We start from the raw sequence: 70308 nt of genomic DNA, 5'->3' as shown, positions 1-70308 counted from the left end.
CCAAGCCTGTAGTAAGTTGTTTCCAATGGTATCATGTGGCCAGGGCTGGGAGCAGGATGCTGGGGTATAAACAGGCTCCCAGAAGTCCATGCACTGGATACAACGTGCATGATGGGGCCCAGAGGGCTGAATGTTTCTTTCCCAGGAGTGAGGAAGCTCTCTTGAGAGTTTGGCCTTTGTTTCCTCTGCCACTCTTGGCCTTTCTGATGCCTGCCCTGTGGGGTGGTAGACTTCCCAGCCACGATGACAGAAACAAAAGCTCTCTTCTTGTAAATAATTTCATCTCTAGTGTTGTATCACAGCAACAGACAAGGGGAGTCACGGGAAGAAGTAGATGGAAGGAGAGGTAGCCAGAGAAAGCCCCTCTGAACTGAGACCAAATGGAAGACAAGGAGGCTGTTGGGGGGGCTGGGGGGGCTGGGGGGGCTGTCAGTCTGGTGTGTGTGTGTGTGTGTGTGTGTGTGTATGTGTGTGTGTACTCCAGGGACAGACTTAGAAACTGGAAGCAGTTGGTAGATAGAGCCGGGACACGTGCGGAGGAGCAATGCACACTGCCCGGCTGCGCTGAGAACTATGGAAAGATGTTACAGGTTAAGAACGTGAACTAAGACGTGTGAGGGAGATCCTGACGATTTATTGGATTTATAAACTCCTGATTGTTTAAATACATCCCTCTTCATTTTGCCGCGTGAAAATTCATCTACAACCGAGGAGTAATTTAATTCTGACGCTAAATTAACTGCTCTTTGCCTCTTCGCAAGGCCACATGCTTTTGGGTTTTCTTTCTTTCTTCCTTTTTTTTTTTTTTTTTTTTTTGCATAACTTAATTCAATTTTTCGGCTCTTGCCACAATTTCTTCAGCTCCTACGCACTTTTGAGGGCGGTTATAGCATTATTATCTTATTATTAGTCACTAACTGGGGATAATCCACTTTTCCAATTGATCTATGCTGCTTTAAGACGCCCGCCCCACAGGCAGGTTTGCAAGGTTTGAGAGCTGGAGGAGACACGCAATGTGACCAGAGATGCTGACCTTCTCTGGCTGCAGTGACCTGTGGTCAAGCTTCAAAGGAGCATCGTGAGGCAAATTGTCAAGGTCACTGACAGGGTCAAGCGCTGGCATCAATCTTGGGTCGTGTGTGCTTAGCAGGTGACACAGTTCCTGCCACTCTATCTGTTCTGAGTTTGTTTCTGCCAGCATTGGGTACAAATAGATGTACTGGTGGACCCTCTCTACCTACAGTCTACAGATGGACCCTCTCTAATACAGCCTATGAATGAACCCTCTTTACATATAATCTCTAAATGGACCCTCTCTTCATACAAGCTATGGGTATGCCTTGGAGGAAGGCTGCCTAGAGCCCCCATGAATGTGGGAGGGTGGCAGTGCACTTAGCTGGTGCCTGGAGTGTTCCTGTGTGTGAGCAAGGTTTGGGGTGCCGTCAGCTGTTGAGCTCACTTAAAGAAGAATCACCTTTGAATCTGCTGGAGCAGAAGGATGAGGCCAGAGCATTCAGTGGTCTCAAAAGCGGATCAGTGAAATTACGTGTATTCCAGCAGCCACCGGGAAGAACAGGCTGTGTGTGGATAAGCATCTCGCTCTCCTTCCTGCTGTCAGCTGCTTTTCATTTGCATGCTTGACAGTGTTGAGCAAACTTTGGGAATACAGATCAGGACGAGCAGAGAAGAAGGAAACAGCCAAGAGCTCCTGCCTGGGCCTCAGGAAGATTCTTGGGGTATTGGGGGAGCCCTGGGGGTGATATAGGAGGTGGGGGGACAGAAAGGTGACTTGTCAGAGGCACAGGTGCAGATGACAGTGTCCATGGAGTTTGGGAACCGTGGATATGAAGCCTGAGTTGTTTAGGAGCCATGGGTTGCTGGGTTGTGGTTCTTGAGTGATTTGGCCTCCCTTTAGCCTGGACTACCTGGGTCCTGGCTTTCCAGTGTCACATGAAGACAAAGGAGTTGCGGGCTGGACACAGTGCTTGGACAAGCTTTAGTTTGGCTAAAGGCTTAGTGGAAAGTCAATGATTTAGAGGTAGGAGTTTGTCTTGTTCTGGCAATGCAGATCAGCTGATGAAGCACCTCTCTAGCATACATGAAGCTCTGGGTTCAACCCCTAACACTTGCATAAACCTAGCATGGCGGTACCTGCCAGTAATCCTTGCTCTCAGGAGACTGAGGCAGGTGATAAGAAGTTCAAGACCATCCTTGGTTACAGGGGGACTTAGGGTATAGCTTGAGCTACATGAGACGATGTCTTTAAAAAGAAACAAAAATGTGGGGCTTGGGGTCTTAAGTCTTAGGTAAATGTCAGAGGTGATGAGTATTCGAGCCATTTGGCCTGGATCCCTCCTTCTTTCATTGGACATATTAGGTCTGAGCTGGATGCCAGCCCTCTAGAGGTGACTTGTCTACCTTTCTGGGTAATTTTGAGTTGAGCATTGGAAGGTGACAGACAACAGAAGGGAGGACATTGGTACATGGGTGACTCCTCCTGTGAGAGGCAACAGAATCTTGAAAGCATCAGCAATAGTCCAAAACCCTAAATTGCTGTGGTTTGCTTACATCTGTAAACCTATACTAAAACTCAATGTATGTGTTGGTCACGCAAGAGATTCTGAGAGTAATGCTAAGAGACCATGGAGTGTAATAAAAGCTATGGAAGCAGGCCTTTCTCTCCCTCCCTCAAAATGCCTACTAACCACACTGATGAACTGTCATGGACAATAGCAGAGTCCTGGACCAGGAGAGGCCACGGGGTGTGCAGAAACACAGAGGCTTAAAACCCCAAGGAGCTGTCCAGGGTGGAGAACATTTCAGTGGGCTCAAATCCAGGGCACACTGGTTCAAAGAACATGCGACTAAGTCCCTGCTGCTTGTGTTATGTGTGCAGCCATTCTTCGTGATTGTGAATAAGGCTGTGAGCACACAGGGTGGTTTGAGAGGCATCTCTTCTTTTGGGGGCTCTTTTGGATTGAATCTAGAATTCCATTGACATGTGGCAAGCAAGTACCTATCTTTTTACTTTTTATTCTGAGACAAGGTCTCATAAAGTTGCCCAAGCTGGCCTTGAACAATTGATCCTCCCACCTCAGCCTCCTGAGTAGCTGGGATCAGATGCCTAGAAATGAGATAGTCTTAGTGGGAGAATGATCTGCTGGCCTTTGCCATCTGACTTGCCCAGTGATTGGTCCATTCAGGTTCCTGTTTCTTCATTGTTCTCAACTTGAACCCTGGGGCCAACAGGTCATTCTCTCCCCTGTCTGTATGTCTCCCGATATCCTTACAGTGCTTGTTCAGGACATGGGGAAGCTCTGAATTCCCCTTTCCTTTGGTATTTTTCCTGTGGGGTAGGGGGATCTGCTAGGAAGCCACCTCCTTGGACTCTAAGTGACTTGGAAAATCACTCAGCTGTTTTATGTGAAGTGCCATCCCCCTTACCTGACTATTTGATCATCAGGGACATTCGAGGGAGATGTTCAAGGTCACAGAGCTTCCATCTCCTGGGACAGCTGGGTCTGTAGCCTTTCATGGGAAGGCAGGAGGAAAGCTCTTACCAGCTTAGTCAGAGCAATGGGGGCAGGGGGAGGCAGAAGGGGTGAATCTCTGTTGAAATGTCATCTTTGGTGCCCCAGAGGGTTGTGAAGGTGAATGGATTTAATGGTCATGACAAGCAGTAGATGTTAGAGTGGTAACATTAACAGTACTAACATTAATGTGGGCATTCTATTAACATATGCATAACCCAGACGCTCTTATTAAAATATATGTTCATACTACAGTGGAAATGTCTGATGACATACCATAACACAGACCTCAAATATTGAACAACAGATGCTTAAACTAAGAGGCAAATTACTGAGGTTGGTGTTTGAGAGACAGTAAAAAGGAATGACTAAGGAAAAGAATTCTGGCGTTAGTTAAATGTGAGTCAAGATTCCAGCCCTGCACTTTCTCATGAAGTGCATGACAGTGGGCCAGATTCTTATCCTGCTGTGCCTCATAGCATCACTGTGTGCCTTTAAGAAACAAAGTAAGGGAGGAAAGTGCCTGGAACGTAGTAGGTCTGCTTAACACCCTTGGTGAATAAGATCTGGGGGAATATAGGCTAGAAGAAGCCTCTCTTGGGGTCCTGAACCTTACCTGCAGTGTCTTCTGGCTTCACCTCTGTTCATTTTATTAAACCACTGATTACCTACTATGTGCTGGTACTCACAAAGATGTCCTCATTCTGCTCAGCCAGGCAATACTAGTTTCTGTTCCTTTTGGTGTGTCACCTTGGCTGTTAGGTGGGTCATGAACACACACACACACACACACACACACACACACACACACACACACACACACAAATACTCAACACTCACAGGTCCATTGGCCAGGGAATCGTGATCCTTATAAGATTCAAGGCCACCAAGAGAGGGATGGATGCAGAAGGCAGGATTCCAGATTTGGTGACCACAGGACGCTCAAAGGTGGATGTTGCTGGGGTTTGGAAATGGTACGGTGATTCACCTGTCCCCAGCAGCTTTGTGTTGCAGGCACCGCCTCCTGCCTTGTTAGCCTCACAGCCCCTTCGCAGGGGGTAGCACTCCAAACTTGTGTCCCTCAGTTGATCCATACTCTGTCCCCCATAGCATATAGAGTTTCTTGAGACATCACCCTCCTCTTCCTGTCTCTGTTCTTCCAGGCAGCTTCCTCATAGGGTGCTTGCTCTGAGACTGGGACTTGTCTTGGGCACTCTTGGCCTTGCCATATCTCCATCTTGTACTAAACTACTGTCTTGTTACTTGTGAGCTTCCTCTCCATACAGTGGGAACCTCTGTAGTGGGCAGAGGGACTGCATCAGCACCACTATCATGTTTACATGCTTAGTCAGATCACTGGGTTTATAAGATGTGAGTGTCTGTCTTCCTGTGACCCAGGAATAACAATGGTGGCCCTCATGGTACCACTGTGGGGAGGAAGTAGTTCCTCTCTCTGCAACGTACAGGGGAGAAGACCGGGCCAGGGAACGGCACAGCTCAGAGCCTGCTTGACATGGGGATGGGAGATGGGTTCACCCTTGAAGTCTCAGCTTCCTGCTCTGCAAGATGGGATCAGGTGCTTCTCCATCGCAGGTTTGGGCTGCCCTCGGTCTGAAGCTGTGTGGACACAGGAGTCAAGTCAAGCACGGAGCAAATGAGGCTTGCACTCAATTCATAGATCTGGGCTTGAGACTCACCAAGTGCCCCCAAGCCAGAGCGGGCAGAATCCTGGAGACATAGACCAGTCTTCTAAATCAGTCTAGTCCAATGAGTCCCAGAGAAGGCCAAGGATCGCTCAAGAGTTCACAGAGAGAAGGCCCTGGTGCCTATTAGGGGAAGTTCTAGGTTTTTCAACTCTCCAGCTGAGAATCTGCAGCTCCCCAGCTGAGTCCTTGGACATCTTGGTTGGCTTGGAAAGACTGAGCGGGCTGTCAAAAGTCCACACGCAGGTATTAAGTCTGGATGCCCCACCGTGTATGACGACATTAATAAGCTCTGCCTTTCAACTGCCAAATAACTTCGTTGTCAATGAACTCTTAGGTGAACATTTTAATTAGAAGGAACAGGGGTTGAGGTCCAGCAAGATGGCTTGGTGGCTAAAGGAGCTTGCTGCCAAGTCTGATGACCTGAGTTTGATTCCCAGAACTCATCTAGTTAAAGGCTAAACTCAGACTACCTACCAGCAGTTAAGGACAGCGGGCGTCTCCTTAACTCACAAAGGGGCATTAGGTACAGGTTTTAGTCACAAGGTTGGCATTTTTTCCCCTTAATTTTTTTTTTTTTTTTTTGGTTTTTCGAGATAGGGTTTCTCTGTGTAGCTCTGGCTGTCCTGGAGCTCACTTTGTAGACCAGGCTGGCCTCGAACTCAGAAATCCGCCTGCCTCTGCCTCCCAAGTGCTGGGATTAAAGGCGTGCGCCACCACGCCCGGCTATTTTTCCCCTTAATTTTAATTGCCAAGTAATTACTTCTATTGGAGCACACCAGGTGTCTCGACACCATATTTTGCCTGTGGCTGAAGGTGTGAAGGACACTGGCCTCTAGCTGCAGGTGTCTGTGCTGTTCACCCTGGCTGACTCCAGAGTGGAGACTTGTTGGATTCCCTGAGCCTGCTCTGTGAGGCTCAGTGTGGTGAGGGAGAGTGAAGAGAAGCTGAGCTCTCAGAACCTCTATGGGCTGCACCCTGTGGTCCATGCTGCCCACATCCCAGCTAGAGCTGGGAAGGATCCCTCAGAGACTGGGGGTGGCATCCATGCATCCCTTAGCTGTGTGGCCTTGGGAGGGTCACCTTGTCCTCTGGGCCTCTGGTGTTCATCTGTCTAGAGGAGACCATGGTGTTTTCATTAGGTAGGGGATGAGATAAAACTTCCAAGAGTCACTTACAGGAGCAATGGGATGGGGGCTGCCAGCATCATCATTGTCCCCATTAATAGCAGCCCCTAAAATGGGGGTTTCAACAGAGCCTACATTCATCCCTTAATGCCCCTGACTACCAAGGGAGGAGGCCCACACCACTTGTTTCTCAGCAGGGGGCCTAGTGGCTCAGTACTACTCGTGAGCCTTCTCTCAGTTCCAAGAAAGACGACTTAGGCTTGTTGGTCTTCACAGAAGGGCCCTTGCTGCCAGCATATGTCAGCTTACAGTGCCCTCTTTGTGCCCAGGTCATCCTGCCCTCTTATGCTGCACCCAAGTCCCAGGTTTCTTGTCACATCCCTGCTGTGGTTTAGAAACATAGACCCATGGCTTAGAGAGGTTGTACAGGTGTGTGTGTGTGTGTGGAGAGGGACCCTGCTGAGCCCAAGGCGTTGCCCATGGGTGACCATGAGTAAGCTGCTAGCCTGAAGCCATTCAGGTCCCCTGGCCCCACCCCCAGCTCCTTGCAGAAGAATGAGATTCCTGAATGGGGTTGGGAGTGTTGCCACTGCTCAATGAGCTCACAGTGAAATTGGAGACCCATGGGCAAGAGACTCGGTGATGACCACAAAAAATGCTGAGAGCCGAGCCCTGGAGCCGAGCCCAGCCCTGCCGTAAGGGCAGGCTGAATGGGAAGAGCGCAGCCCTGACCATGGTATGTGCGGGTGAGGGTACTCCAGCCTCAGGACAGACCTAAGTTCTGATCCCAGCAATGCTCCCTTGCTTATGGCCGCTGGGTGAAGGACTGGTTATCTCAGGGCTCCCTGGAGCAAGGTTGGCAGGGCCTGGGCATGAAGTAGATGCTCAGAAAATACCTAGTACTTCCTCCAAGGGGCAAAGCGAATCCTTTCCTGTCTTTCAAGGAGGGACCTCAATCTTGCAGCTGTCTGCACTGTCCAAAGTGGGAAAGGGTTCCTGTTGGCAGCAGGGGATCTAGTCTGGGGAGGTCACAGGATCTCTGACAGTGTTTGCAAGGCCGACACCTCACCTGCCCCAGGACCTTTCTTATTTAGGTAGGATTGGGTCAGACACACAAAACCTGTTTGCTTTGGGCTTGTGGTTTAGGGATGGAGCCCAGGGCCTGGAGTGTGCATAAGTGTACTGCCACTGAGCTATACCACCAGATCCAACTTGCTCACCTCAAAAATATAAATGGCAACCTCACAGGAAGCTGTCCTCCTCATCTTTGGGCCCAGTCTTGGGGTACTGTCCTTTGAGGGGCCAGGCCTTCTCTGAGGCACTTGACCTAAACTCAACTTACAAGACTATCTTGGACCTTGTCTAGAGCAGAAGGGATGAATTTGCTCCCTTAAAAGAGAAAACAGAAACAAGACTATCACCCAGCCCTGATAAGGTAGTTGGCATCTCTGCCCTATGCTATACCCTAGACTCTCATCCTATGCCAGCATTGGTATCTTCCTTGAAAATCCCCTGCTCCAGCCAGCCCCTGTGGGCTCCCCTTGTCCGTGATCCAGTGCCCTGTCTGGAGAACCATTCTTCACAGTGGGAGCCCTCTGTCCCCTGCGTACGTTGTGCTATGACAGGGACGCAGAATAGGCCTCACACAGCAGGTGGTCTTTTGTCTTCAATGTCTGTCCTCTAGAGGACAGTACTGTGGCATCCAGGAAGGATGGCCTTCGGTTGGGAGGCCCATGCTGTCAGCAGGACGTCATTCTTACCTGACAGATACTCATGTTCGGGCAGAGCATGCTCAATAGCTGGCACGAGCCAGCCACAGAGCAGTATTAGCAGGCTGGGCTGGTGGGTGGCCTGTGAGAGCAGGAAGCATGACCTCCTCGCTCTGGGACCATGTTTCTTGTCCTGCAGTTTTGCATGTGGCTCTTGGCCAGGGACTGCTGGACTCATTGTCCCTCCAGCACAGCATCCACAGCAGTGTTGTTAGGAGAGATGGTTGTGGGGGTTCTGAGAAACTGCTGTGCAATCCAGCCCGTGACTCTGACGGTAGTCAGAGGCGTCTATCGTCACAGCCCATTGATCTCAGCACTCTGAGAGGTGGCATGTGCCCATTTTCTGGACCAGTAAGTTGAAGCAGAGGGATGTTGCTAGGAAGATACAGAAGGGTATCTGCTTGGTGCCTCTCATTCAAGGACAGCTCAGGCATTTCTCCTGGTTCATTACAGGGAGACATAGACTAGATTCCTCCAGAGCCAGCTCCATGTGATTGCCCTGGGATTGCATCTCCATGTTGACATGATCTCAGATACTACACTCACGAGAACTTCATCCGTATCTTAGGTCATGTCAGGTCCCTTGAGGACAATTGGGATAGCCACATGATGCTGGCAACACATTAACAACTCCCTAATTCCTGGCTGTAGATGCCCCTGCCTATGTCACAAAGATTAGCACCTCCAGCTTCCTCTCCATGCACCAGTGGCTCGAAGGGGCCGACTCTACTGCATGACCCCACACTATTGAGCTAATGCAGAGCCTGTAAGACTGCAGAGTTTGTATAATTGGAGTAGACTTAGAATACCTGTATCCACCAGTTCAGACTCCCATATCTCTCAAGATAGGAGCCCCAGACTCATAGTGGCTTCCTGTGGCCTCCAGGCTTGGAATTTTGCTGTGCTGGGTGCGCACTGAACCACGGACTGGGAAACTGCTTGAGGATAGAGGCAGGGCTCCTATCGGTGTGTTGAGCTGGCCCGGACCGTGTTGCTGAGTGGAACAAGTGTGACAAGATCCAGAAGAGAACAAAGACATACCGAAGACCCTTTCAAGGTCGCCGGCTGGCAGGGAATGAGCACTGTCGTGTTGTTTGATCATTTATTTATACTCTATTTTTGAGCAGAACTCAAGGCACCCAAGATGAAAGGCAGAGCAACACCAGAAACAAAAGCTCATGTCTTGAGCTCTCTCGCTTCTCACCCAGTGCTTCCTTGAGTCCTGAAAGCCTGCTCCAGTCTGTCTTCTGAGTCAAGGCGCTGCGGTCTTCCTGTGGTGACATCCCCTCCATGCAGCTGTGCCTCCCAACCCGGTCTCTGTGGCCAGAACATTCCCCCAAGTCTATGCTTCTGAATGATTTCTGTCCTTCTTACCACGGTAGCCGGGGTCCTGGCTATGCTTGGATCATGAGGTATGATGTAGCTCCAGACCTAATTCAGCTGAGCTTAGGGAGTCAGAACTAGATCATCCAGTGGTTCTGAGTCCTCGATATGCTCTGGTCACTCCCCAACTCACCAGGGAATACCATCCTGCATTTCAGAGCATCTTTCATATCTGATCCCAGGGCACAAGGCTACAGTCTGGACTTTGCTGCTGTGTTGAGAATTGTGAAGCCTGGTTGCCTGTAGCACAGGTGGGCATGGCACAGGTCTATTGCCTGTCATCATGTTTTGGGGTCAGGAGAAACATGCTGATTGGCTAAAGAAGGAGGTGTGATGAGACTGGAAGGAGACAGGATCAGGCCCCATCACTAGCCATGTTCCTAAGGGTCTCATTGCTGGGCACTGAGATGGTAGCAATACTAGAGCTAGATCCTTCTCATCTTGAGAGCTACTCACTTTCTGCTGCTCCCAGAGACCAAGCCAGAATTCAGCATGCAGCTCTCAAACCTGTCACATCTGCCAACTGTGAGACAGTGGGCAGGGTGCTGGCATGGGAAGTCCCCTTTGACCTTATTCATGTAAGTACTATGTGCTAACTGATTTCTCCCCCAGAGCTCCCTTTCTTAAAGACAAGACACTGAAGTCATCCAGCACCTGTGATGATGAAGTTTATTGTCAGTTTGACAGAACCCACAACCACCTGGAATTAATGAGGGATTGTCCACACTGGGTAGGCCTGTGAGCAAGTCTATGGGAGATTGTCTTTAATTGATGTAGGGAGATGCAGTCCACTGCGGGTAGTTCCATTCCCTAGGCTTGCACCCCGGACTGTATAAGAGTAGAGAAATCAAGCTGAGCAAAAGCAAGTGAGCACGTGTGCATCCATTTCTCTCTGTTTTGACTGCCGATGTGAAGTGACCGAAGTCACTGCCTTGACTTCCTGTTATGGTCGGCTGAAACCTGGAATGGAGAGCTAAAGCAAATCCTTTCCCTTCTCAGTCGCTTTTTATCCGGGTATTTTATAACAGCAACAGGAATTAGAACGAGAACATGCGTGCTACATGCCAGAGAATCTCCTTCCTGCTTTGCAGTTACAATTCTCTAATTCGTCTCACATTAAAAAAGAAAAAAAAAAAGGCTAGTGCAGTTTTCACCACTTTGATTAAGAGGCCAGGATACAGGCTTCGGGGAATGGCTTAGTTGGTAAAGTGTTTTGGTTTGCAAGCATGAGGAGTACTGGGCATGATTCAGCCTGAAAAGGACTTGCTGGGCAAACATAGACACTGGAGGTTACATCCCCAGCAAAAAGCTAAATATGGCAGCATGCACCCGTCACCCCAGGAACTCTGGGGATGGAGACACGAGGGTCTCCAGAGCTCACTGGTCAGTTTATTCGCCAAGTCAGTCAGCTCCAGGTTCACTGAGAGATCTTGTCTCAGAAATTAAGGTGGAGAGATGGAGGAGGGTGCCTTAAGTGAATCTATGGCTTCTACACACATTCATGTATATATGAACACAAAGCCAGGCAAGGTACATGTGTTTGTAATTCCAGTGCTTGGGAGATGGGAGCAGGAGATGGGTTCTCTGCCCAGCCAGCCTAGATTAATTAGTAATATCCAGGTCCTAATAAGAGTCTTTGTCTCAGGGGGAAGAAGGGGGATGGCTCCTGAGGAAGGACACCTGAGGTTGACCTCAGCTTCCATGTGCACATATGCACACCTGCACACACACACTCACTCACATGTATGCACACACACACACACACACACACACACACACACACACACATACTATTGAAACCCACATCCAATAGCCATGACATGGTAGCTCTTGCCTGTAACCTTAGCTCTTGAGAGATGGAAGCAGGAAGATCAGAAGTTCACGGTCATCTTTATCTACAAAGTGGGTTCAAGGCAAGTCTAGGCTACATGAGAAGTTCTATCATTAAAACAAAAACAAAAACAAACAGAACCCAGGATCCAGGAATCTTGGAGAGTTGAAAAATCCCTTAAAAGCACAAGGAGAAAACTCCAAAGACAGCCACCTGCTGCAGTCCCATGGCTTGTCTCTGAGAGACCACTTGAGCCATATCTTTACCTCTCCTAAGGGGACCATGATGGACATAAGTGAATCAGGGACTTCAGACAGAGCCCAGCCCTCACTACTTGAGTCTTGCACAATGCCCTTCCATCTCCAGAGGATGTCCTTCACTCCAGTCAAACGGATGAGGTCTCTCAGGACTGGACAATTTAAAGGGCTGTGCAAACGAAGGCCAGCGTTGTCTCTATTTTAGCTGAGACACTCCTGTCCCTGGGGTCATCTTCGGTTCACATCTGCTCTTCTGCTTCTTGACAGCAGTTACGGAGATGTGGTGAAGCACAGATCACATCCTACCACTTCCTTAAAATCCCTTATGTTTCACATGCTTGGTACCCTGGGTGACCTGGATTGGACCATCTCTAGCTCCTGGCCTATAACACAGGCACAGACACAGACACAGACACAGACACAGACACAGACACAGACACAGACACAGACACAGATACAGACACAGACACAGACACAGACACAGACACAGACACAGACACAGACACAGACACAGACACACAGACACACACACACACAGACACAGACAGACACACACACAGACACAGACACAGACACAGACACACACACACAGACACACACACAGACACACACACAGACACAGACACAGACACAGACACACACACACACACACAGACACACACACACACAGACACAGACAGACACACACATAGACACAGACACAGACACAGACACACACACACACACACAGACACACACACACACAGACACAGACAGACACACACACAGACACAGACACAGACACAGACACACACACACAGACACACACACACAGACACACACACACACACACACACACACACACAGAGCCCTCTGAACCTAGCTCCATGTGTTTTCCTGCCCTAGGGCCTTTGCATGAGCTCTGTCTTCTACATGAAGTGAAAACATACTCTTTGCGTGCCTTTTCTGGGTGTCAGCTGTCTCTTCCTCCACAGATGTCACAGAAATGTCATCCTTTCAGAAACGCCTCTTCCTGCCTCCTCAGCAGGTCTGTTTCCTTCATTCTCTTCAGTTTGCCATAGTCTTTTCTCTGGTTTGTTTCATCAGACCCCATGTTCTGCAGACATGGGCACTATATCTGCTCTGCCTCTTTCTGCCCTTTCCAGCTCTGAGCCTGGCATGATGGTTGTTCTTAGTATTTCCAGTTGGATGAGCGTGGTGTTTGCGGCTCTTTGCTGGGTGCTGGGTGTCCCTCCTGTTCTGAGCTAGAAAGACACCTGGAGTCCCCCTCTCTCTCAGGCACAGTGCTAGGCTATAGCTGTAGGCTCTGCTCACACTCCTGGGTTCAATTTAACCCCCATGGCATCCAGGTCTCCATTTCCTCTGTTGTGAGATGGAATTCCTAAGACCAGGAGATTGAAAGACATACGTGTGGCCATTCCTTTCTTACAAATGCCTTTGACCCTTCCTCTGGGCCAAAGGCCTCCTGTTTTTCAAACAAGGACCACTGAGGACCAGAAAAAGTCAAGCACTTTGTCTGAGAACACAGAGAAGATCTGGATGCAAGATAAGGAAGGCTCTTGCATTTTAAAAGGAACAAATTCACACTTGCCAGTCATGGTTCAGCACCAGGGTCCTCAGACCTAGAGGAGGAGAAGAGATCCCCCACCCCGACACCAGAAGGGCAGCTGGCCCATTTCTTGTGCCCCGTGCCTCCTCCCAGTCTTTAGTAAGCATCTTCCCCAAGAGCAGCAGCAGCTGCCTCCACAGAGCTGAGCCCCAGACGGCAGGCTTCCCCACACCAGGACCCTTGGGGGACACCACACAGAAACTGACCTATATTAATTTCAAGTGCTATTTGCAGTCTTGGTCCCTTCCCACCCAGCTCATAACCCCGCCCTGCACAAGCTCGCAAACACGTTGAACAGCCCAAGGACATTATAAAAATAAAATGACCTAAACCCGGCCTTCTGGGAACCTCTGCCCTCCTGTGCCCCTGCTCCGAGCAAGGCAAGGGGACAGTGCTCATAGCCCAGTTTGAGGAAGGGCTGCCACCCCCCTGGGAGGGGACAAGAAGGAGGCAGCAGCTAAAGCAGGTGCAAGGAGCTGGTGGATGTGACAAGCTAAGGGCCGAGAAGAGGGCAACAGAGAGAGGAGAGGAATTAATAAAGGCACCCAGGGGGCAGGTCACACCAGGGAGTGAGGGAAAGTGCTAGAAAGAACAGTTGCAGCCTCAATGGAGAATGAAGAGGGAGAAGGGAAATTCCAGAGAAGAATATGCTGGAAACGGGGACAGTGGCATCAGAGGACACAGAGAGCCCCTGAAGGGGACAGAGAAAAACATGGGAGGACACAGCCCATGAGAGCAGGTGGAGGGACCCACAGCTAATATGATTAGGGTTTTGTTGGGGCAGGGAGGGGGAGAGTGTCCTGGAGAAGAGTTAGGTGTGTGTGTGTGGGGGGGGGTACAGCAGTCAGAACAGAAAGTTGAGGCCTGGCTTTAACGTGGCTTTCAAATCAATCAGAAGCCAGGATCTGCCACTGGAGGCTCTCCTCAATCCAACCTTCACGTGTGAGCATGTGTGTCCACACACAAACACAAAGGTGATTCGGAGGGAGGTCATGGGAAGATGTAGGACGAGCATGTCATGACCCTGGTGTCACATTTACCTGACTTTGGAACCTCAGGGTGGCAGGGAAGGAACTCCCCCACCCCCCCCACCTGTTCTGAAGCCTCCAGGCTGTGGAGTTTCTCATAGCCACCCTCACTTACCACCACCAGTGCCTCGTGTGAAATGGGCTCAGTTTTCCCTCCAGGCCTGTCATTACCTTGTCATCTAAGTCAGGTGCAGGCATTGTCACACCACTTAGGGGAAGTTCCCGAGTAGAGAAGACAGGCTCTATTGTACAACAGAAAGGAGTTTCGGTATATGCTTGGACATTCTCTGTCTCTCTGGAAGGCTCTAGAAGGCACTGCCGTGAGTCTTGGTGAGGTGAGGTCTTACCAAAAGGCTTCACCGTCACACCCTTGGGAAAATCATCCCCCTGATAACGATCCTGGCTTTGAGCTTTACCCAGAAGTCACTTCTCAGTTTGGGAACCGGAGTCCAGTGGAGTCTGGGAATGGGAAACATCCAAACCCAACCCATTTGGTTTATTTATAGTCACTCTTTACTCATTGGCTTCTCTTACTGACAGAGCCAGGATTCGAACTCAGGACCGTTACCTCAAAGCTTATGCTCTGGCTGACACCCTGTTGCCCTGGCATTGTGGGACAAGTAGTTTTGTTCAGTCCCCAGAGACAGATGGGATTTAAGCAGGAAGGACAGCGAGGAGCATGGCAAGCACAGGGCTGACCCTGGCTAGAGGTACAGAAACGGAGGGCAGAGCACCAGTTGACAATCTGTCCCTGCCCTTCGTTCTGCCTCGCTCTGTCACTCAACACTTAGGTCCTAGCTTCCACTTCCTGGTGACCACTTCCTGGTAACTACTTTCTATGCCCCTATTCGATACAAACACCACACTCCACTCTCCTGCCAGCTGGGGCACACAATTCTATCTTCCCTCAGAATGCCCTCCCTCATCTTTCCCACTTGCCCAGTGCTGCTTTTGTTACGGTCCAACATGAATGCCATCCATTACAAGCCCTGCTGGGGAGGGTCTGACCACAGGGTTCTCTCACTCTGAGCACAACAGAGAGGAAGCTGGCTATAGTGAGGTTGGTGTCGCTCAAAGAAGCTGTGTGATCCCCAGGACCTCCCACCCAGCTTCTAGGAGAGAGGTTTGAACCCGTGATGGGTTTCTTTTGTCAATAAAGTTTTATTGAGACACAGTCATGCTGTTCAGTAACATTTTGTAGAAGACGGCTTTAGCATAGCACAGCCAAATGTCTGGTGGCTATGACAGAGACTGTATGCCTCAGAAAGCATAAAGAAAAAACATTTGCTGACCTTTGCTTTCTCGGTCAGGGAAAAGTGTGGAAGACTTGGGGGAGGGGCATCTGGGTCGGACAGGATGTGCAGTTCCTCACTTCCTCTTGTAGCCCACTGGCCACAGCTGATCACATGACACTAACAAACCACAAGGATGTTGGGAAATGTAGTCCTTCTCAGGTGGATGAGGGAGGAGGGCAATCTGATGCATAGCCTAGGGTCTCCACACAGCCTTTCCCAACCGTTTCTCTCTGCTCTGTGCAAGGGTTCCATTCCACCCACCTGCAAGGCCCAGGCTGGAGTGCTGGGGGGTGGGGTCCATGCTTCCTCAGTCCTCTTACCACAGACAGTCAGAGCTGGGTCCAGATCCCTTTCCCCTTGGCAACCCATGCTGGGTGTTCTAGCGACGATGGCCCTGCTGCCGGCAGTGGAGGCTGGGACTTACTGGTTGCTCATTTCACACCTCCGCACAGCCATTGAGATCATATCCCAGAACAAATTCTGCCCCTGACCATCTATTTGGGAGATGTCTCTAGAAGAAGCCAAAAATAAGACAATGCTGTGTGTATATTAACTAGACAGGGAAACTGAGACAGGAAGAAATGAACACAATATATTTAAAAAAAATGACAGCAAATATTCTTTGAAACTGAAACAGTGCATATTTGTGTGCATGTGTGTGTATGTGTGCATGTGTGTGTGTGTGTGTGTGTGTGTGTGAGTGTGTGTGTGCGTGTGTGTGGGGAGGTGAGTAGATAAGCCAGAATAAGGTCAGGGTTGGGGGTTTAGGCTATCAAGACAGGGGCACCTGAGGCTTTGAAAGGTTTTAAGTAGATCAGCTGTCATCTGAACTGTAGGGAAAGGGTCACTATGACCAGTTAAGCCTTTGGTGGTCATTTAAGGGGTCATCAAGGCAGTGGCCACTTAATTCAAGGTTCTCTGCACGGCTCCATCCCCAGAGACCTCCCTCTACGAGGACACACACCTGATCCTCTTAACATCCATTTCACACCTGTTCCCCTAAGGCCTCTCTCCCTCTCCCGGAGTCTAGCCTCTGTTGGGGAGAGTCTGTGCCAGAAGCTGGCATCCCTGCAGCCTGGCCAGGGTCAGCAGCTTCAGCAGGCAGTCATCTGCCCTAGAGGCAGCCGGTGGGCTGGCCAGGTGCTACTGTTTCTGCCTCAGTGCCCTGTGTTGGCTGTGCCACCTGAGAAGATGGTCTTGCAAGTGAATGGGGTCAGGAGGGTCTGCTGGTTCCACCTTCTCCTCCTCTGCCTCCACTGGGCTCCACTGCCCTTGTCTGCTGTCCTGGATGAATTCAACTGGCTAGACTGTAAGGCCTGGCCAGGCATGGTGTGGACCAGCCCTGGAACCCAGTGTGGGGGATGCCAATTCTGGAGCTCTGCACAGCCGCAGCAGACTGCAGGCTGGGAGGATGGTCAGGTGGCTGGCCACTCTGAAGATGAAGTGACTGCTGATCTTAAAGGCAAGAGTCCCAGTGGATGTCTGGGAAATGGGTGGAAGCCATAGGAAAACGAAAGTATTTGCTGCAAGATGTGGGCAGGGCTACAAAGCAGCACTCCCCCCCCCCCAAGCTGCAGCCAGAGAACCCCACTCTACTCCAACCCCAACTCCTCAGTGGTTCCCACTGTACTTCTGCAAAAGCCAGCACTGGGGATGAGGCTTCCCCCGGCCTCTTCCATTTCTCCGCTCACCAGCGACACTGGCTTTTCCTAAGACCAAGATTCCTCTTTTCCCCAAGACCTTTGAATGCTTTATTCCCTGTCTGACCCCATCAACACCTTCTCCTGCACCTCTCCACGGAAAGACACTAAAAATTAAACTCTATTTCAAGGAAAGGAGGAAGGGGGCAGGAGGAAGGAAGAAGGAAAAAGAGGAAGACTGGGAGGAAGGCTTGACAGAAATGTCAGGCAGGTAGGAAGAGAGGCACTGGGGAGAAGGGCAGGTCTATCCCTTGTACCCCTCTTTTCCCTGCCCTTAGCTGTGTCTCAGACAAAAGCGAGCTGGCCTGGGCTCTGAGGCCGTTTGCGGTAACTCCTGTAGCTCTCAGATCCATCTTCTTGGTGGTGGGGCAGTGCAAGGGAGCTGGGCATCGTCCAGTGCCAGGCTGTGGCAGTTAGGGCTTCTGCCATGGCACCTGGGGCAGGTGGCTCTCAGTTCTTCTGGAGAAGCAGCTGTTTAGAATGGATCAAGAGTCTCCTCCAGTCAGGCTCTGTTCTTGGTCCCCACCAAATCTCTGCTTTAGGATTTAATCCGCCATGGTTGCCAGTGAGCTGTGCCTTGGGGGCTCTCTCTGCATCCCGCTGCTTAGGCAAGCTGCCTTGGATCTGGGACCTCCCCTGGGCCACTCAGCCCAGGCCCCTCTTCCTTCTCTCTCTTTCTCTGCATGTTCCTTCCTTCCTCTCAATTTCTTGTCATTAACAAGTGCACGCTGTCCATGGTGCTGCTCCCTGATGCTGGGAGTGTGAATTAGCGTAGTCCCCTGGAGGACAGCTATTAAAGCTGAAAGGGTACACAGGCTTTGGCCTGGAAAGTCCCCTTCTAGGAATCCATCCTGTAGACATCACTGGACAAGGGTCTGCTACATGCAGAGGGACATTGCCTGGATGCTTTGTAAAATCTAACGGCATCACAATCTTGTGACATCAGTGGAAGATTAACGGAAAAGGTCAAGTAAGGAGCAAATGAGCCGGAAGGGAACCTTGAGCCTCACAGGGAATGTGGACTTTGGACACATGCTCTCAAGGAATCCTGGCTGACTTCATTAGCGATTCTAATGACCATGGTGCAGAGAGGTGTGATGTCGGGGCTGGTATTCCGCTGGAACCTTAGAACAATAACTCAAGAGGAGCATGGTAGGCCAGAGCTGCAGGCTGCGGACGAGGACTGGGAGCATCTGCTCAGCTGTGCTGTGCAGCACGAATGAACTCTGTGTCTCTGGGTCTCTTGCTCATTGATTGGCCAGTGAATCCAGGTTGGTCAATGAGCTTCAGGGACCCATCTGTCTCAGCTGCTCTATACTGCTCCAGTGCTGGGTGCGCAGTCGCTCCTGGCTTTTCACATGGGAGCTAGGGATCTGAATCAGCTTGTAAGCACTGCCAATGGAGCCATCTCTCCAGCCTCTATTTCCCATCTGAAATCATGTCTACAAGATCCTCAACAGCCAGGAAGGCTATGGCGGCATAGGCCTGTAGCGCTGGCATTGGAGAGGATGAGGCAAGAGGACCTTGAATCCAAGGCCAGCCTGGGCTACACAGAGAAGGAAACAAACGAAAGACACTGTCAAGTAAAAAGAGCCAACTTCCCAATAGCACACATAGCAGTGACACAGGTTTTTGGTTTTGAAATATGTATATATTTTACATACAGAAGGACAAAGATTTGGGCCATACACCTCTGCCCAGTGTGGATATCTGTCCCTGAGTGGTTTGAGTACCTTCCACTTTCTCATCTATATCTCAAGTGGTGCTGTCTCTCTGCTTATCTCTGACAGGGTCTCTCTGTGGCCTAGTCTTCACTATGTAGCTCATGTTGGCTTCAAACTTACAGCAATCCTCCTGCCTCAGCCTCCTGAATGCTGGGATTACAGATGTATACCACCAAGCCGGCTTCTTTCTCCCCTCCCTTCCCTCTTTCCCTCCCCCCCTCTCTTTGTAGTTACATGTACATTTGTGCTGATAAGCAAGCAATAATTATCATTGAAAATGTGAGCATCATTTCCTCTAAGAGTGTCCCTTCTAGATGGAGGCTGTATATATCTGAATCATTCAAAAACACTGGTAAAAGTTGGTGATACCCTCACATGATAGATGGAGAACTTAAGGATCAAAGAGGGTGAATACCTCGTCTAAGGACACACAGAAAGGATGCTAACCCCTCTAGAGGAGAAGAAAATGTTTGTTTGTTTGAAATCAATCCTCAGCAACTTTTACAAGGAGGACAGACCTTCACTGCCAGAGTTCTCCTGGTCTCCTGCCCCAAGTTCCACTCCTATCTCTCCCCCCACCACCACCCCACCACCCCCCGCAGCCACTTAAGTAATGGCTTTGCTGAGAACCAGTTCTGCACTCCAATCACAGGCGAGAGGCGAAAACTGCCCGTTCAATATTTCCTCCTAATGAGCCTCCACACGGCTGTCGCCTTTCAGGATGGAAGCGAGCTCTCTGCCACCGTCGCCCTCATATTTATCAGCACTGTTTACCTGCAGGGTGGCAGAGGGAAGGAGCGGCGTTATACATAAATATCACGAAATCCACCGAGGGCGGCGGGCAGAACGCTTAATCCCACCTCCGTCGCTAACGACTTACAATCTGGAGAAGTCACTCTCCTCTGTTTTCTCTGTCTCTAAAGTAAATAGAGGGTAACATGCTTTAAAAAAAATCAATCGGTGTTCCAAAGGAAAAGGATGTGTGCAGACGAGGGTAGCAGCTCCATGTAGGACTGACCTGCACTCCCTCCGTTCTGATAATGCAGGAGACAGTGAGCTTTGTCCAACCCTACCTGTCAGCTCTCCTCCCAGGCCTGACAGTATTGATACCTCCCACCTCGTCTCTGAGCACTCCTGTCTACTCTCCCAGGCTGTTTGGTTCCAGGTGAGCCATTTCTGTTGGGACCTTCCCTCTGGAACGAACCAACTTTTCTGTTTTGGATAAGAAGAACTCTGTGCCCCTGCCCTTCTGAGGGACTGTTCAACCTGGGCCAATGCCCACAGTGGGGCCAACAGGCGCTTACCTCTTTGCAGGAGGCCACGTAACCCAGGGTACTCACCCAAACCACAGAACCCCCAGGCTGCTTCCCCAGTCTGAGTCATACGGAGACATTGGGGCGATGGACACCAAGGGTGTTTATACAGGGAAACAGTTTTATTCTTTCGAACACTGGATCCAAAACATGACCCCACTGGTGTGGCCTCCCCAGCAGTCTTCTGTGGGAGGAAAAGAAGTAGCCAAAGGCTTGGAATTTAGCACAGTTGGTTGAGTGCTCGCCTAACACTGCAGCTTGATCTCTAGCCTGATTCCTTTGGGCTTGATCCTAAAATAATTTTTAGAACCTAAAAATATTGGATTCGTTAGCATCCACCTGTAATCCTAGCACACTGGAGGCCGAGGCAGAAGGATCAGAAGTTCCAGAGCTATCCTTGGCTACATAACCAATTTGAGGCCAGCTTGGGCTACTTGAGACCTTGTCTCAACAATAACAAAAGGCATCGTAGCTGGCCAGCTTCACAGAGTCTCAGACCATGAGCCACAGTGGAGGACCTCTCACCTGCCCCTGGCTACTGTGTTCCTGGGCTTGTCTTGAGAGATTCTGGCTGGATACTCCATGTATCCCTCAGAGATTAGAAGCCCACTGTTGGCTCATTATTCGCTACAGACTGTTGACGAGGGTAAGGTAAACACTGTATCCATGTGCAAGGCTCTTGCTCACCGGGCTGAATCCCTGTCCTGACTACTGCAGAGGAAGGCTCCATCTATAAGGGTTGCAAAGGAGCTATATGTCTCAAGGATACCAGTGGCTCGGTCCATTTTCAAATCTAGTTTAATAGTATCTTCACAGTGAGGTCTTCTAACGACCTCCCCAGTTCATATTACAACACTCATCTTGACTCTGCATGGCCTCTGCTCTCCCTTGCTCTCCTGGCCCCTGACGCAGGCACTATTAACCTCCATGATCCAACCCCTCTCCCATCACACTGGAATACAAGCTCTGAGCGTGGGCATCACTCACTGGAATGGATTGGCACGTATTAGGTGCTCACACATATCCAGGGCCCAAGGGCCCAAGGCTAGGAAAATGGTCCACTCAGCAAAATGCTTACTGTTTAAGGACCTGAGTTCAAATCCACAAACCCATGTCAAGTCCAGGTACAGACGTGCACGTCCCTCAAGTCCAGGCACAGACGTGCACGTCTGTCACCACAGCACTGCTGAGGTGGAGGGAGGGGGGAGACAAGCGAGACAGGCAGATAGACAGAGCTTGCTGGCTGTGCAAGCAGTCTGGCTTAATCTATGAGCTCCAGGTTCAATGAGAGACCCCATCTCAAAGGTGGGAAGAGACAGAGAAAGATGCCTGATGTAGACCTCTGCCCCCCTCCATACAACCTAGACCCATAGTTACACTGTGAATGGCTGCTCAGACAACAGATCTTCAGAGGGGAGAAACCACTTGCCAGGTTCCTGCAGAGGTGCTTGTAGGGAGGAAGCGAGAGGAGGATGGAAGAGATACACTGTTTCTTCTAACTGGCTTCTGTTGCTTTGCTATTAAACTCACGTTCCTCCCACCCAGACCCCTGGGGACCCAACTCCCTCTGCTCCCTCCCTCAGCATATCCTAGCCTAGCCTTCATTGGTTTGGCGCTCTTCCTCAGTGGAAAGCTCCGTCTTTGGACCTTCCGTCCTTGCTGCCCATGACTGTGTCCCCAAGATAGCGACATGAAGACAGACCTCCATTCCAATATTCCTTCTTAGGGTTCCCATCTATCCCAGCCCCACTACCCCAATTTCCAGCGACCTCTGCTCCATTTTATCATCTGTACTGTCTGAATTGCCAGGGGATCTAGCCCCATGGGCTCAACACACAAGCCCTGTGCCTTCTCTAGCCAATGGCGATCAGCAAGCTGATCTCCATTCCTGAAGCGTTCACCAAGGCTCCTCAGCGTGGTCAGGCATGCTCGCTCATTATGCCTTCGATCAGCCAATTTGAAGCTTGTGAGTCTGTTCAAATCTCTTCCTAGGAAGGGGAGGGAAGCATGCACACACGCTTCCACTCTCTGGGGTGCCACGGAAGGAGCGACCCACTCCCCAGGGTCCCATCTCCGTCTGGTTTGGTCTGCAGTGGTCTCTGTAGCTTTGGCACATCTGTGCCCCTTGATGGTAAGAGGTAGCCATGACCCTTTCAGCTGTCAGCTGATCAGTGCCCCACCCAGCCCTTTTCCAGGTAGGAAGCAGTTTTTACCCAGTGCCACATGGTTTGAACATGGCTCCTTTCCACATGTCCCCATCAGAGCTCTCTGCAAGGCCCCTGGTGCTCTGGGAAGCAGGCACCCCCTCCTGAGTCCCCAGAGGAGCAGTCCAACTGCAGAGACATTTCCTAGGCTCCTACAAGGGCACCCGCACCCAGTCTGCAGTTGTCACCAGCTCTGCAAGCTCCCTGGCCTCCAGCCAGGAAGCCTAGTGCCAGTACCTCTTCTTGGCGATGCCCCTAGCTGCAGGATCCTTGGGGGACTTCCTTCACTAGCTTCTGAGGGCGAAAAGAAGTGGCCTATTTTAATTCCACATTGGCCACCTTGATCACACAGAAGTCGGGAGAAGAGGTACCCAGGAACCAGTTTTAGGGTGATGGCAAATGCTTCCCATTCTCTTGGCTACACACTGAGGACTTTCTGTAGCCTGGCCTTGCTGGTGTCTAGACATGTGCCTGGCCTACAGTCAACCCTCAGCTGTGGTTTTCTGAAGTTGCCAGCCTGTGGTGGCCACAGTCAGTGCATGCTAAGGCGTAATGGCACAAGGGAGGGAGATGTGAGGGCTGGGGTGTTGGCAGCTGCTCTGGGCCAGAATGCCCTGCACACAGTAGTCTTTTCTTCCTGTGACCTTGGCACAAAGTCTGACCTTCCCCCTCTGCAGGCAGCATGGCCTCTGCAGCTCCCACCAAGCTCAGGGGGAGGGAAGAGGGGAACCAGGAGCTGCTGGCTCTGGTGCGGAGCGTTCTGGCTCTGCTGCCCCTTGGCTGAGCTTCATTTTCTCCTTCCAGCTTGTCATTTGTAGAAGTGGGATATTAACAGACTCCATGCTGTAAAGGACAGAATCGATGGATGCATGTAATGTGCTTAGCTCATGTAGGGACAGTGGTGGATCACCAGCAGCAACCAAAGCCATTCCGTCATGGCCATTATCACAGGGGACACGCCAGGGGCTGGACCCCCTTAGCTAGTGCTGTTGGTATGACACACTCTCCCATAATAGAGAAGTCTGGGGACAGGAGGTGAGACAAAGTCCTGTGGGCCAGGAGGTTGTGGAGGAAGCAGAGGTCTCCAGGGAAGACTGAGATTCCCAGGAGGCCATGGGTGCCAGCCTGTAGCCACACCCCTGGTGTGGACAGGCCTTCACTGGGGAGAAAAAGGGTTAAATGGTGTTTCAGGACTAACCTGGTGACCGTGACAGCACAGAAAGCCCTGTCTAGCTCAATGCAGAGGGAGACACAGCTGCCCAGCTCCTGAGTAGAGAGGTGGCCCTTACAGGAAGAGGCCATCTTTCTCCTATCTGTGAATGCGGGGTTCTCAGTGGTGTAGCTGTGAGAGGCTGATTGAACCCCATGCTGAGCAGCGGGCACCCAGAGAAGCAAGCAGGGGTCACTGTTTTCCCAGGAACAGTAGCCCCTCAAGGAAGTGTGGAACCTGGAGGTCCTCCAGACAGGGGTGCTTCCATGGACTGGGGCCGCAGCAGCTCATGGTTACGTCCTAACCAGCCTGGGGTTTGCCCTCTGTACTAAAGGCCTCCAGGGGGCTTGCAGAGCAGGCAGGCCCTATACATAAAAGGCAGAAACAGGGGTCAGGCGTGCTCTGTGATTGAGCAGGGAAGCTTCAGAAAAGACACAGCCTCCACCCAACTAAGAACGGAAGCTGTTGCTGCTCTTCTCATTTTATTGAAAATCGTGGTGGATACTGAGAAGTCCCAGGTGATCCCACCTTCTGTCTCCTGGAAAGACAATGGTCTGCTGGGTTCACAGCAGCAGCGGCACGCCAGAGTGGGCAGCCCTTCAGGACAGTCCGCTGCACCCTCACACCAGGGTATGGAATATGTCCACTTTCTCCCGGTACAGCTGGTAGAACTGCTTGGCCAGACAGTGGAACGGGGCCTCATAATTATCCATCTCCTTCTGTAAGAGGTGAGAGGGGGCGTGAGAATTTAGTCCGGGGAAGCAGGCACATGCTAGAGGCTTCCCTCCCTTCGGGCCCCTGACACTTGGTGTCGGAGCATCTTCACGCAGTTTGGGCAGCTGCTGTCACGGTGTAGCTTTTATAGGGAAACTGAGAGATAGAAAGGACACGCTGCCAGCTATATGTGTGATGGGTGGAGCCAGGGCTGACGTCTACCTGTAGAACCATCCTTGTGGCCACTAGGGTTCTGTGTGGAGGACGTGAAGATGAGTCCCCTTACTTAGCTCTGACAGAGGACCAAAGGCTGATGCAGAACAGCAGACAGATGTGTTATAGGAGAAAGTCTGGCCACAGCCCAGCCAGGAGAGGTGCAGCACACTCAGCCCCCTACTCAATTATGCCAGGCTGCAGAAGAGTCCTTCTACTCATTCTAGAGACCAGGAAGGCCAGTGGGGCGGCCGGCCCGGTAGGGCCAAGTGTAAAGAGGCTGATTTCAAAGGAATAAACTGAGACTTCCGGGATGGTGCCGGATCCCAGCAAGAATGCATGGCTCCTCCCACGGGAGCGGGAGTGGTGAGGGCACCTTAGAAGATGCAGAACTGGCTCTCTGCTGGTGGCCTGACAGGTTTCCTCATCCCTGACCCCTGGGGTGACACTGGCGGAGCTGGAGTGGCCAAAGGTGCCCAGAGGACATTTCTATTGTCCAGAGGATCGGGAAAATTCAGGAGCTTGCCTTACGCTGCATCTAAGAGGAGTCAATGGTGTGGCCTCCAGGTTGAGGTCATATGGGGCTGTGGGGAGAGAGGGGGCCTGCACACACACAGCTTCCTCCTGACACTGTGGCCACGGCTCACCTGAAATGTGGGTGTCTGTTTTCTCTGTCTGTGTTCCCATTCCTCAAGTTTTTTAAAAATCAGGCCTAATGTTGCAATGCCACGTGACCCAGCACAGGAGCCAGTCTCCCAGACTGCTTTTTCATTTGTTTCATGAGATAAGGACTCATGTAACTTAGGCTGGCTTGGAACTCATGATAGTCAAGGCTGACTGGATTTCTAATCCTCCTGCCTCTACCTCTGGAATTCTGGGATTACAGGTATGTACCACGGTGCTGGTGACCACACTCAAGAGTACTCTGCATGTTACCCAAGCATTTTACCACCTGAGGCACGTCCCTAATTGCCATCATCACCACCACCACCACCACCATCATCATCACCATCATTCTAAGATAGGTTCTTGCTATGCAGTCCAGGCTGGCCTCGAATTCTTAACCTTCCCACCTTGGCCTCCCAAGTGGTAGGATTACAGGTACACACCACCATAAGGCCTGGCATTTTAATGAACAAAGTGGCAGGCAGAACCTACTACCACACAGGAGCTGCAGCTAAGAGCCTACAAGGGCTTGGCTGAAAGCTTTTCAGCGGCTGGCAAAGGCGCAGCCCAGATAAGAGGCATTGAAGTGTCCCTGATGGAACGGGAGGAATATCCCAGAAGTCAGTGTGGCCACACTTTGGGAGGAGTGGATGAAACCATGAGGGTGGAGTGGCCTAGCTGGACACTGGACCCTGATCCCAGGCAGGGGACTGTTTAATGGTGTGGCCATAAAAAGGACAGAAGTGCATCAGGCCTGCCTGGGGGAGAAAGCTGTCTGGACCCCACAGCCAGGGAGAAGGAAGTGCAGGTCGGGGGGTCACTGGGCAGGGCGCAGTGCCCAGTGACTGCCTGTGTGAGGGCACTTGAGCCTCTCACTTCTGCTTGTGTGGCATCATGGCCAGGCCAGTCAGTGTCACTGAACAGCTTCCCTCCCCCCTCCCAACCAAAGTGTCCTCAAGCACGGTGGAGGGAAGGAGGTGGTGAGACCCTGTGGGAGGCTTTTTAGACGGGAGTCGAAAGCTCTCCAAAGCACTAGCTGGGAGAACCCATCATGAAATGTAAGGAATTCAATGCCCAGGAGCCCCAACAGACACCGTGGAGAGCCTGGAAATAGATGGAAATTGAACCATTTTCCAAACGCATTAAGGGGGCCCGCCAGCGACAGAAGCCCTTTTATCCGATGACTAATTATCATCTTGTGCACAGTTTGGACACTGACGGAGCAGGCTGTTTGGGAGATGATGTCTGGAGGAGGCTCAGACTAGCTCTTGGTTTGACCTAGAATTCTGTCGCCGAGAGCTCCCGAGCAGGTCCGCTCAGGGGTCAAGGGTTCGAACTCTTGGAAGACCTGACTTTACAGGTGGACAGGGCTGCACTCTGGTCTTGGTTTTACTTCTCCTTAGCTGTGCACCGAGAGAGAGAAACGTGAGGCTTCTCTGAGTCCGTCTGCTAATTGAACAACAGAGACAGGAACAGCTGCCTTGTCTGGTTGCTATGAGGTTGGAAACAATCTTTGCAACACTAATCAAGCGGTGGACCCTCGGCTGCCTGGGAGGGTGCGCCTCCTCACCAAGAGGAGGGGCGTGGCCCTGCTCTTGTACTTTATGCAACATCCCACCTCAGTGGGGGAAATAGTGGATTTTGATTTGGGTTTTGAAAACCCTTTAAACTTTGTTCAAAGGAATTCCTTTTGGACTGTTGTGGGGGTGTGGTGGGGCCTGGAGATGTCAAGACTCGGAGAGGTGTCTGAGAGCCAAAGGACCACGGAGGTCTCTCCCCGAGGCAGCTGCACACTGGAAGAAGGGAGGAGGGGATGGGCAGGTTTGGCAGCATCTCAAACCACGTTGGGTTATGTTCCCTTTTTAATTACGGCTTTCTTAACCGAGCCGCCAGTGGTGCCCCTGTTAGCAGCAACTCAAGGGGGACTAGTTAACTCGCACAGTTAATACGGAGCGCGCTCAACCGCAGCCTCTTCAAGCAGAATTTATGCGCATCCTTCCCGACACCTGAGCCGGAAGCTGACCGGTAGCTTTGGGTGGCTGACTGATGATGGGTTGGGATGTGTTTTAATTTCTAGGAAATATGGGGCGTTGGAGGAGGGGGAGGGATGTGACGGAAGAAGGCAGAGGAGGGAGGGGACGGGGAGCTACTGCTAGAGCTGTAGGCATACGGCTTGCTGCTTGCTCAAAGGTATGTGGCTTGGCTCGACCGGGTACCCTGGGTAGTAGGAGCTATTTCAGTTGAACTAATCCAGCATTGTGATAATCGGACTCGAGACAGGGGTGACGTCTACCTCTGTACCAGCCACTGGCCCTGGGGTTTAGAGTAAGGAGTAACAGTTAAAAACCCTGTAGTAAGGGATCGTTGACTGAAACACTAGCATGGTGAGTGTTTACGGGGCACTAGACTTTGTGCTAGGTGTTTTTCATTCCTGTGTGTGATGAGCCCTAAGGGCAGCTTCCTAGCCCTGTATCTACAGGTGAAGAGCCTGAGGCCCCACAGCACATATCCCAAGCTCAGGGTCCCAGAGGCAGTTCGGCTTCTTGCCCTTGGAAGGCAGAACACTTGCCCTGGAAGCTGATGCCTTGTCTGGGGAAGTGTGCCAGTGAGAGACACTATAGATGCCCACATCCACACAGCAACAAGAGTGCTGGCTCAGGCTGCTTCGTAGGCATGACAGAGCCTGCAGCTGGAGGAGGTGACACCCAGGGTATGCGCTTCTCTTGCTGACGATTTTTGGAAAGCCATGTAGTTGGGTCTAGAGACCCTAAAGTGAGACCCCATACGACATAGCCACTGCAGGCCTAACAGGACTCTCTGGCAACTTCCTGCGTGAGGTCCGTGGCTGCTTATGAGACTAGTGGTGTCTAGGCCACCCTCATGCCTGGGGGGTGGGGGGGACAGGGACACAGGGCAGGGATCTGACTGGTGTGATCAGAATCATGTGGCCGGAAGCCACAACTTTCAAGGTTCCAGATGTCAGAAGGCATTTCACTGTGCTACACAACTCTGATGGCAGCTGCCCATCATTTGGAGTCTCCCGCTGCAAGACAACTCTTATATCAAAAATGACACTAGATGCTCCTCTGATATGAGAGAAGGTGGGGGGGGGGAATCCCGGGGCTGGGTGTACCCTGTCAGGTGGGCCTGGGGCTACTCATTTTTTTTTTAACTTGAATGCTGAATTTGGAACTGGGGGGGCCAATCCTGTCTCACAGAACTACACGGTAGGCTCTGCTGAAACATGCATGGCCTTCTGCAGCTCTCGGAGTCCAAGGGTCAGGAAAATGGAATGCCCCTCACAACCCCCTCTCCCCATACTTCAAAGTCTTTCCAAGAGAGATGCACACGGCTCTGCCCAGGGTAGGCTGTCTGTCCTGCTTCACAGTGTGCCATACAGAAGACCCCCCCCTCCGACACACACTGAGCAGAGACCCTGGGCAGAATGTGAGCATCGGTTCTAATTTAGATTTTGCATCTGGTGGCAGAACCACTTGATGCGTCCCAGGTCATGATCAAACCTCTAGCACTGGGGCCCCCATCCCAGTGGCTCAGAGGGTTGGGGGAACTCACCACAGATGTCTCAAAGAATTCCAGGCCTTGACTCAGTGCCCATACCTGGGCCTGAGCAGAATCCACTGTTTGTCGGCCAGCCAGGTCTGTCTTAGTTCCCACTAAAACACCTGCTCAAAAGAAATAACCATGATATTAGGTTTTGAGGTGGCAGGGTGGGAGGTTGGTGGCAGAGAGAGGGGCGTGTGACACATCAAGTGACAGAAGCTGCCCACTTGAGGGGATATGTGCCAGCAGGGAAGGTCCCCCAGGGCCACAGAAGACAGACTGTTTTTGCTGTGCACAGGCAGCTCGGCTCAGAGCTGTCGCGCGTGGCTTCAAAAATATATCTATATTCCTCACCTCCTTAGGGCTGGAAGCGCCAGGCAGGCCTGGATCAGGTTTAGAAGAGCATTTGTGCTAATTCTCAGCTCATGGAGCCAACATCGGACATGGTCATTAATGCTAATCTCGGGCCTGGGCTCGGACTCAGGGACTCAGGTAATTGAGCTCCGTTCCCAGCTGCCTTGGCTGCGCTAATTTCTCAGTCCATCTCTGGAGGCCGCTTTCCCTGGCCTCTAATGAGGAGAATTTGTTGATCTCACACAGGGATGAGAAACTGATTTAAAGCGCGCAGGAGTGACAACCGGGATGGAATGTAACTTGTGCCCAGTGTAGAGGAGGAGATGAGGGATTCTTCCCTGGAGTTAGCTTTCTGGAAACATCCATTCAGAACACAACGCCTTCCCTTCTTATTATCTCAGCCCGCCCAGCTCTGCCTGGTGGGTGGCATCGTCTCCCCACCCCCATGCTCGGGAGGTTTTCAAGACCATTTAGAGGCTGAGCAAGGACGCTGAGGTCAGAGATTCAGGGATTCAGGCTCCTGTTCTATTTCCACCATGGCTTGCACAGCGACCTGATGAGACCCTTGAGTTGAAGGACGGAGTCAGAGTTGGAGAAAGGCCCATCTACAGTTTGATACCTGGGAGGGAGATGCCTGAAGTCTGAGACCGGACCTTCTCCAGCCACTTGGTGCAGCTGATGAAGGACTGCTCATTGGTCACATCATAGACAAGGCACAGGACGTTGGGATTCTCCCACTAAGCGAGAGACAGGAGAAGCCTGTTTCAGGGATGTGACAGGGACTCTTGGATGGGGACAGGGGAGGGGAGGGGGAGAAAAATGGGCTTTGGGGGAGGCGGGTAAGGGAGGAGTGTGAGCTGAGAAACTGTCCCACCCACAGATGGCCACAGGTCACCACAGATGAAGGGATGTCAGGTGCAGTGGCACTCATGAGGGACAAGCAAGAGAAAGAGGAACTTGAACCTGGGTTGGGGGAATCTCTACCCAGAAGATGGCAGTGGCTGGCAGAGGCAGGCACCTCTCATCAGGAGCTGCCTGTCAATCACTGAGATGCCCCAGTCAGTAAGGTTGTCTGGGAGAGTCTTACTTTGTAGCCGAAGCAAACAGCTCAGAGAGGATGCTGACTGGTCCCGTGTGACAGGCTCCAGGGGCAGCCAGGCAGGGCAGGTCAGGGCTGTTTGCCACCCTCTCTTGTCTGTCTTGGTTCTACTAACTCATGCACCCCAGTTCTTTTGGGAGCCCAATACCACAAGGCTATGGTGTTCTCCCAAATTGTAGGCTGCAAAGGGCACACTTCCTCCATTGTCTAGTTCCTGGCTCTTCTTTATAAGGGTGGGCTTTTCAAAAACTCTGGCTTCTTGTATGGTGTTGCCATCAACCTAATACACACAACATTAACACCTGGAAGGGGCTCTGTCACCCAATGAAGAGCTAGGATTCCAGGCTGAGGGCTGTTGGCCTAGAGGTGGGAGGACTCTTGAGTCCCTAAAGATCCTGCCACCTGCCCATGATGAGACCACAGGATGCCCCTGCCTGGGCTGTGAACCTTCCCTCTGATGCACAGGCTTTGGGTACTACTGCCCCATACAAGTAGGCCCTATTCTGTCTGGGATACCAGTGACCTTGTGGGGCCTGCAGAGTCCTATGTCCTAGTCTCCTTAGGAGGCCAGCCCAGCAGAATAAGCCCAATGCTATGTATGATCCTTCTTGGTGTGGTAGAAAGGGCAGAGCCTCATTTCTGGCTCTAGGTCTCCTTAGAGGGGAAGGGATAAGTGGTCCTGTCCTGGGAGCCTGGGGAGGGTTGAAAGACACTCAGGCAGGGCTATTAAAACCAGCAGGCTCGGGGGGCAGGCAGCTACAAGGACTGACCAGCTTCGTGGCTCCTGGCACATTCTGGAGCTGGGGCTGACCATGATGGGTAAGGAGGAACATCTATATTTACCATGTGGCTCAAAGACCCAGTAGCAGGGATGCCCCTTAGAAGATCCTGCCTGGCCACTTCTGATGCTCCTGGGGCATCCCCACCAGGAGCCCCACAGGGACAAGGGGTTGGGTGGAAGTGGGTAGTGAAGGAAAAGAAAAAAAAAATCAACACACTACTTGCCAACTTATCCAGCATTTCAGAGAACAGCTCCTTGCCAGCTGAGTCAAAAATGAAGAGTTCCTGGGACCAGAAAAGCTCGTGTCAGAAGAGAGTGCAGGGAGGGTTGGGCCAAGCTGTCCCACTCAGCTTCCCATACATGAGGCTTGCGTGGAGAGCGAGTGAGCATGCCCATGCGCATGGCTGCCTTCACACGTACACTACCTTCTCTGATGCCCCAGAGAGATGGCAAGAACAGTCCAGAGTGTCCGAGAGGCAGAGGTATAGGCTTCTGTCTACCTGGTGTGACCTGGGTGGCAGGTGGCTCACCTTGCCCAACCCCAAGCACAAAAATCTCAGGGAGGGGGGAGGAGGCTGACTGCCCACCTGGCAAGACAGAATGCTAAGCAGGCTGGCAAGTGTCCTGGTGTCCAAAAGGCCACTCTGTACTTTGTTAACCAAATGGACTCTCAGATCGTCTAACAATTCTTGGTAAAGGAGGTCGCTGAGGAGGCCTGGGGAAGGCGCTTAAAGTAGGACAGCCTGTCACTGATCTGAGGCAGTGAACACGTGCTCTGTACACAGAGTTCTGAGCCTTCACAGCCCAGGTGGAGACCCTCCCAGATGCTGCTTGCTTGAAACCCCCTCAGAGGTCCCTGAGCCCCATCCTGGTGCCCAACCTCCTGCCTGGCTCTAGACCCTGAAGGGCAGCACTGCCTTGCTCCACGGACTGGCCCTGTACAGTGTGGTTCCTGTCTCAGCCTTTCCTGTGGCACCAGAGGGCACTTCTGTGCCTTTCTTTTTGCTCAGATGTCTCCTTACACATCCGATGAATGCAGCCTGGGAGCGGCCAAACATGACACGATGCTGTACCAGTCTCCCCCAAGAGCTGTGAGAGTCTTTGGAGGGACCCGATTAAGAACTCAGATAAAAGATAACAAGTTCCTTTTGGTGAGGCCTGCATCCCAATCCCTCCCCGGTACCCTAGGCCCTCCCTCGAAGGTTCCCTGTGTCCTTGTTCAATGATTCTATTACCCTTGGAGTGAGGGAACCCCAGCTCACAGGAGCAGCCCCAAGTGACTTCAGGGCCAGGGTAGCACTCACCACACTGTCATTTGTGTCAAGAACTGGCACTGTCTTCACCACCAAATCCACTCCAGTTGTCTGCAGGGGACACCAAGATCACAGGCCTTAGGGGGCCCCACACTGGGGCAATCAGAATGAGCCAAGTCCCCCACTTCCTTGAAGGAGGTATTCCCAGCCAAGCAGAAGTCAGAGGCCGTGAGGACTTCCCAATCCCTTTAGTGAGAATTTTGGTTTAAGAATAGAGATATGTTACGTTCATATTTTTTGTTGTTGTTTTAATCCCAGGTGCGGGATATGGGGCTGCTTCAGTCTGTCCTCAGCAGCTGACTGTGATTTGCCTCGTGCTCTGGTGGGGGTGCGACTTTGCCAGCTGAAGATAGGTTACCTTTGGAATTCTGGGGACTACTCAGAGGGTAGAAAAATACCATAGTCTGAGAGAGGAGGCTGCTGCTCCCTCTGTTCCTGCTCGCTGATGTCCTGAGAAAGGTCTTTCTCTAAGGAACTCGATGCCCCTAATCACCAGGAAGTAGTCTCTAGTGATAGGGACTCACCCTTTCTCTCCCAACCTTCTTCTCTCCTGTTAAATGTTGGGGGCCTTGAAGGGATAAGGGTGGAGAAGGGCGGTAGGGAAAAGAATCCAATAAAGTAGCCAATTGCGGTCACAAGTCCCTGCCCTTCACTGTTCCTGGCAACCCTGTGCTATCCTGGTTGGTCCCTTATTGGTGGCCAATGGAGGCTGGATCTCCAGGTGGCCATTTCCCCATCTCTTCTCAGGCCTCTTAGGGCGTAGTCTAGGGATCTTACCAAGTCACACTCTCATGGTTAACTGCCACGTTTCATGACGGTAGTGGCCAGGTGGGGACTCCAACTCACCAGGGTGTAGTTCTTCTGGAAATAGGTCCCGTCGCTGCGGAACATCTGCACCAGGGCCGTCTTGCCTACGGCTGGGTCTCCTGGGGCCAGAGCAGAAGAAAAGTCATTGCTTGGATCCCATGAGTCATGAGAACCCTCCTCCTGCTCTAGAGTGCTTGCCTCGAAACCAGAAACTTCGCTGAGTTTTCAGAGCAAATGTCTGCAGCTCTCGTGGGAAGCAGAGGGGTCGCCAGTAGGGCAACTGGTCCGGGAGATCCATCTTTAAAGCTTATCCAGGCCTGAGTATGTTTCTATAAACCCCGTAGCCCTGTCAACTAGAAGAATGGCCTAGAAGGTAGCGGTAACAGGGGTGAAGGAGGGCTTCCGAGCCCTGGCAACCGAAGTTACACTCTTTCACCAAAGCACATCCTGTGGGGAAACCTGTCACTTTTAAACTCCAATTCACTCTAGAGTCTGGCCTGCAGAAGGGGTGAGCAACAACCTGTGACCCCACCTGGCTGAGCCACTGCCTGATCTCTCATCTGCACAGGCAGTGAGGAAGTCAAGAGGTTGCACACACTGTGAGAAATCTCATTTTCAAGTGATGGACTCCATCTTGACCTGCCAGGTGAACAGGGAGCTGCCAGACTTAGGCATGCGCGCGCACACACACACACACACACACACACACACACATCTTCAGTCATCTCCAATGGCCTCTTTGCCCCCCTGGGCCCTTCCCTCTCTTTGTTCAATAAACAGTTCCAGGACGACGCGCCCCCCCCCCCCCCCCATCAGAAACAAAGTTTCCTGTCCGTTTTCAGGCTCAGATCAGATCTGGGTCTTTTCCACAGTAGGAGGGAGTGGTTTCATACAGAGTTCATCCGGGTTGTCATGGGGACAGCTCAGGGTGTCTTGCTCTCTTCACTGTCCCCACTGACCTCTGCTTACCTGGTTGCTTTACATCTTTGCATCTTTCTGGCCTTGAGAGCAGGATGCTGATTCTCATTCCATCGCCCAGGTGTTTTGGGACACCGGCTTTCTTTCTTGCGTTCCTGACCCTCAGGGGCGTGGCCATGACCACAATGACCACCACCACCATCACCATGGCTGCTGCCACCGCCCATTCCGTGTTTCTTGATTCCCAGCGTTTGGAACAACGCTGTCTTCTGTCTGCTTCCCAGCGGTTCTGCCTGACCTCTCCAGACTGGCACTCTGCAGTCTTTTCCCACTGCAATTTTCCCATATGAGACAAATTATGGTGTCTCCATATCTCTTTGAGGGACCAGTGAGCCACGCGGGGCTTGGTTTCCTGCTGGTGCTTCTTAGAAGAGAACAGCGGTGGGCCGCGCTCTCCTCACAAGCCCTTCACTCTCAGTCTGTCCCTCCCGTGCTGTGACCGCCACTGAGGTCACAGGTGAAGCCAGCCAGGCTCACAGAAGCTAGGGAACTTATCTGAGATTTTAATACTGTCGTGTTTCACCAGGCTGGTCTGGCTGACTACCCCAAATACCACCTTCGGGTTCTTTTCACTATGGCCTCTCAGGGTCTGCAGGTCTCACTTGCCCCAGCATCTCCTTCTCCACGCTTGCCTCCATAACCCCCTCACTCCAGAATGGGAGTCAAGCCACCACCATCCTGACACCCATTCTGTTCCTAAACCCGGGAGGAAATTGGCTTTTTCTCCCCCTGGGAGATTCCCCACAGATTGGCTTTGGTTAATTTCGTGAATCTTTCTGCTGACTGCCAGTCACCAAGGCTGGCAGCGGGACTCCTGTGTGGGCTGCGAGGAGGGATCTGAGCATGGAGAGGCGGGGGAACTGATAAACACACTCTAGGAGCAACAGGATGACAAGCGGAAAGCCAAACAGCACAGCTGAGAAGCAGGGCATCCGAGGGAGCCGGGGAAACCTCGAGAGCCTGTGAGCCCACGTGGTTGCTGGGTGCAGGGGGTTTCCCCGGGGCCGCAGCAGGGGCTGGGGGACCAGACTGCTTTGGGAAGGCACCATGGGAGGCTATTCATGACCTCGTAATTAACTGCCAAGTCCGGTGGCCACTCCTGGGCTCTCACTAGTGAACTCTCTAGATGGGGTGGTAGCCTGCAGCAATCCCCAACTGCCGTCCGCACCCCAACCCACCCCCGTCGCGTAGTTGTGGGGACCCTGCAAGGCTCTATTCTGTCGCCATTGCCTGCTCTTCTGTGTCCCCCCACCCCACATGTTCATCCTCTTCAGTTTTCCAAAGGTGTATACTGCTGGGGTCTGTCCTCCATGCTCTGATCTTGGCTCTTCTGCCTCAGCTAGACCCTCCCCCTCATCTTAGTTTGGGGCTCACGCATGTGAGGAGAGGGCTTTGCTCCTGCTACATCCACAGCCCTGGCTTCTCTCATTCCTTGATCCTTGCTGCCCTAGGCCAGGTCCTTCCCAAGCTGGCTGTGTTTTCAGTCCTTATGGGGGCTTCCACTCTCTTCTGTAGTTTGACTGGCCACGGCCACTGCCATGTCTCACCACAGACCTGAGTGATTTCTCCATCTATCTCCTTCTGCTCATCATGCTGCCGTGGACCCAATATCCTCGCTGTCCGAGGATGCTGGGGATGTGGTCACCACCTCCTTCCCATCCTGCTGTCTCCTCTCCAGTCCTTCTGGTTCTGGGCTCTCTCTCAAGCCTACACTTTGGGCACTTGCCCCACAACCCAAGGTTGCCCCAGGAGCTCACACATCATCTGCAGAGCTGGGAGCTCCCTCTTTGGGCTTCTCTCTGTCCGGCCCTGGAGGCGGTGATCCCTCTACCTGACTACCCCCAGTGCCTCTACGCGACAGTCACTCATGTAGAGCGTAGTTGTTGGGACTCACGTCTGTCCTGAACACAGAAATGGACTGGCTTGCACTTGGCTCTGGGGCTGTGCTGAGTCCCCTACCAGAAGAAACAGGTTCTGGCGGCGGCAGTGTGGCACATGCCCTAGTGTGACTGAGCTGAGTGCTGTCCCCGCCAGGCATCGCCCCTCTCCAGAGGCCTGTGCCTAGCTCAGTGACTTCCTTCTGGGTCTGCACCACCGCTGCCTGTCTCTGCTCCTTCGGGTTGACTCCAGTCTCTCTCGGTCAGGAACTGATTCTGTCTTTAACTTTCTGTGACTCCTACGCCTAGCTCAGCCTCACCAGAGAGGTGGTCAAAGAACAGACCAGTGGTGAGTCCTCTCATTTTCCCCACAGCATGCATCCGTAGCTCTTCCATCAACTCCTAGGTGACCACTCCAACGGTCCCCAGCTGTCCCTTATAGATAATCCCAGCACTTGGGAGGCAGAGGCAGGCGGATTTCTGAGTTCAAGGCCAGCCTGGTCTACAAAGTGAGTTCCAGGACATCCAGGGCTATACTGGTTTGAAACCCTGTCTCAAAAAACCAAAAAAAAAAAAAAAAAAGGAAGAAAGAAAGAAAGAAAGAAAGAAAGAAAGAAAGAAAGAAAGAGAGAAAGAAAATCTGGACAGGTGTGCTTGCTCTTTCTTCCCTGAACCTCTCCCAGCCCCCGCAACACACACACACACACACACACACACACACACACACACACGCACGCAAAGCACACTTGTCCTTTCTCTCTGTGCCACTTAAGGCCTCAGTGTTCTGTGGCCACTTTGCTACATCTGTAAGTTAGGCCAACAGCTTTTGTGAAGAACCCACTTCAGAATGTTGCCAGAGTTAATGAACCAGTGTGTCCCGTGTCTGGTGCACCTGGCTGTTGGTTCAATAAATGAAACACAGTTGCCTGTCAAAGGTGCTCCCTCTAGCTCGCTCTCAAGCCAAAGAAGCCGCAGCTGTGTCTGAGGCACTCAAGGCTGATACAGTACACAAAGGGCCCACGAGTCACACTTGCACATCTGGGCTCTTCCTGGTGGGGGCGTGGGGCGACTGCAGCTTGCATGGTGACTCAACGTACTAGATGCTCAATAAACATCTGCTGAGTGACTATATGTGTGGACCGGTGAGCCTAAAGGGGTGAGAAGAAAAAGCTAGGGGAAGGGTATGTGTGTGTGTGGGCGCTCGCGCGCATGTGCACTTAAGGGAGGTGTGGAGATTAAGAATCTGAATGTTGTTCCATTGGGGTCTGGTGGTCCCTGGATACTCCCAAGGGAAAACAGCCTGGAGGTGTTTTTTAGTTAGCCAGAAGCTGTAGCCTGAAGATCAGGGTCTTCATTGCTCTGGGCCTTGCTTGCCTCATCTTACAGGAGAACTGGCTGGCAGCTTTGAGCATTTGGCCAGGAGACTGTGAGGGAGTGACATGGGCCAGCACACAGCAAGTCTAAGCAGAGTGGCTCACCACAGGAGCTCCTCGAGAGCTAACCAGCTAAGGAGGAGCTAGCCGAGAACAGCAGGCAGAACCGCCCACTTAAAATGAAATTTAACTTAAAAAAAATGTCCCCAACTTACCCATGCAGAAGCTGAACACTGTCCAAAGCAACAGAGCTGGGCAAGGACTGGCCGCTTTTGTTACACCACACTGCCTCCCCTGGCACCCTGAGAACTACAGACTCTCTGCAGAGCCTGGCTTCCTTCTGCTGCACTAGGGTCTGAGTGACAACCTGTCACTCATCTCTATGCATGACGCTTTCGTTTTCAAATTAGAAAAGTCATCACGGGTACCGTTACCCTCCATTCCCTGCCCCACTTCTTACTCGGTAGAATAAAGATCAAAAGACACCCCTGCTATTCTTTTGATTACAAAGAATCAAGGAAGCCTCTGGACATGCCTGTAAGAAGTGTTCTAGTTTAGGTTAAGGGGGAAGGCCTGCCCCCAAAGGTGAGTGGCACCGCTCTACAGGCTGGAGCCCCTGACTGAATAAAAGGGAGAAAGAGAGCTGAGAGCCAAGGCTCATGCTCCATTTCCTGACTGTTGACGTAACGTGGCCAGCCTGCCTCCCAGTCTTGCCACCATGCCTTCCCCACCATGATGGGCAGTCCTCTGGACCCGTGAGCACAATAAACTCCCAACTTCCGGTCCAGTAAGTTGTCACAACAAGAAGTAGCCAATACTTCTGACCCACAGGCAGAAGTCAGGCGAATCTGGGAATGGGGTGTACGACCTCCACTGGGGGTTCACCCATGGCAACACCACTCAGGGCTTCGGTCACATCAGGTCACATCACAGAAGCTACCTGGGGGCGCTGTGGCAAGAGGGTTAAATGAAATGCCCCCAAATGACACTGGCATGCAGTGTCGCCTCGGTAGACACACGTGCTCAGCTGTCAACCAGACTACAAGCTAAGCATATAGGCTTCCGAATGTTCAGACTGGCTCAAGGCAAGCCCACGAGTGTGAGCACCACCAACTCACTCTGTATATATCTATATAATACTCACCCACACTCTGGGCACTGTGCAGGCTATTTCCCTGACAGTCAACAATAATAAGCATCTTACTTCCGGGGAATCTCAAAGTTAATTCTCTCAGATGCGCCACCCCACCCCATCTTCCTGACATCAGAGGGAGTGGGACCAGCACCGCTGACCCCTGATTCTGGGGTACAGTCCATGCTTGTAGTGAAATGTTCGCTCAAGTTTGTTAAGTCTATCTGGTGAAGGTAGTCTCAAAATATGGGAGGGAGACCGGGACACAGCTGCATCTACAAATGTGCCCTAGGGGTGGTGGTGGTGGGGGGAGTGTCCTGTGGTGCCCATCCCCCCGCCCCGCGCGCCTTCTAGAATCTGCTGTTGGTCACTACAGCCATTCCTAAGGGAGACAGACAGTGGACGCGATGGTGAACCAAAACCGCCCGAGTTAGAACAGCTAGGGCTCTGGGGACCACTCGTTCAAACACATTTAGCACTCACCTGCCAGGATGCATTTGGCAGCTAGCTTCACCATAGTAACCAGGTACTAGCGGAGACGTGGGGTTGGGGGACGCTGAAAGGGGGTTAGGATTCGGGGACAGCTGACCCCAGGGCCTGAGGCCGTGATGGAGGGATGGATGATGGCCCGAGCGCTAGGGTTGGGTGGACGGAGGGCTCCAGGCCCCAGGCAGCCTGCAAAGGTTCCGGTGGGGCGGAGCAGAACCCGTTCCAAGTCCAGCCTTAGACCCGGCCGGAAGAAGAATTGAGACACAGCCACTAGTCCTCTGATCCCAAGAGTCGCGCCAAACAGGCTCCTGGCAACCATCATCAACCCGCCTTCTCCCTCCATATTGTCTCCTGATTGGTTGCTCTTATAATCTCAGAGACTCCAGGCACCCAATAGAAGAAGGAGGCGGGGAAAACCGGCTCCCTTCGCGGAACAAAGCGGAGAGGTTTCTGCTCTTTAACTGCTCTCAGCTTGGCCAATAATGGCTTTAGACGCTGTCAATCACCGCTGGGCACCGCCTAGCGTCTCTGGAGACGCAGCCCAACCAGGATGCAGCCAGAGGCGGGAATTAATGGGGCATTCTGATTGGCCAGAGCATGGCTTGAACCATCGCAAAGAGTTTGGGATTCGCTGCACCTTGCCCCTTCTTCCTGGGAATGGGTTCGCCCACACTGAGAGGGGTGACGCCACTGAAATGGCGCCTGCGCAGTAAAGGAAGCTGCAGTCGCGGGTCCTGGATGTTGTTGGTATCTTTCCCAGACCCCGGGTGCAACGAACATTCGCAGACCTAACCTTTGCTTCACGTCCAGAACCGAAATGCCATCTTTAAAGCCCAAGCATGTTATGAACCCTAAAAACTGAAATAGCGGGGAGGGAAAAATGTGCAACGTTGAGCAGTGAGGAAGACGTTAACTGTAGATGAAGCAGGAAGGCCCTGCATGCTTGCACAGCAAACAACTGCGGACAGCACCCGTGCTGTGCACCTTCCGGAAGCGGGAAAGGCGGGAAAAGCGGGAAAGGGCGAGGTCCTGATGGAAACTCACACAGTATATCCATATGTAACTATATATCACTTTATGTTATGTATCAGTTAAACTAAATGAATATCTAAAATAGGCCTAATTTGACGTGATACCTTAATGAATGGGAGGACACGCCTCTCAGTCGGATTCCTCTGTTATGGGTGAATGGACTCCATCCTGGTGTTGCCCCTCATGAGGGGAGGGTGGGTAAATGCCACCTGACTTTCCTGGGAGCCCCTCTTGCTTTGCCACTAAGTGGGATATGGCTCGGCAAGGCATGTAACCTCTAGACCTCTGAAATTGATAGAAACTAACTCATGGGTACAGGAAGTAGGCGAGTGTCCATGCAGCGGGGCGTTGTTACTGTAGCAAAACACCGGAGAGAAACTATTTAAAGGAGGAAAGGTTTAGTTTGGCCATTTGGTTGACCATCATAACAATAACAGCATATAAGCATATAGCCACCTCATGTTGGGAGAGGAGTTCCCAGGATATGCCCCCAAAGTCACATTCTCTTTCAACTAGGTTCCATTTCCCAGGTACCTCCCCATAGCCCATCACATTAGGTACCTGTGATGGTTTGTATATGCTCTGCCCAGGGAGGGGCACTATTAGAAGGTTGGAGTAGGAGTGTCACTGTGGGTGTGGGCTTTAAGACTCTCAAACTAGCTGCCTGGAAGTCAATCTACCGCTAGCAGCCTTCAGATGAAGGTGTAGAACTCTCAGCTCCTCCTGCACCATGGCTGCCTGGATGCTGCCCTGCTTCCACCTTGATGATAATGGACTAGACCTGGGAACCTGTAATCCAGCCCCAATTAAATGTTGTCCTTATAAGACTTGCCTTGGTCCTGGTGTCTGTTCACAGCAGTAAAACCCTAACTAAGGCAGTACCCATCAATGGATCAGTAGTCCACTGATGAAGTCAGAGCAATGGATCAGTAGTCCACTGATGAAGTCAGAGCAATGGATCAGTAGTCCAATGATGAAGTCAGAGACTCATCACTTCCCCTAAAAGCCTTAGTTCTGATCACCCCTGCTCTGAGAGTCAGGCTCTCCACACACACGACTTTGGGGTGTGGTGAGGTGTGTGTCCACCATGTTCGCTCAGCACTGCTGCTGTAGGTTGGCCAGGGGAAGTTCTCCACCCCACTGCTGCTTTCTCACGTTTACTGGGTCCCAGGATTCTCATCTCGAACATTTAGAGAGGCACCGTCTCTCTGCGAAGATGCCTGTATCAGGAGGAACTGGTAGAGCTAGTGCTGCCTCGGAGTTACCCAGGATCCCCTAGGAACCCTTGTCTATGCTTCTGTAACAAACCCCTGTAATCTGATTGGTTTGTCACACTGGCAAACAGGGGCAGGGTTTCTCTGGTCCTGCCTGTCCCATCTGTCCTGTCTGGATGAAGAGGTGTTTCTCTGGAAATGTTAGGTGGTGCCTTCTTTGAGGAATTCATCCCATAGATATTCAGAGAATACTAAGCACAGAGTGGAGAGGGGTTGGAGCCAACAAGCCCAGCTGAGAGGCAGGTGACTGAGAAGAGTGTCCATAGATATTTGGAATCAATGTTGGGTAAGAGAAGATTTAGGGCAGGATCACAGATGCCCTCATGCTATGACCCTTGAGCTCTCTGGGCACCCTGAGCAATTCCACTGTACCCTAACATGCAAGTAGCCATTCTTAGATGGCCCTGGGGCTGCTATATTTTTCCTTGAGAACTTCCCTACCCCAGGGCTTTTACGTGTAATGTTCCTAGCATGGCTGCAGAGCTCTGTTCCCCATGACTTTCAGCTCGAAGCCCCAGTGGCCTGTCCCTAGCTGTACATCCCTAGCTATTCAATGGAAAAACTTTCTTTCCATTTGGCAGCTTGTGACCTTGCTTTGCTGTGCTGTCTTCCTGGTGTTGGCCACTGGTGGAAAGGATGTGCCAAGGTGCTTTGCAGAATTCTCCACTTGAAGGTCAGCCTCATGAGAAGAGACACTCAATAGCTTTTGGTCACTGGCCTCTAGGACAGTCCCCAGCATGGCAAGACACTCAGGGGGATGTTTTTGAAGAGACGAATCAGCCAGGCGTGGTGGTGCATGCCTTTAATCCCACCAGCACTTGGGCGATAGAGGCAGGTGAATTTCTGAGTTCGAGGCCAGCCTGGTCTATAGAGTGAGTTCCAGGACAGCCAGGGCTACACAGAGAAACCCTGTCTCAGAAAAAGAGAGAGAGAGAGAGAGAGAGAGAGAGAGAGAGAGAGAGAGAGAGAGAGAGAGAGAGAGAGAGAGAGAGAGAGAGAGAGAGAGAGACGAATCTCATAGGGCTTACTCTTCTGGTAATGACAAGCACCAATTGTTTATTTTACTTATTCTTTATTGTCTGTGGTACTGGGACTTGAATCCGGGGCCCTATGCCCACTTGGGAAGGACTCTACTACTGAGCCATGTCCCCAGTCAACAAATACCCATTCTCACACCAGTTCTCAGGCAGGTATTACTGCCAGTGGGAGGGGGCAGCCATTGTTCAGGTGCAGGGCAGTTTGCTCTTCTCTCTCCCCTGACTGCACTCTGAGCGAGAGCTGACTTCTCTACTGAAGAGGAAGGGTTAACAGTGCTGCTGCCAAAGTTGGAGGCGGGGTTGTGGGTGCTGACATTGTGAAGTGTGTGTGTGTGTGTGGGGGGGGGTTCTTTGCACAGAGGGCTTTGCTTGAGAGTGGGTCGTAGAGGCAGCTGCTGACACGTTGTTCCCAGGAACCTTTGGATCATCCTGGGGTCATGGGACTCCTGACAGCGTGGACAGTGGTATGCATGAGCTGCAGTACGTAGCCAGGCAGTGACAGCTGCCACACTCTGTTCAGAAGGCATGGGCTGCTCGGGCCCACTGCATAGCCTAGGTTCCTCCATCATCACACTGTGAACAGCTCTGGGTCCTTACTCCCTCTCTCTGGATGACATTAGGGTCCATTTACCCACACAGTGTAGTAGTAGCAAGATGGTTGGGTACAAAAGAGACGGTTGGGGAGGCATGCCTTGTATAGTTTAGACTGGGCCTCAGGAAGAATGAGTTCTGGGGACTAAGACTCAGTCACTGGTGCATGCAGGTCCGAGCCAGTGCTGAGCAGAGAAGGCAGGGACTTTGCGGGTCTTGTGAATGGGGACCGGTAAAGCAGAGCTCGGCGTCAGCTTCACGCAGCCCCACAAGGAGACCCTGTGCCAGGCTGAGCCAGGTTTCTTCTGGGCACAGCTGATAATTTAATATGGGTGGGGCCACTATGAGCTTGTATCTCTGACCCACTAGCTACCCAAATCATCACACCTCTGTAGACAACAATGAAATGTCTCCAGTCGTTGCCAAATGTCCCCTTGGGGTCAAACTCTTTCATGGATGGAAACTGCTCACTTAGAAAAGGCTACTGATTTGAAATGGAAATCTTGAGGTCTTTGGACCACACTGCTTAGGTCTGAATCTCAGTCTCTCTCTCTCTCTCTCTCTCTCTCTCTCTCTCTCTCTCTCTCTCTCTCTCTCTCTCTCTCTCTCTCTCTCTCTCTCTCTCCCACCCCTACCCCCACGTCCCTTGGGTCCCAGTAGCTCAGTTGTTGGCCTACCTGTTCCCATGACAGAACATAGATGTGTAGCAGAAAAACTCATAAACACTGGCTCTGATGCACAGCCTGGGATGTGATGGGTCCCCTGGGGGCTGCCTGAGGCTGCAGCCATGCTCTGCCTTACAATTGGCTGTAAGGCAAAGCACCAGATCTGGTGCGACGCTTCCTGTGGCAATGACCTTTGAGGTCTGTGTGCCTGGCACCCGTGCGGGCCCACTTGATTGTGTCTCTGCTGATGCGGTGCTTGGCAGTGGACATCTCAACAAAGAGCAGTAGCTGTGGGACTGACTCACCTCCCCTATGTTCTGAATGCAAAGTGAAGAGAGCCCATAGCTGTGTGTCCTGTCTGCTGGGCAGGCTGCCGTATGCTGATTTGGTCAGCAGGGGGCAGCAGTCGCCGGGGGAAAACGCCAGCCACAGGCAGGCGCCAAGTGCTCTTGGCTTTTCCTGGTCCTTGGGGCTTCTTTTACTTACAGTAGAACATATCAGCTCTCCAGTCACACGAAGCTTTTTTTTTTTTTTTTTTTTTAACAGCCCTTTGACAGCTCATCTGTGAAAGCCCAAACACGCTCTTGCATGTTTTATGCTCAGTGTGTCTTGTCCTTTCCTGCACCTATGAGGGTCTCGGAGACTGGTGGTGGGCAGATAACTCAATTGGCTCTCCCTGGAGGCTCACAGTTTGGATGTACACCCTGGGTCCTGATCTTTCCTGTGCCGTGCGCATAAAGTGTGTGTTGTTATGTTCAGAGGGCTCAAGTAGCACAGACAGTTTCATTTGTCAGAGGCCAGACTCCACTACAACAAAGTAAACTCTTCTGAAGTGTGCTTCTTTCTTCTTCCTTTTGGGATCCCCTCACACTCCATAATGCCCCGAGTCTGGAGGACACATCACCCTGCCTAGACTGGCCGTTGCCTGTTCCCTGAAACTACTTGGACCCTATCTTAGCTTGTCCCTTAGCTTTCTAAAAACAGCACAAGCCGTTTTCTCTGACTTTCCTAAAATCCACTGTTGACTTCTGCTGTCTCATTTCCACTCAGCAGCCAGGGTCATCCTTAAACATTTTAGGGCCAAGTGAGATAGCCATAGGAGAGCATGGGGAGGGGGGAGGGGCGCTTGCAGGGGGTGGGGATGGGGGTGGGGGGTTGGTAAAGGCTTGCTGCCAAGCCTGGTGAAGTTGAGTTTGATCTCTGGGACCTGTACGCTGTCCTCTGACCTCTCTACACAAGCCTTGTGGCACATGTCTCGGTGCTTTGTGCTCTGTCTGGGACGGTTAGCTTCCTGGGACCAGCAGACTGGATCCTGCCTGTGCTGCCTCAGGGCTTTTGTGCAGTCTACCCCGAAGCTGGCACAGTCACTGATGTTTCTCTAATGTGTAACAGTCCTCTCGGCTCTGTCCGCATCCTTCTTTCCCAAGTGTCCCTCTGTTGAACACAATCTTTCTGTGATTGTCACACAGGAGGAGCCACTTCTTGGGTGGGCAGGGGAACACACACACACACACACACACACACACACACACACACACACAAGTCTCTTGTTCTCTCCAGTAGCTACTATGAAGGTGCAGCCTGACAGTTCCCACCACCTATTATTTGCATTGCAAACTATAAAGTGCTGGACAAAAACCCGAGCTTTCCCTGCCACCAGAATAGACTCCATTCCGAGGCCAGTTCCCCAGCACCTCCTCCAGGTAACTTTGAGTGTTATCACCAACACCACAAAGGAGCCTTTGCGGCCAGCACACAGCAACTTGAAAAGACACCTGCTGGTGGCCCACAGGACAGGGCTGAGGGCCCTTCAAGGATGGATGGGACTGGCCAAACATATTTACTGGGGTTGGGTGAGGTAGGGTGTGGCTGGAGCCTCCAGAACATTCCAGAGCCCTTGCACCTCTGAGCTCTTCTGTGAGTTCCCACAATAGCATCTGTCACATTCTGTAAAGGGAGCTAGTGAGAGAGAAGGTCCTTTAAACCTCCCAGTTTATACCTTCTGAGGCCATGTGTCCCAAATAGACATTCTTGGATCTCTCAGGTGGCACAGTGACAGTCAGGTGGACCTTTAAATCAGGAGATTGCATTTGGAGTTTGACTATAAACAAATTACGTATCAGGGAGCCAAAGCCTGCCTCAGAAACATGAGGGCTGGGGGCGTAGCTCTGTTGGTAAACTACAGCAAAGAATCTGGGTGTGAGGGCAAGGGTTTGTAAACCTGGTGCTGGGGACAGGGACACAGGAGGCTTCTCAGCACTCAACATTCAGCCAGCCTAGCTTATCTGGCCAGCTCCAGGTCAGGAAGAGACCTCGTTTCATAAAATAAAGTGAAAGGGGCCCGAAGAACACCACTAGAGGTGATTCCACATGTAGTTACACACATGTGCATGTTCCCAACACACACACACACACACACACACACACACACACACACGCACGCACTCATTATGAAGTCATGGGCAATGGTGTGTACTGAGGTCACCGTTATTTAGAGACCCAATGCAAGGGGATGTTTCAAGTCTAAGAGTTCAAGCCCACTGAGTACCATAGATGCTGTCTCAAAACAAACAATAACAAAACAAAAACAAAAAACAAAACAAAAAACCCAAAGCAAACCAATAGAGGTGCATATGTCAGGGTTGCTGCATGCCCCCACCTAGAAGAATTTTAGAATTCACCAGATCTGATCAGGTAGGAACAAACATTTGGAATCTTGCAAAGCTAAAATGCAGATGCCAAGTTGTCCAAGGTCTTGGCCTTGTGGGAGCTTCTTCCTTCGGCGCAGCCCTTTGCCAGAGGAGGACTCGGAGGTTCTGAGACACTCATCAGACTGGTGGACAAACTGTAGGACTGAGGTCAGTGTTCCCATCTGCCCCGAGCCTCACTCTCCCAGCTGCTGGCTGGGCAGCCCTGGGAGGGCTTGCAAACCGGGCTGAACCTCTGTCTCCTGCAGTGTAAGATGGAATTGATCACAGGACCCACCCTGAGGAGATTCACGGCCTAAATATGCACAGAGAGCACTTTGCATGGTGACACAGTAAACTGCAGACAGGTGCCACCAGTGACTACGACTCTAGAGCACCCTGTTTTAAAACCAACGAATAATCAAGCAGGTAAGCTCATAATCTGAAGACTCCCTTCTCTCCAAAGACAGGAAGCTTCTTTTGCCAGGAATGTAAGACCCAGGGGCAATGCCTTTTGGGCAGAAATAAAATACCAAAGGGAGTCAGTCACTTAGCAGAACTGGGTGTCTCTGTAACTTCTACATTCTGAAAGGGCCTTCCTAAGGCTGGCCCAACACGGCAGCAATGGTCTCTCTAACCTTGTTGACAAAGCGAGGAGGCTTGTAACAACTGGGGAGCAGCCCTTCTGCCGCTGACCCCTGCTCCAGTGTGGGATTTTGCAAGGCAGCAGCGACATTGACATTTCTCATCCTTAGGCAACTCTCTCCAGAGCAATCTGTGGAACTGATCGTTCTCTGCTCCTTTCTTGAGAGTTCACAGATGTGAGTCTTACACACACACACACACACACACACACACACACACACACGAGAGAGAGAGAGAGAGAGAGAGAGAGAGAGAGAGAGAGAGAGAGAGAGAGAGTGAGAGAGAGAGAGAAGTGACAAGTGGCTTGAGACCTGGAGAAGCAGGAGCAATAAGAGAGGGGAGCTGGGTTCTTGCTGGAGAGCGGCCAAGTCAGCACAGCGGGTGTTGCGGTGAATACAGAATGTGATAGAACATTCTCTGTTTCCCAGCATGACGGTCAAACCTGCACAATCAGAACTACTGCTATGCTGGTCTGTCAGCTGCTGAGTCCCTGCAATCTCATAGCAGCTGCGGAGAGCTAGCAGCTCTCCTATGAGGTCCTGGACCTAGGTGACACACATATCGGCAGAGATCCACCCAGCCTCTGGGTCCTATATCTTGGGCTCTGGGGTGAGCCCAGAGGTCAACACCATCTTGATCTGGGGCCTCTCTAAGTTCACCCTCAGCAAGGAAGGGGTTCCCATAGCACCCCTAGGGGGTGGGTCACTAAGCTGGGGAAGGAGGTAGGGCAGGGCCCCCACCCCATGCTGGGAACATTTGAGCAAGGAACAGGAACTGGGAACTGGAGGGAGCTGGGAAGCAGGGGTAGGGATACCCCAGCTGCAAGGAGGAAGCTGCTGCATTTAGATCCAGCTCTCTGCCCAGAGTCCACTGAAGACTCTACCAGGGCAGCCCCTGGCTGCCTGCTGGGCTGTGAGGGCTGCAGAGCTAGTGATCAAGAGCCTTGGGACAGTAGGCTTGGTTCTTCAGGATGGGATGTGAGGGAGGGAACATCTCTGCATCTGCTATGTCACCTCTCTACCTCCCTGAAATTGTGGCAGCGGGGGACAGAGAGTCCTCTACCAAGGAGTACTGAAAATGTGGTTATTACTGCTACCCACACCCAGCTCTCTGGGAGACTCCTCTCTATAGCCAAAGAACTCCTCTTCATCCTTCAGTGAAGACACTGCGACCTGCATGGTGCCCTCCCCTTTACCTGCTAGTTCCTCAGGGCTCCTCTGACAAACGGCCACACATGTGCCTCCTTACATGACAGAAATTGAGGCTCTGAGCTCTGGAATTTAGATGTCTGAGATCAAGGTACTGGGGCCACCTCCCTCTGCCAGCTTCTGGGGAGTCCTGCACACCCTGGGATGTGGCTTTGATCCTTTTACTCTCTGACTGCACATAGCCCTCTTACCTCTGGGTTCTGAAGCTGCATGCGGGATGGGGTGGGAAGGTCAAGCCCAGAGCCTTCCGCACTCCACCTAGGGATGTCTCATGGATAAAACTGTTGTCTGCGCGAGTGTGGTCCTCCCCAACCCCCAAAGCACATCACTGCTCCACATCCAAGCAGAACTCTTCTGGAAAGTCAGGAGGGGAGCAGGGTATGGTGGCGGGACCCAGGTGTGGGGCTTATGGACCTGATCCAGCAGTTGGGGGCAGAGGTAGGATGCTCTCAAGTTCCAGGTCAGCCTAGACTATGGAGCTAGACTTTGTCCCAAACACAACAACAACAACAACAACAAAATTTAAAAATCATCACTGAGCCAGCAGTCGTAATAAGTAGCAGGCAATAATTAATATTGCCACTACAAATATCTTTGATTTTCCTACTTCTCTGGGGAGAAAAGATTAAAATCACCAGTGCATGCTCCCATTGATGTACCTATGACCTTCTGAAGGTCACTGTCACCAAATATAATGTGATGAGAGGGGTACCTGTCAGGCCCCTGCCAAGGTGTGCCCCTGAGCAGTTATACCAAGCAACAGATCTGGTATAAGATGGCTTATTGGGAGTAAGTGAGGGAGGGGGGACCTGGGGAAGGGGTAGAGGCAGACAAGTGGATATGTAGACAGGCAGACAGACAGATGGGGACACAGCCATGAGGTCAGAGAAAGGGGGTACAAAAGAGAAGGACAGAAATGGGGAAAGAGAGAGGCTGGCTGGGAACGTGGTGGGAACAGGCACTACTGTGCCTTGAGTGGCAGTTGAGTGGCAGACAGTCCTTTTACACACAGCCCACCTGGTGCACCTGGAGGTGGCAGGTGATGACATAGCCATTGCTAGGTCCCTTGGAGGAGTCTAGTGGAATTGCCTGAAGCTGACAATTACCCCCCATGAACTCACCCTATTTCTTTCGTTAACCTCTTCCCTTCCCAGGTTGTGACAGGCTCCACCCAAGCCTGGCTCTGTGAGGTCCCCTCATCCGGGAAGCTTATCAGACACCATCGAAAGCACTGGCTGGCAGTGAAATCACCATCGGGGTCAGGGAGACAGGAAAGGTACACAAGCCTCCCAGACAGAGAGACCCCAGAAACAGTGTCACTCACAGACTCTGTTCTCTCACCCTGATGACAGCAGCACACACTAGAGCCTTTCCCAGCTGATGCTGTCCATGCTATATCAGGTCGGAAAGGAGAAATTCCAAGGGGCCTGGTCACTGTCTTCTTGATGTAGGGTGTCCTCTTTGGGTCTCCATGTGAAGCCTGTGCTGTGTGATAAGTACCTGAAGGATCCATCTAGGATCGGTGGTCAGCAGGAGGTGAACTGTGTTTTTAGAGTCTGTAAGCTGGCTCAGACAGAGCGCCCCAGGGCTAGGAGGAGTGTGCGCTCATGACAGCCCATCATCTGATGTTAAATCCCTTTAACAAGTGCCCTCCTCTCCACTGAACAACTCTGCTGACAGGATTCTCACTTCCTTGTCTTCCAGGTCAGCAGTTCCAGGGTGGACAGGGCTTCTTAGGCACGAGCAAGAGCTATGGCTGTAAACGCCATCACTCGTCCTGATTGGTGCTCATGGACCCACACAAAGCAAGCTTGCAGATCGCACCTTGCCCAAGAAAGGCTTAACACGATGTCCTTGTTGATCCGAGAGTGGTATCTTTGTTTTAAGAATTAATTTGCTCGAAAAAGACCAACGAAGCACTCCCACGTCACTGGTGACTGTGTTTGGTGCTTGGGGCTCCAGTGCCGAATGAGTCTCGTTACCTCGGAACCGAACAACCAAACAGAGAAGGTAGAAGCTGATGGCAGAGAGGAATCATGGGACAGTCAGCTCACCATATGAGAACAGCAACTAGCCTGTCCGCGTTTACTCAAGCTTTTCTCTAGACTCAAAACTTTTTGTGTCCCCCTGCCCCCAGAAGACTCTGCACCTACAAAGTAGCCGCCGCCTACTTCACTGCTCATCTATACTCTGCCAGTTGTAACTGACATTTCAGAGAAAAGGAATCTTTTTGGTTTAACTATAAAACCTCTTCAAAGGCTCCCGTGTCAAGAGCTTGGGCTCCCAGCTGGTGGCACTATTGAGACACGGTTGCCCTGTGAGGGGGGCACACTTCCTCCTGGGTTCCTAGCCGGACAGACCATTAGGAGGTGGGGCCTGGTTGGAGGAAGCGCGCTATTGGATAACACCTCCTTGTCCTCAGCATCCACAGCTGTCCTGGGTAAGCATCCTCCTCACACACATCTCCCTTGCCAAGATACTATATTCTGCCTCAACTCAGGCCCAAGGCAATGAAGTCAGGCAAACACCACTGAATCCCCTAAACCACAAACCAAAACCTGTCTTTTATATATGTGTGCTAGAAACCTGAATCACGTCTCCAAGTTTCTGCATCAGGTGTTTTACCAGCAACCATCGCCCAGCCTGGGCCATCTAAGCCTATTCGTAAGGCAGAGTTCCCAGGGCCCAGCATATAATCTACTGAACTGGCAATTAGGGTTCAATAAGAACTCTGGAGGGATGAGGCATAAAGTTGACTTCTCTAGCGTATTCTGTTAAGCAATGCAAAACCAACAAACACAGTGTGTGTGTGTGTGTGTGTGTACACTTTTTATATTATACTTTATGATACAGTTTGGGGTCCAGCTGGCCCCCAGGCTGGCCTATGCTGGGCAGTACATAAGCACGCACCAGGCTTTTCTCCAAAGAGCTGCTAAGCCACAGCCTTGCTCAGAGACCACCACAGCACTTCACAGGCAACATGTCTAATAGCTGGTGAGATGGCTCAGCACCTATAGGCATTTGCTGCTCCAACCTGATGACCTAACTTTTCCCCCCCAGAAGCCACATGGTGGAAGGAGAGAACTTCGATGTCCTCTGACCTTTCAAAGCACATCTGCCTACAGGGCGTCTTAACCTGACACTGTGCCAGTCTGCAGTCATGGTGGCCGAGGGCTACCATTTGAGAGGATGGGGTGATCCCCCTCACCTTTGTCTTTCGAGGTGTCCCCTTGCCTTGTAAGAACGAGCCAAACCGAAGCCATTTTGAGTAAAATTTCCATTTGGAGTAGGGGTCAAATAAAATTTAGGTTCCCAAGGCCTCCTTGGGTAACTGATAACCTGCTTGGCAGGGAGAGACAGGTGCGTGGGTTCCTGACATCCTGATTGGCAAGTTGAGACATGGATGCTACAGCTGAATAAACCAACAAGTGAGGACAGGGTAAATGCACCACCCAGGGAAATGGCCCTAGGGAGTGCCCTATGCCTGAGTTCTGACTGGTGGGAAAACATAACTGTAAACTCACACAAATGTTTATGGTTTTCATGCTTAAATGCTCTGTAACATTCTGTCTCTGGGGTTGGTGTGTGTGTGTTGGGGGGGGGTAGGTTCACAGTTCAGCTTCTGGGTCCTCCCTGTGTCCCTGACACCGATCAGTAGAAGCCCGATTACAATACATTCTTGCCTTCTGTATTGACTCAGTGTTTGAGTTGTGTTGGATCTCGGAGGACCCTATAACAGCTTCACATCATGAGCCCACACTTCCCATGCTGTGGCTGTGTGGCTCCCGGGGCAGCGCCATCCTCAAGCAGAATTTATTCTCTGCCTGGATTCTTCTCCGCTGTATTTTTTTCTGCTCGGTGGTTGAACGAGCTCAAAAAGCCTTGCTATTTTCAGTTGTATTAGCTGTGTGGTTTGGGGATCTTACCCAATTTCTCAGAACCTTCCTTTTCTCATGTGTAAAATAGACTTGTCCTTGGGTGCCTGTGGCATGGGCTAAGAGGTGATGTCTTGGTCCATCCTAGCTGCTCTAGCAAACACTTAACACTTGGCAGCTTGTGTATATGGGCTTCTCACTGTCCTAAAGGCTGGAAATTCAAGGTCAGGAATCTGGCAGACTGGGAGTCAGCTGTAATAGTATTTGGGGGAGGGGGTGTTCCATGCCTTGTTTGCTCCCCAATAACTTCAGGGCGTTTCCATGCATTCTCGAGCCCGGTTTAGCTCCCAAATAATTAACACAGACTCTTAATAGATTTATTAACAAGCTGGCAGCAGGAAGCTAGACATGTTCTGAGCTATTCTAACCCTCTAAGGTTGCCTACTTCCCAGCCACGTGGCCCTTGACCTGCATCTGAGTTTCGCCCTGGCTCTCTCTGGTCTGTGTGTGTCCTCGTGGCTGCTCTATCATTGTGACTTCATGGTGACTCCTCCTGGTCCCTCCACATGGTCTCTCCACACCTTCTTCTCCTCTTCTACTTGTTTTTTTCTCTTTGATCTCTTTGGGACTCCCACACTGAGCTTGGCTGTCCTCCTTCTTCTTCTGTCCTTTCCTAATCAGCCATAGGATGATCACTTTATTAACCAATGAAAAATGATGGAAAACAAATTTTTTTGCATAGTATTGAGACCAGAGATGTTTGACCATGCCAAGGTCTGGGTTGCAAACAGATGTCTGGGCATAGACATCACCATCTGAACATGCATAGTGCACAAACCCTCCCTCAGCAGTTGTCTGAGGTTTCTGCTTCAGGAGTGGGGCATCTTCCATGGGGTGAAGAGAAAAACAATATTTTTAAAATTATATTTATTTATGTGTTTGTTTGTTTGTTTGTTGTGTGTGTGTGAGTATACTCACATGTACCATGGTTCATGTATGGAGGTCAGAGAATAAATTTTGGGAGTCAGTTATCTTCTTTTACCACTTGGATCCTGTGGATCAAATTCAGGTTGTCAGACTTGGCACCATGCGCCATTACGCAATGAGCCATCTTGCCAACCCTATTTTCTTGTGTTGTGTTATGTATATATACTCTAGTGTACATATTTATGTGTAGGTACATGTATATATGTATGCATATGTGTGTGTGTGTGTGGGGGTAAAGGCCAGAAGTCTACTCTGTGTGTCTTTTTATTGGTTTCTACTTTATTATTATTTTATGTGTATGGGTATTTTGCCTACATGCATGTCCTTGTACCATGTGCATGCCTGGCGCCCACAATGGTCAGAAGAAGGCATCAGATCCTCTGGAACTGGAGTCACAGGTGATTGTGAGCCACCATGTGTATGCTGCGAATCTAACCCAGGTCCTCTGGAAGAACACCCAGCGCTCTTAACCACGGAAGCATTTCTCCAGCCCTTTGCTTTCTTATGTTTTGAGGTAGGATTCCTCACTGAACCTGGAGCTCATTTAGCTTCTGCATAGCTAGTAAAGCTAGCCCCAGAGGGCCTCCCGTGAACCCTTGCCAGGGCTGGGATTACAGATGTGTGGCACCATGTCAAACATTTATATCTACATCGACACCTATATCATCTATGTGCTAGGAATCAAACTCGTGTCTCCTGTTTCCACATTAAATGTTTTATCAGCAACCATCTTCCCAGCATCCGTCCTTTGAGCCTATTTAGCAAGCATGCCTCCCGGGACTGCCAGCCCTATCTCTTAATTTACTGAACTGCTGATTAGACTCCACCAGGAACTCTGGAGGGACGGGGCATTTGGATCATAATGGATAGCAGCACAAAGCCTCCTGAGACATGGTGGGTGTGCAGAAGAAGAGGCAGCTTTGGAAACCAGTTTGTCCATCCCCAGCGATGCAGCAGTGATCGAGTCTCCAAGCCCAGGATTCCAGAGATCCCCAGCCAGCCATGTCCACCTCTGCTCTCCTTCCTGACCACTCTCGCTCCGGTGTCCCCACTAGCTGCCTCCTGTCCTGAGATACTGTGGGTCTGGTTGCTTAGGTCACTTCCCACTGTTCATGTATAAGGAGACACTGCAAAAGCCACTTGGCTTGGCAGCTTCTCCCAGTTGAGTACCCTCCTTCCAACTCCCAACTCAGTCTTGATGGGAGCAGATGGAGGGGACCAGGAAGCTCCCATGAGTTTAGAAAAGGGAAATTGGATCCTGTTCATCTGGGGGGAGGGGATACAGAGAGGGTGCAAAGGGTGATGATAGAGGCATCCTGGCTGGGTCACCGAGGGATCTCAGAGCCCAGTGACAGGGTCTACTGAGGAAGGTGTTAAGGAGGGAGGGTCCCTCTCCAGTCCCCCTTCCTTGGTGAGCTACTAGATCTCTGTAGATGAGGCCCCATGGGAAGGAGAGTCAGAAAGAGGCTTAAAGTCAGTCCCCTGGTCTTCCCTGTCCATCTGTCTTTGCTTTTAAAGGCACATGTGCATGTGATGCAAGCCCTCAGCCTCTTCTGTGCTGTCTGAGTCAGAGCTCAGAGAGCTCCTGTGGTGCCTCTGTGTCCCAATGGATGGCTCCCTGCACTTCCATAGGATTAGTTCTGGCCTCTAGTGGGGAAACCACAAGGATTCCCTGCCTGCAGGGATCCAATGGCCTCTGAGAGAAAGAGATGGGACACCATTTCCTATGTCTATTTCACTAGCAGGAGAAGCCTAGGTTCTGCTCCCTGCTGGAGCAAAAGTCAGGGTGGTTGTTTTTGAGCCAGGACAGGTGGTTGGGGGAGGATCCAAGTGGGATGCCACCTAGACTAACTGAAGAGCCAGGTGGAGCCCCTGCTAAGGAGGCAGGAACAGGGAAGGCCAGGCTCCCCTGAAGTTGTGTCCAGAGCTGCGGTTTCTTTCAACAGACTGAGCAATCCCTCACTTTCTAGCTGAACATGGTGACCAGACCTGTATTGTAGAAAGCACCCTCTACTCCAAGTGTGTAGCTGTAGCAGAGAGAAAAGGGCAGGAGACAAGCTAGGCCCCTGCGGTGGTTTAGAGACTACCAGAGTCCCATCAGTGTCTCTCAGAGCTGGGCACGAGCCAGCCCACCTCCACATGGCAAAGGTACCAGCATATAAATATGTCAGCCCAAAGTCACAGCAGTGCCCAGGGAGGAACAGCTTTGGGAAACAAAGTCTGTATTGGAGGTTCCCTGTGTTTCTTGTGGTTCCACACAGGGGCGCACCCCCACTTTTATCTCAGGGTCTAAGTGGAAAACTCTGAAGAACTCATGGAAACCTGGGTCCACTCAGCCCTGGCCCTGACCACTGCCCCATCTGTCTCGACATGTGCCTGTGTGCTCACACGCACTGGTGCACACTCCGATCGCCAGCACTCCCATGCACCCTGTCTCTGACCACTGAGACAAGCCTGGGCACATCTGCACAGGGCTGTTCTGGGTCTTCCCCCAAGGCCTTGTCCTGCTTATTTTACCTGGGTGCTACTCTACGGCCTGCGCATCCATCCAGAGCATAGGGAAGGAAGCTCCAGTCACTCCTCCCACATGCAGCACTAAAGGGGAACTTCTCTCAGGGCCATCTCCCACTGTTTAGGGCTGCCATGTTGCTGTGTCTGCTCACTAACCGTCTACCCTAGCTTCAGATTTCCAAGGAGGTTCTTTCCTCCTTCCCCACAGGATCGAGCTGAGTGGTTGACCCTCATTTCTGAGGATGCATGACCCAAAGTGGCCAGTCCCAGGGCCCTTCTGGCCATCAGGACGTATTTGTCCAGGGGCACAGGAATCTGAGAGTGATTTGGGGCTTGGGGTCCTGGTTCTATTGCTTCTGTCTGTCTAACCCTAGAGAAATACTTAACTTCCCCAGTCCCATGTTCTTCCACCATCAGGGGGTGTTGTGACAGTGCATTCCTTGCAGGGCTGCTGCAAATGTATTCTGCAAAGATCTCTGCAAACATGCTCCCGAAAACTTAGCAGAGTTAATAGTGCAGCTGAGTTTGGGCCCTTGGGGGGAGTGATGGAGAAGGAGGAGCCTCCATCTACTGGTCTTGCCTATGCATGCTTTGAATTTCCCGGGAGTCCTGCTAGCTCTGGGAGGAAAGCCTGACCGGACCACTATTTTAGCAGGAAGGGAGGCAGTGCTCAGAGACAAGCAAGGAAGGGCTTGCTTTTGTGGCTATCTGTGACGGTTCATCTTGCCAACTTGATGGGAACCTAGAATCATCTAGGAAATAAATTTATGGGCATGCCGCTGTGGGAGTTTGTAGATTAGCCTGAGGTAGGAAGACCTATTTTAAATGTGGCCAGCGCCACCCAATGGTCTGGAGTCCCAGGCTGAAGAAAAAGAAGTGAGCCAGCTGAGCACCGCCATTCGCCATTAGTCTGGTCTCTTTCCTTCCTGAAATGTGGATACAGTGTGATACAATGTAGCCTGCCTCCTGGGGCTTCCCTACCAGTGATAGGCCGCACCCTCTTAGAGAGCCAAAAGAAACCGCTCTTTCCTTAAGTTTCTCTTTTCAGGTATTTTATCACAGCAAAGTCAAAAGCAATTGATAGAGTGTCATTGGAGTCCTTTGATCTAGCTAGTCCTGAAGGACTCAACCCCTTCCCTTCCCTTCCGCTCTTTAAAAGGCAGTTTCTGTATCTTTAAGATGGACGATCCATCACCCCCATCTCCTTGTGGGAAAGGTGCAGAGATTGAACGAGGTGGCCCACATGAGCACTCAGTACCAAGCAGGCAGGAGATATCGGGGCGTTGTCCTTCGACCTATCTCACTTTTTCTACTATACCCCCACTGCCCTAAAACAAACCAAAACACTTGCCAAAACAACACCCTGCCAGGCCTGGGTCCTCCCTACAGGTGGTGTCCGATTGGTACAGCCTTTATTGTTTCTCCAGCATTTTCCAGAAGAATGGCGTCATCCGAGGGCCATAGAGGATGGGGGAGTAAAAAATAACACAAACAAACTGAACAGAAACTCAGGAGGGCCGCGAGAAGGGCTGAGATGGGGCGTTGGGGATGGAGAGGTGGGGGACCCAAGCAGTCAGCGTCACTTAGCTTTCAGCCACCAGAGTGGAGAATTCTGCAAAAGAAAAACGACACACTCTTATCATCGGCAATCATCCCACATCTGCCGTGCACCAGCTATCTTAAACCCTCCGAGTACAATATCTCCTTGGGCTTCAGCTGCGACCGTGCTGTTAGTCACCAAACCTGCTCTGTGGATGAGGGAATGGAGGCTCTGAGCCTGGCAGTTTCTTTGAACAGCTGCTGTTTGACCTGAGAGGTCAGGGTAGACTTAGAACTCGTCATTCATTGTCTCTGAGAACCCCCTGAGGTTCTGAGCCTCCAGTTCCCATCACCTCTAGAAATGCACCATTGTGGCATGAGACCAGTGAGAGGTTTAGGCCCTTCCTGGAGCAGTTTCTAGGATGCTTTCGTCCCTTCCACATCCACGGCGGGAGGCAGAGCCAATTCCCTGAGTGGAACCAGAGATGAGTGAAAGACCTGTGTGAAGCAGCTATGAAAGGCCACCAGAGGATCCTGGGAGCACCCCTGAGGTCAGCTCTGGCTGCCCAGTCTGTGTACAGGACATCCGTGTATGCCACTCCTCATGTGTCACCCTGTACTGCAGTTACATAAATGTTAACCCCAAGGAGGCTGGGAGAAGGGCAAAGGGACTCTTCCTCCTACTGTCACATTGTGCAAATATAAATAACACTTTAAATATTCAAATTGACCCCAGCAAGATCAGCCATACCATGCAGCTCTCCTGGTCCTGACTCTGTGAGGGGACAAAGCCTGGGATCTGGGAGACAGACACCACACCTTAAGGCAGTGTCCCTGGATATAGAAGTCTGGGCTGGGACTCAAGGTGGGGGACCCTGAGGGTCCTTGCAGGTGAAGAAGCTCCTGAAATCTCAAAGGCCCTGGGACTTAATGGCAAGAAGTATTGATGGGAACTCAGATATACACAGAATCTCCCCCAGGCAGGTCAATGGGCCTGCCTTCTTAGCCACGGGCCTCCAGAGCTTGCAGGACTGGAGGGAGGGCTCTCGATCTGTCTTTATTCTGTTGTTAGAGTTCTCAATAACACTGTCTGTGTTGTCCACGGTGACAATCTTCGAGGCATTCAGCAAACGTCTCCGTGGGAAGAATCCTGGGAGTGTTGCCTCATGGAATTCTTACAACTGCCACGGATAGACACATTCTTGCCTGCATTTTTCTGATGGGGAAACTGAGGTCCTAGAGTTTAGCTTTAACAAGGTCACACTCACTCACTCTCATAGTCCTTCTTTCCTGGGGAGATTTGTGACCTCCCTTAACCTAGGTATAGAGTGACAGACGTCCTGGCTCAAATATCGCCACTGCTGGCTCTGTCTCATTGACCCATTTTTATGACGTTCATTAGCCTCAGCACAGCACACCACAACATGATCTTATTTATCTTCTTGCTTATTTTTGTTGACCCCACCCCACCCCTGCCTCATCTCCTTGGTTCATTTCTTTCCCAGTGGCCTAACACCCTTCAGGTGACAATAATTGGACGTTGAATGAATGGAAGGGGAGCAGGGTGAAGGGTGGTACACAGTTGATTCCCATTTTACAGAAAGGAAAACAGAGGATGAAGCAGTCAGGGTCAGATAAAAAAATAAGTGACAGGGTTGTGATTTGTCCTCTGACCTCATAAAGTTCCCATGTGAGCCCAATGACCAGGCCAGCAGCCCAAATTCTGGGAAGAAATAAAATTCCCTAGTGTTGCTCACAGGATATCAGAGGGGAGCAAGGTTTTACAGTCACACTAGGGATTATGGGCTCTGGACCGCTTCTCAGAAAGAGTCCTCTCATCTCCTGCCCGTGAGCTGGCATCAGAAGAGAGCGATGTAGGACTGGGTGAGGTCTAAACAAGATGGGGTGCAGCCAGTGGTGGAGAACCAGGAATACTGATGAGGGCTCTCCAGGGTGGGAATTTGGGCTTTTGGGAGCCTGCTAGTATGTTTTAGCTTTATGAGGTTTTCAAAAGCCCAATACATCAGATCCCAGAATCTTCTGTGAGTTCGCTAGGATGTCCTTAAGGCCACGGAGCCTGGCTCTTAGAAGGGATTCTAATTTTATCCCCTCCTAGAACCCTGGTCAGGGTGCTGTAGACAAATTGAAAGCAGGGTCAGGCAACCCTCTTAGGAACTGCCAATCAACTATCAGCTTTCTGGGCAAAGGTCTCCTCTAAAACATACCCTCTCACCCCAAAGAAAAGCAAATGACAGACAGAGGCCTTGGAAGTCTAAGTCAACTGATTTGTCAGTTGGGTCCCAGAAGCAAACTGGGTGTAGGATGGTAGAGGTGGGATCTTGTTCTGCCATCCTCTTGGTTCCCTGGGCCAGTTGTCTCATCCCTCCCATCCCAGTGGCAAAGGGTCTAACTTCCTGGTCTAACTTGGCATTTGGAGCAAGCGGAGGGTGGCAGGCAGGGGAGAACGGGGACCAATAGCTCCTCTCCTCGTGAGTTTGGCTAGATGCTCCTGTCTCTGTTTCCTCACCTTCAAAGCAGAACCCAGGAGACTAGCTGCTTCTTGGGGCTGTTCGTCCCACTAGCACCACGGTTCCCTGTCACAGGCCTGGTGCTGAGAAAGCTCTCAGCTCCTAGAAGCTGCTGTCATCAAGCCCCTTCTATACCTCAAGCTGCTCGACCAACCTACAGATGCCCGACTGCTCCCCGGCACAGCAGAAGGGGTCTGTCGTCTTCATCTGTCAATGTCACTCCCATTGCTAGTGTGGGTCATCATCTGTTCCCACTGAGGCATCCTCCCATGACCTCACAGCCACCCTGGCCTGTGACTTGTTCCATTATTACTGGCTAGGTAGCCATGGGCCACTGTGTTGCCTCTCTTTGTGAAGTGGGGATAATGCCAGCTCATGCCACTTTCCTGAAGAGCAGCCAAGGAAGCACACAACGGTGCTTGGCACATAGGAGGAGGTGGCTGTTGTTAGCATTTGGTAGTGCCATCTCCCTTGGACCTCCACAGCACAATTGGCAAGGAACCTCCTATTGCAATCTCCCAAATCAAGGTCAAGCAGGATGGAGTCAGACCATCTAGGAAACTCAAACACCCAACAGCCAACCTGGTGTAAGCACCTGACACAATCCAAGTTAGAAACCCACCTCAGTCTCCTCATCTGTAAAATGGGGACAGCTATATAAGGTCATAAGAAAGACCTTCTGGCATGCAGAATGAGTGCAACCAAGTCAGTTACTGATGAGCTATGAAGCTCATGCTTCCTTTAGGAAAATCTAGAACGTTCTTTCTCTTGCAAAACATATAGGAACAGCACAACTCCAAGCCATCCTCCCGAGGACACTTTCTGATGTCTTCTTTATCCAATCAGAAAGAGAGGGAGACACAAGGGAGCGTGCAGGAGGGAGGCAGAGGAGGCTGAGCCATTCTCCTCCTTCCCTTAGGAAACTGAAATTAGCCTAATTAGGGCTGCCCCAGTCCTGGGTGCTGTGGGTATGGACAAATTTAGAAGCTCTTGACAGGTGAGGCCAGCGAAGGCTGATAGCCCCGAGTGAAATTGAGACTCAGGGAGTCAGCGTCTGGAAGGCCTGCCTTCCCTCCGTTCTGATGACCATAGCAAGGGCTGGCTCCTGGTTTATCACCTCACCTCGACTCAAAATAGCTCCAGGGCTCAGTTTCTTATAGATGGGTGCCGCAAACAGGATCACTTTCTCCTGCTGCAGGATGAGGAGGCGGGGTCACTTGGGGTCAAGCCAGGCAGCCACAGGGAGGTGGCATCAACAGTCCTGAGGACTCGCTCTCTGCCAGACAGTTCCAGCTACCTTATCCCATTTCATCCTCACAGGCTCTGATCCTCGTGATGTAAGTCGGGGAAACTGAGGCCGGGTCTCAGCCATGAGGAGGCTGACGGAGGCTGGAGGCTGGCTGCGTTACTGATTAAAGACAGATTGGAACAGCCCTGCCTCTGACTCCAGCTGCAGCCTTAGCAGGGGAAGGAGAGGGATGAATGGAGAGAGGACGTCTTGTTCCGCCCTGACCGCTGCTCCATTTTTCAAGAGGCCGGTTACATAAGTAGCGCCGTGTCCTCTCCCTGCTCCATCTTATCTAGTGCAGCATAAGGCCGGAGCTAGCGGAAGTCCGCCCGGGAATAGAGGAGCAGATTGCTAAGTACGGAAACATTTCAAACTCCAAATGCTCAGCTCGGCTTCGGGGAGGAAGCCCGTGTGAAGGAGACCCAGGTCGCATCCCACCAAGGGCATGCCCTGGCCCTCAACATTCACTGGGTCTCAGTTTACACATCTCTCAGTGAGGACTGAAGCCCCTGTCTCCTGGCCTCTGGGGGCTACTGGGAGGGTACAGTGAGACAGGACCAGACACTGTCCACCTAAGGGCTGTGGGCTGGCCTTCATGGGTACCCTCATATCAAGTCCCACAGAGAAGACAGGTGGGGATCACAATGACACAGGGGTCTCCGGTCCTTCCTGCCCCCTCTCCCCCTATCTCACAGTTCTATTTCTGTGTGGATTGGGATTTAATTCCTTTTCAATGGAGGAGCAGGGTGGCTTATAAAGCCATAGCAAGAAGGCCGAGAGGTGTGGATGAGGGAATGGATGCCCAGAAAGTGGAAAGGCCAGGATGTTTTCAGGGTTGGTGTCTACCTACAGGAAGGTTCTGATTCTCACCACCTGTTATACTTGATCACCACTCCCCCCCAACACCCCCCACCCCCGCAGCAGGCCGCTAAGGACTTTGCCAGAAGGAAACAGAAAGGCTCCATCCCTACAACCCCAGTAACTACGTGTTCAACCAAAGGAGTGAAAACCCAGAGCACAGGTGCTGGAGCTGTAGTTGGCACAAAGCACAAAGCAAGCAGAGCCATCATCACTGGGCCTGGGTGACAAATGCAAGTGCGCCCGGCTGTGAGGCATGTGGTGTGCAAGTCCAGCTAAGACTCAGTGGGCAAAGAAGCAAGTGCCCATGCTTCCCAAGGCTCTGTCTCCCTGCCTGCACAGAGAACAAAGCTATGCATTCGGTGAAGCTCTGTGACCGTCTGAGATGGACTCGGGAGACGTGGCTGTAGCGCCCCAGCACACAGGAAGCAGGCTGGATGCTATCCTCATCCCTCTTTGCTGCGTGCGTTCCTTGCATATCAAGTGTGGAAAGTCAGGCTGGGGACGCATTCTATAGAGAAGTAGAGAGCACAGGGTCCTAGTGGGACCTCCAAGCTCAGCCCTAGAAGTCCCAGTTCTGTGTGGCTCCCTGGTCCGTCAGCACTGCCATGTAACTTGTTAAAATTGAAGGTACTTGGACTCCATTTGGGAAGCAAACATTTCTGGATGGGAACCGGAGGGACCAGCCCAGCCCAGCCTGAGATCCACGGCTGAGAAGTGAAGGAGACCATGCCACTGGTGTGTCTCTGTCTGACCTTCATGGCCACAGCTGGGCTATTGACCCTCTCCCCATTGTGCTCTCTCTCTCTCTCTCTCTCTCTCTCTCTCTCTCACACACACACACTCCTTTTCTGCTTCCCCTCCCTCTCCCTGCTGGGTCCCAGCTTTTTAAGGGTGGCCATTAGCAATTGATCACATCTATAAATGTATTTAGACTTCCTGGAAGTAGCTGCCCCAGATACCAGAGTCTGAAAGAGTGTTGCTATAACAGTGTCTTTCTTTTCCCTTCCTGCAATTGGGCTCTTAAAGAACCATGCAAGCATCTTTCTCCTCGGAGAGACAAGAAGAGCCGGGGAGAGCAGCCATGGCTGGCTCTGCACTCCCAGAGCACCTGGGGCTACAAGCCCCTATTCCCTGTGCATGCAGAGCATCTCTTTACATGCTGGAGCTAGGCCTGCTCCTTCCTGCAATCTTGCAGGATACATATTCATCTGTTTTGTCTTTCCCTCACTAACTGATTGATTGGATGACTGATTGAGTCATTCGTTTCGTTTCCTAGTTTATCCCTATGTTCATTCCTTTATCCCTTCTCCTATCCATTCACTAAACAAATTTCTCTTTTCCCCCACTGGGCACCAGGCCTTCTTCTTAGTGCTGGGTTGAGAACAGAAGAAGGGAAAAAGAAGATGCTTTAGGGATACCCAAGCATGGTGGAGAGAAGCAAGCCACAAGGTAAGTATCTAATGCCATCTTATGCTAGGCGTTGACTAAACTCCAACCGTATCCCAGGTATGGAACAGGCAGCAGGAGCCATTGCTGCAAGCAAGCAGACCTCAACACTCATCTTGACCATCTCCCTCTTCCTTGCCTCTGAGCCCCACTCTCCCTGCCTCTAAAGTAGGAGCCCTAATGGTATCTACCTCACAGGCAGCTAAGAAGACAGCAGAGGGCACTGTCTGGCACATAGGAAAAGCTACCTGTGACTGCTCCCATGGTTCAGGGTCACAGCTGAGCCCAAGTCCTGATTCAAGGTCGTTCATGCAGAAGAACCTCCGGGACAGGATGCTAGTCTTGGTTCTAAAGACCAGGGTGGGCACTTTGAGCTGCCTGGATCCAACAGAACTTGAAGCATCCTTAGGCTAGAGGCAGGGCTCAAGATTCTCTGACCATAAAACATTCTGGGCCTCAGAGAAGGATTCTGTCTCCTCCATGGCACTCTTGTTTGGCATCAATCCTTTTCAAGCTGGGTTACAGAAGTGGGCATGTGCATCTTCACTAGGGATGCACAGGCCCCTAGGGTCCTCATGACACAATGCCACCTCGTCCCCTCTCTCATTCCTGCTGTCCTGTTCCTCCAGGAGCCTGAAGTGCTATGCAGCCTGCATAGCTTGGTCTAGGTCTCCACTGTGCTGTCAGATAGACTGCGGCTGAAGCCTAGATCTCGAACCTAGTGTGACCTTGGCCTCCTTGAGCTGCCTTTTCTGAATGGATGTCCTCGGTCATCCCAGGAGAAAAGGAGATGACACCACACAGCCAAGCTCCAGCCTGAGACACACTACACCTAGGGAGTAGCCCTTGAAAACCAGTCTCTATACCTTCCCTAACCATCCATGCCTCAGTGGGTTCACTGATGCTAGGGTGTGCCTGGACTTACCTCTGCCTGCTGGATCCTGACCTGTACCACTCTAGCCTCTGGCTTCCATGTCTCAGCTGCCCGGACCTCTCTACTTGCCTGGCATGGAAATCTGGAACCCTTTCAGGACCATGGCTACACTATGTGAATACTCTAAAATCCAAACATGTCTGGAATCCAATACATCCTTTGGTCCTGAGCTTTTTAATTATGACAAACTCAGACTGAAGGACTATTTGTGTGTGTGTGTGTGTGTGTGTGTATGTGTGTGTGTGTGTTTGTACACAAGGCCATACTCAGAATGTAGCTAACATGAACGGTACATAGCTACCATTCATTGGGTACTTACTAAATAAGTGCTGGGCACTGCCTTCAGTGCTCCTCTGTTTTCATGAGTGTTTTCTCCATGCAGCTGCAGCTCAGGGTTATAGGTCTGCTGTCCAAGGATTTCTTACCAGAAGATGGTGCTATACCTTTGTCCTCATTATTTTTGATTTTTATATTTATGGGTATTTTGCCTGTAGGTACAGATATGTGCACCACATAAATGCCCGGTGCGATGGATCCCTAGAACTGGAGTTACAGACAGGTGTGAGCTGCCATGTGGGTGCTGGGAATTGAACTCTTGTCCTCTAGAGGAGCAGCCAGCACTCTTAGCCACTGAGTCGTCTCACCAGTCCCTGTCCTAATTATCTCTCTCTCAACTGGTGCTAGACATTGCATTGCTTCTTGGAAACTGCCTATGAGTCTTTTGAAAGAGTTTAGTTGGCTCTGGAAGACCCAATATGGCAGAGAGCTAGGGAGGCAGGAGGGAACCAGGTCAAGAACTGCCTCCTCTGGTTTTCTTCATCCCTTAGGTTGGCTGGGAGCAACCAGCTTGAAGACACTGCCTCTAGCTCTGAGCAGTATCTCAGAAAGGGGAGTAGGGGCAAACTGAGCTGTAGGGGATGCCAGGCTTGGCGTGGAACTGAGGAGAAAGGGGGTCTGAGTGCAGCTGCTGGCAGACACACTAAGAGCTGTCAAGGAGCTAAGAGTCTCTCCTGTACTGTCTGCTCAGCTCCCTCAAAAGGCCCCTCCTTCCTGCCACCCAAAAGAAGAACAGCTATGTCCGGTGGCCAAGGCACCCTCTGCACCTGAACGTCATTCTCGCTTTCATTAAAAACCCCTTAATAAAGTTTCTGAGTACCTACAGAACCTTGTACTTTCCCCAAAGCAGTCTGTGTCCACACCACTTACAGGTCCCAACGTGAGCTCCTGCAACAACCCACGTGCCAGGCAAGAGAACCTAGGTATGCACTGGCAGGGGATGTGGTCAAAGTCACTTGTAGTGAGGAGCAGAAGGGAAGTGGAGTGTGGGAGTCAGGCCTTTCCCCTCAGGCAACAGGGGTTCAGTAAATACTGGCTTCAATTTGACAATAGACCCTGGGGGGTTGAAGAGCAAATGTTATCTAGGCCCCTCCTCCCCCCACTTTTTTTCAGTTAACAGGCACCCAGAAGGCACTTGCTATATATACTCTGCCTGGTCCTGTCTTAAGTACTTTACATATTAGCACATGGATTCCTCATAAGAGGAGAACCATCGTCCCCCAGAGATGAAAGTGCTGAGTCCTGCCAAAGTTACATGAGGAGAGACCCTAGAAAAGGCTGGGGTCTGAGCCCCATAGCATGCTGAGCCCTGTCACACCCCGTGTCCTAGCTCCCTGAACCAGGCGAAGGCCATGATCACCCTTGTGGCCCCTCTGCAAAGTGTCACGAAGCTAAGAAAGCCGACAGTTCTAGGATGTGCCCCACACACCGCGCCAGACGGGCTGACCAGATAAGGACGTGAGGTAGTGGGCCAGCAGACTCGTGCCTGGGCTCAGAGCAAAGCTGCACACGTCTTTAGTGCATCCTAACTCCCAGCTGGGAGTTGGGTGCTTGGCGGGGGCAGGGGGGGGTGTGTTCTTTCCAGGCTCTCCTACAATGGTGGAAGGAATTTGAATGAAGCCAAAAAAAAAAAAAAAAAACCTATCTGAGGTTATAGGACACCGGGGTGAGACACCAGGGAGGGCAGTAGATAAGGAATTTCCATCCTTGGAATCTGACACTACAAGGGCCTGAGGGTCCTGAGGGGGAGTGCAGGGGGATCGATCAGTGGGCCTATCTCCTCTGGTTACAGACATGAGCCTCCGGTTCAGAGAAGGGCAGACACTGCCCAAGGTCACACAGCCAATTTAGGCAGCTCCTGGATCAGAAACTAAGCAAAACAGGGAAAATCTCCAATTCTCCCTCCCACATTCCCCTACCCAGCGGGAAAGAGGGGAGCATTTCTTATGGGTTGTTCACATTTTGGAAAACATATATAGCTGAGTTTCTCTGCCTAGCAGACTTGGACTTGGCAGAATTCTCTGACCATCTCCTGTTCCTTTCAACAGCCCAAAGCTTTGACAGCCACACACCCCAGAGTCCCAGCCTTCGCAGAGTTAGAGTCACGGCTACTCACCTTCAACCCCAATCTTGCCGTCCCCATCCTTGTCTCCAGCGGCCAGAAGCGTCTTTGTTTCTTTAGCAGACAAGTCTCTGGCATCTGAGGAGAAGCCCTTCAGAATGGACCTGGGGGAGAAAAGGGGAGAGAAGCAGTCAGGTCAAGGTCACCGGCAGAACCTCGCTGGACGGTGGGCTGGCATCCTTGAAGGGCCAGGGAAATAGGGACAGGCGGCAGGTGGTGGGAGACCTGTGTGCAGCTGGGTTGGCCTGGTGGCCTGTGTGGCTTGCCTTGGTGGGTGTGAAGTGGGGGATGGCCCTCTATGCAGAGTTGACCCCAGTTTAGGGCGCACTTGCCTTTGCTTACCCAATAACTACATAAAAATACTGGGGCCATTGTAGTGATTGTAATGAGCTTTCTGGGTAAAGGAGGAAGAGGGCAAGTTCTCACAGACAGACCTCATGCTCATGTATGATGGAATGATGGACACCCAGATGGAGGAGGCAGAGGGGAGCATGGTGAAGGAGGAGTTAGGAGGCTCTCTAGAGATGGTGATACATGGAGGATGGGGAGCACTTAGCATGCATGTGTACACGCCTGTGCATGTCCTTTTCGGGCATACATAAGTAGGTGGAAGAAGGTTCTAGAAGAAGGTGTCCTTGGGGTAGAGTTTGGAAGAGAGACAGGATAGGTTGAGGGAAGTTCCTACTTAAAATGCATCTCGGAACACCTTCTGCCTCCTGTTTCTAACAAAATTCAAAGCTGTTTTGGCTAGAAAGTAACAGAAGGCACAGCTGGGTCATCAGATACAGGCCAGGTGGCTGAGGCGGGCTAGGGCAGAGGGCTCTCTGCTGATGCAGGTTTCCCGTCTCCTCTGAGCTTTGCTCCAAGGACCCTAAAGATCCAGAGCCGCCTCTGCCCCCCTGGCTTGCCCAGAAGTTGCTTGGCTGCAGTTTTCTGGTCCAGAGACAAGGGGGGGGGGTCCGCAGACCAGACCAGTGAAGGTGCCTTTCAGACCCACAGAAATCAATGACACTCTGAGGAGAATACCTCCTGCCTTGCTTGCGGTGGGAAGCAGTCAGAGTAAGTGCTCCTTCACTGGTATTAAATTATTAAGTAACTCTATTCCATTAGCGATATTAAGTGGCTATAATTTAACCTAGTTAGCTGCACTCTGGGCTGAGGGTTTGACCCTCCCGGAAGCAGGAAGTATCTTTCCCTGGTGCCCAGGACAAAGCAAAGCCTGCTTGCTAGGAGGGGTGGCTGGGAACTTTGGGTGCTATCACCAGGTTCCTCTCCCGCCCTGCCCCCCGCCCCATCCTTAATTTACCCCAGCTCATCCTCCTCAATGAAGCCACTTTTGTCTTTGTCCAGAATATGGAACACCTTCTTCACCTCATCCGGGTTCTTTTTCTTCAGGCCCACCATCTGGAAGAACTTTTTGTGGTCGAAGGAGTCTGCAGCTGTTGGGGGTTGAGGGGGAAGAGGAGGTTAAAGAAGGACAGGGGAGGGGCACCGGGAAAGTCAGGGAAAGAGATGTTGTATCATTTATTAAAGGGCACCTGCATGGTTGTGGGGAACAGGAGGGCAGAGGGAGCCCAGCTAGGAAAGGATGCTTTGCCCAAGGTCGTCCCTTCTTGGTTCCCCCATACACACACTGATGAGCCACAGGGAGACTGTCAGCCTCCTGAGAACTGTATTTCTTTTGGGTGAGGGCTGGGTGGGCTGTGCACAGGCATGCGATGGATGCTAGCTAGGATGGATGGAAAGGTGGCTTTCTCTCATTGGCTACATACTGTGATCAGAAAGACCAACTCTGCGAGGACACAGTTCTATCAAGGTCACATCATGGGAGGGGGAGGGGAGGGCCCAGAAGTCCTGCACAGATTCTGAGACCCATCCCAGCGGCTGGGGGTGGGATGAAGGACTTCTAAAAACTCGGCTGAGTTTCATACTCAGGGTGACAAGGTGGCTCAAGGCTCTGTGAATGGGTTATCATAGTGCTCTAGGGGCAAGGGGGCTCAAGGCTCCGTGAATGGGTTATCATAGTGCTCTAGGGGGAAGGGGGCTCAAGGCTCCGTGAATGGGTTATCATAGTGCTCTAGGGGGAAGGGGGCTCAAGGCACTGTGAATGGGTTATCATAGTGCTCTAGGGGGAAGGGGGCTCAAGGCACTGTGAATGGGTTATCATCGTGCTCCAGGGTGAGGTGGGGGGCTTCTTGGAGCTTCCTGTATGTGTGTCTGGAGGGAAAGGAAGCTATATAAAAAGCAGTTAGATGTCCCTCTCTGTCAGAAACTCTTAAGAACTATGGTCTCCCCTCAGCCCAGAGTTGGAGGGAAAAAAAAGTTGCTTTGTTTTCTTACACACCAAGGTGGGGCCCTGAGACCCGAGGCCACCTCAGATCTCATTCTTCCTGTGCTGGACTGGGTGACCTTGTACAGCTTGAATCTTATCCCAGCCTCAGTTTCCCTCCCTGGGTGACAGAGGAAGAACATCTAAGCTAGAGGAAAGAGATCACACAGCCGAGTGGGTACCCCTCTCTTGGACTACCTAAAAGGATTAGATGCTGTGCTGGGGGTACAGATGGGGAGCTGCAGCGGGCTGGGCAGGGCTGGGTGCCTGATGCAGAAAGGTCACTGTGTCCTTATGTCTGTCCTGTGAGGGGATCTCCACTAATAGGCTACCTTCCAGGAAACGTCTTGTTGGGAATGGGGGCCAAGGAAAGGGGTCTCTTGAAGAGAAAGCCCAGGCTTGCAGACCCTTCTACACTTCTCAGAGGGGGAAGTCTAGATCCTTGCTTCTTCCTCCCTGGTCTTCGCACTTGGTCCTGGACCCCCCATGAGTCCTCCTGAAGAGGCCACTCTTCTGCGCCCTCAACTTTGTGTGACTCAGTTAGGGAGCACAGTCCGTGCAGCGCTTGGAAAGCAAAGGACCAAAGAGCTAACCCCCTAGGATGAAGACCGATGCGTGAGGGAAGAAACTGGGGAGGCTTCGCAGAGGGATGAGGGGTGCCCCAGACGCGGGAAGAGGACAAGGGGACAGGGACAGGCGCGGGGAGTGGGGTGGGGGTGCACTGCTCACCAGCAAAGGCTCCTATCGCCTTCTTGATGTCCTCAGCGCTGAGCACGTCTGTCATCGACATCCTGCAACTGTTTGAGCGGGCAGAGCAAGTGCGAAAAGATTAAAAAGTGTTCTCCTCATCCTTTCTGCTCATATGACCAGCGCTGCAGTGTCGCGCGCCAGGCGCACGCCCGCTCGGCCTGGCTCCGCGCCAGGGGGCGCCCGGCTCCGCGCACAGCTCAGCAGCTCAGTCCCGCCGCACCGCCAAGCTGAGCGGGCCACATGCCCATGGGGTCCGGGCATTCAGGAGGCTCGCCCAGGACCCCGCCGTCAGGGGCCATCTCCTGATCTAAAGGGCCACCAGCAGAGACTGGAGCGTTCTGCTGCTGTCAAGGGCATACGGGAGGCAGCGAGGCTCCGATCTGGGCAACTCGGACAATGTCCTCTCGCGTGGGGAAAAAAATGATGCTGACCAGCCTCCACCCCGATGTGGCCCCTGGGCTTTGCACTCTGTCTCTCCACGCCTCCAGTACCCTCCTGTCCTCTGTCCTGAATGCAAATTTATGCCGTGAAAAATCTGAATGTTAAGAACTTGAAACCTGAGCCACAGGGACCCAGGGAGGAGGTTGCCGGACTATCAGACCTCCTCCGTGCAGAGGCTCTCT

General features: G+C 51.7%; 2 protein-coding genes across 2 annotated transcripts; both read right to left on the bottom strand.

Moving 5' to 3' along the window:
- Positions 1-24152: 24152 nt before the first annotated feature.
- Positions 24153-39351, bottom strand: Ift27 (intraflagellar transport 27). The gene is made up of 7 exons (XM_021183615.2): positions 39035-39351; positions 33231-33310; positions 32376-32435; positions 31296-31355; positions 29811-29928; positions 28850-28959; positions 24153-24402 (listed from the first exon to the last, which is right to left on the bottom strand). The coding sequence occupies exons 1-7, from the start codon at positions 39066-39068 to the stop codon at positions 24304-24306; spliced, it is 561 nt and encodes a 186-aa protein (XP_021039274.1). The 5' UTR covers positions 39069-39351; the 3' UTR covers positions 24153-24303.
- Positions 39352-56929: 17578 nt separating this feature from the next.
- Pvalb (parvalbumin) lies at positions 56930-69938 on the bottom strand. Its single transcript, XM_021184036.3, has 4 exons — positions 69665-69938; positions 67913-68045; positions 66601-66710; positions 56930-57164 (listed from the first exon to the last, which is right to left on the bottom strand). Exons 1-4 carry the CDS (start codon positions 69723-69725, stop codon positions 57136-57138), a joined length of 333 nt encoding a protein of 110 aa, XP_021039695.1. The 5' UTR covers positions 69726-69938; the 3' UTR covers positions 56930-57135.
- Between the last annotated feature and the right edge of the window lie 370 nt (positions 69939-70308).

Source organism: Mus caroli, unplaced genomic scaffold (genome assembly GCF_978045245.1).
Source record: "Mus caroli unplaced genomic scaffold, Mus_caroli_1 scaffold_16, whole genome shotgun sequence".
NCBI lineage: Eukaryota > Metazoa > Chordata > Mammalia > Rodentia > Muridae > Mus > Mus caroli.
Note: the sequence above shows the minus strand (reverse complement) of the source record. Positions and strands in the feature narration are given on the sequence as shown.

What these genes read in the sequence shown, in the direction of transcription:
- Ift27 (XM_021183615.2), bottom strand. Translation starts at nt 39,068, where the DNA reads ATGGTGAAGCTAGCTGCCAAATGCATCCTGGCAG. An exon ending in TTGACACAAATGACAGTGTG is followed by an intron (nt 31,356 to 32,375) that starts GTGAGTGCTACC and finishes TTCTGGTCCCAG; the next exon opens with GAACTCTTCATTTTTGACTC. An exon ending in AATTCTTTGAGACATCTGTG is followed by an intron (nt 24,403 to 28,849) that starts GTGAGTTCCCCC and finishes CACCTCTTACAG; the next exon opens with AAGGAGATGGATAATTATGA.
- Pvalb (XM_021184036.3), bottom strand. Translation starts at nt 69,725, where the DNA reads ATGTCGATGACAGACGTGCTCAGCGCTGAGGACATCAAGAAGGCGATA. An exon ending in ATTGAGGAGGATGAGCTGGG is followed by an intron (nt 66,711 to 67,912) that starts GTAAATTAAGGA and finishes TTTCTCCCCCAG; the next exon opens with GTCCATTCTGAAGGGCTTCT. An exon ending in CGGCAAGATTGGGGTTGAAG is followed by an intron (nt 57,165 to 66,600) that starts GTGAGTAGCCGT and finishes TTTCTTTTGCAG; the next exon opens with AATTCTCCACTCTGGTGGCT.